This window comes from Equus asinus, chromosome X (assembly GCF_041296235.1).
Source record: "Equus asinus isolate D_3611 breed Donkey chromosome X, EquAss-T2T_v2, whole genome shotgun sequence".
Classification (NCBI taxonomy): domain Eukaryota; kingdom Metazoa; phylum Chordata; class Mammalia; order Perissodactyla; family Equidae; genus Equus; species Equus asinus.
This window is the reverse complement of record NC_091820.1, coordinates 24,452,524-24,524,612: the sequence shown is the minus strand read 5'-3', so window position 1 is coordinate 24,524,612 and position 72,089 is coordinate 24,452,524. Positions and strand designations below refer to the sequence as shown.

At 38.9% G+C, this 72,089-nt stretch overlaps 1 protein-coding gene and 1 long non-coding RNA gene across 3 annotated transcripts; one reads left to right on the top strand and one right to left on the bottom strand.

Moving 5' to 3' along the window:
- Positions 1-13,846: 13,846 nt before the first annotated feature.
- On the bottom strand, positions 13,847-40,292 carry LOC139042749 (uncharacterized). Its single transcript, XR_011499819.1, has 3 exons — positions 40,173-40,292; positions 15,846-15,996; positions 13,847-13,987 (listed from the first exon to the last, which is right to left on the bottom strand). It is a non-coding gene; the product is annotated as an uncharacterized lncRNA (long non-coding RNA).
- On the top strand, positions 39,291-45,175 carry NR0B1 (nuclear receptor subfamily 0 group B member 1). 2 transcript variants are annotated; one of them, XM_070502795.1, is made up of 3 exons: positions 39,316-40,039; positions 40,184-40,523; positions 43,839-44,420. In XM_070502795.1, exons 1-3 carry the CDS (start codon positions 39,353-39,355, stop codon positions 44,081-44,083), a joined length of 1,272 nt encoding a protein of 423 aa, XP_070358896.1. In that variant the 5' UTR covers positions 39,316-39,352; the 3' UTR covers positions 44,084-44,420. The 2 variants fall into 2 exon arrangements, with proteins under 2 accessions (XP_044619806.1, XP_070358896.1); XM_044763871.2 differs by having other exon boundaries at positions 39,291-40,523; positions 43,839-45,175.
- Positions 45,176-72,089: the final 26,914 nt, after the last annotated feature.

The following is a 72,089-nucleotide window of genomic DNA, read 5'->3' as shown; positions in this document are numbered from 1 at the left end:
GAAAAATATTCAGTACATTCTTTTTTATAAGTCTAAATCAGCACTGTCCAATGGAGCTTTCTACAATGGTGGCCATATTCTTTATGTACACTGTCCGACATCTTAGCACCAGCCACAGATGGCCACTGAGAACTTGAAATGTGACTAGTATGAGTGAAGAACTGAGTTTTTAATTGTATTTAATTTTAATTAATTTAAATTTCAATGTATGTAGCCTCACATGGCTAGTGGCTACTCTATTAGACAGCTGAGGTCTACATCTTTATTCTATGTTATATCAGACTAACCATGAGACATTCCTGCCCCATATTATTTTAGTATCTCCTAAAAATGCTTCTCTTGAATGTTCTTTGATATTATACCACAGTCATTCCTTAAGGAAATTTAAAAGCAGCAGCCCTATGAAATCCATTGCTGTAGTCACTGAAAGGAAGTTGTTGAGCGCACCAATAATTGTGTGACATAACTATTACTATTACTCTGGCCTCAATACCAGGAAAAGGTGTGGTTGTTCTAAAAGATTTGTCTACATGAGGTAATTTTCTGTGTTATGTCTTGACATTTGCTTCAGGGGAGCACAGAGCCAAATGGGTGGCCCATCTCCTTCAAGCACATGCTATAGACAGCCTCTTGGGCTCTGTTCTGCATGCTTACTTTACCTTTAACCATTTTGTCTTATTTTTCTTTCCTTATACCCTCTTTTCTGATTTTATTGCCTGTTTTAAATGTTACTTGGTGGTATTATATTCATTTTTGTATTCCACAAACAAGCAGAACAAAAACAAAACCCCCTTTTTTGGGAAAACATGGTCAATCTCTTTCTTCAAAGTGCTGACTTCCCAAGACCTCTTTCTTATCCTTATTTTTGCCTTTCTCTAAACTATTTCCAAATTCTCTGTATTTCATGTCAATTGTTGACCCCACACTGATCCTATGACACTCGAAACACCTTAGAGATGAAAATGAGAATAAAAAGAGAAAAATATATATAAAGTTTGATTACAATTTATTCACTTCAATACTATGCTGTCTATGTTACTAAGAAATTTTGATATTATAAAAATTTCATATAAATCTACTTTCATGAAGACTTTTAGTTATAAGAAGTCAGCATACTGCCAGGGTTGAGATTGTGGGTGTTTGTTTTAGAAAAGGAACCATTTCAGAAAATGTACAAGAGTGGATTAAAAAAATGGATATTCACAACATCTGTGAGTTTGTGACTTGGTAATCATTAATTAAAGTTAACTATTGTTCACCTGTCCTGGGCTGAGTTTATTTTATGATTCTCCTTTTTTTTTTTAAAAAAAAAAAAAAACAGGTCCACTTAGCTTTGTCTTCAGAGCCAAATGGGAAAGAACTTGATAAAATGTATTACGTGGTTTCTATCCTCAGAGTTCCGGATTGTTTGCAAAAATTTGAGTCAGTTACTTTATTTCTGGGCTTTATCAAAATGCTGTTTCTTGCTTGGAAGAATATCCATTACTTGTTATACCAATTTATGAGACTTAAGTCAGTGTTGGGCAAAGGAAGAAAGGGTCGTTGCTGTTCTAGTGGAATTCTTGCTCTAGTCCCAATTTGGCAGTTTGGTCAATGTTTTGTCATTACCTGCCACTGAATCAAGAGGTAGATAATTTTGAGTGTAAGGGGAAAGAAGTCAGGCTTTTAAATATGAAAACCTAATATCATGCAGGAGAGTTGCCACATTTGGACAGGTAATACGGCCTTCCTGTTGATGGAAGAGGTGATTCTCCTTTCACTCCAACTACAAACCCACTTTATGATATTTTTACTGAGAGCAAGTAAAATGACATCTCAATCTTCACAATTGCCTATGCATGTGCTCGATGTAAATTACTACTTAAGTAAATAACTTGAAAGCTGATTTGTCTAACATCAAAAACTTGGGAACAAATGGTAATCAAATGGTAGTCTAAATTCCTCATACTGGAAAACTAATGTTTTTAAAAATGAGTTTGGTATCCTTTGGCTTACTTTTACATTTATTTGCAACAGATCCCTTTATTACATGAACTCTATAATTTTGACTAAAAATGTACAACAAATTACAGTCCTTTTCGTCACATTGCAAGGACAAGATTCAACTGAACAGCTAACTCTTAAATAATTAAAGAGGAAAGTAGGTCAATGCCATGTATTAAATGACTGGCTCCGAAGATAGCTATATCAGCTATTGTGATTTTAGAGATGCCTCTCAAAGATGTAAAGTTATTAAGCTATCTTCAGAGCTAGTCTTTTGCTTCATTTAAATGTATGGAATTGACCTCAAAGATTATCCTCATATTGAATTAAATATTAACTTGGTTCTGCTTCATCATTTAATACACGACATTTGTATTCCAAGATAGAAAATAACTTTTATTGATTTTAAAACTCTAATTACAATAGAGCTCCCTAACAATGTGTCCTTGGAACATAGTAATTATCCACACACTCTTATCAGCCATGAACTATATTACATTTAGACTCACTTAAAAATCATCCACTTGAAGTCGTGCCCCTCTTATTCCACCCCTTATAAAACAGAACTGGCATGAAAGAGTTAGTCTCACATTCTCACCTCCCACTCTCATACTTTCTCATACTCTCATCAAGGTCACCAGTGACGAACCTACTTAATACCAAGACCTATGATGAATTTTCAGTCCCCACCTTCCTTGACCTCTCAACAACATTTGACACAGTTGATGATACTCTCCTCCTTGAAACTCTTTCTTCACTTGGGTTTCCAGATTTTCCTCCTGCTTCACTGGCTTCCTCCTTCTCAATTTCATTTACTAACCCAGCCTCCTCTTCCTGACCTCTAAATAATAGAGTGTCCTAGAGCACAACCGTTGTCCTTTTTTTATCCACACTCTATCCCTAGATGATCTCACCAAGTTTTGCGACTTTTAAACACTATCTAGATGGTGATAACTCCAAAATTTATATCTCCCGCCCTGATCTCTTTCTTGAATATCAGATTAATGTATGAAACTGCTGCTTGACAGTTTTATTTGGATTAAGGTTTCCAAAGAAGATATACAGATGGCCAACAGACATGAAAAGATGCTCAACATCACTAATTATTAAGGAAATGCAAATCAAAACTACAGTGAGATATCACCCTATAGCGGTTAGAGTGGCTATAATTATCTAGACAAAACCCAACAAACGTTGGAGAGGATGTGGAGAAAAGGGAATGCTCATACACTGCTGGTGGGAATCCAAACTGGTGCAGCCACTATGGAGAACAGTATGGAGATTTCTCAAAAAATTAAAAGTAGAAATACCATATGACCCAGTCATCCCACTACTGGGTATCTACCCAAAGAACTTGAAATCAATGATCCAAAGAGATTTATGCACCCCTATGTTCATTGCAGCACAATTCACAATAGCCAGGATGTGGAAACAACCCAAGTGCCCTTCTACAGATGAATGGATAAAGAAGATGTGGCATATATATATATATATATATATATATATATATATATATATATATAGTGGAATACTACTAAGCCATAAAAAGGACAAAATTGTCCAATTGCAACAACATGGATGGACCTGGAGGGTGTGATGTTAAGTGAAATAAGCCAGAGACGGAAAGACAAATACTGCATGATTTCACTCATATGTGCAAGATAACAAACACATGGATAAAGACAACAGATTAGTGATTACCAGAGGGGAAGGGGGTTGGGGGTTGGATGAAAGGGACCAAGGGGCACATTTGTATGATGATGGATAAAAAATAGACTACTAGGGGTGAGCACAGTGAAGTGTATTCAGGAATTGATAAACAATAATGTACACCCCAAATTACACAATGTTATAAACCATTATAATCCCAATAAAATTACTTAAAAAAAGTATAATTTTTAATTCCCCTCCCACACCTACTTGCTTCCTCAGTATAACTCTATTTAGCCATTTGATCAGACTTAAAACTTAGGAGTCACCTGTAATTCTTCTCTTTTCCTTCCCCCCTTCTTCCAGTCTATTATCAAGCCCCGTTGTTTCTTTCTTCAAAATACATCCTCAATCTGGCCACTTCTCATTTCTGCCACTGCATTAAGATAAGATTTTTACAGTGCTTAGCATAGAACTTGGAAACATCTCTTTCTCTTCCAGTCTGTCAGCAAATCCTGTTAACCCTGAATCAAAATATATCCTGAATTTCACTGTTTCTCATAACTCCCACAGTTACCACCCCAGCTAAAGTCATCCTCATCTCCAGCCTGGAATATGGCCATAACCTCCTAACTGGTCCCCCTACTCTCCAATTTCATGTTGCTCTCCCTGCAGTGCAGAGTGATATTTCAAAAACATAAATCATGGGCCAACCCTGTGGTGCAGGGGTTAAGTTCACACACTCCTCTTTGGTGGTCCGGGGTTCGCCGGTTCGGATCCCGGGTGCGGACATATGCACCACTTGTCAAGCCATGCTGTGGCAGGCGTCCCGCATATAAAGTAGAGGAAGATGGGTACAGATGTTAGCTCAGGGCTAATTTTCCTCAAAAAAAAAAAGAAAGAAAAAAAAAACACATGGGGCTGGCCCAGTGGCCAAGTGGTTAAGTTCGAGCGCTCTGCTTCGGTGGCCCAGAGTTTCACCAGTTTGAATCCTGGGTGTGGACATGGCACTGCTCATTAAGCCACGCTGATGCGGCGTTCCACATGCCACAACTAGAAGGGCCCACAACTAGAAATACACAACTATGTACTGGGGCGGGGGTTTGGGAGAAAAAGGAAAAACAAAATCTTTTAAAAAAAAACCCACATAAATCAGATGAGTCACTTCCCCATTTAGAACTCTTCAATGGTTTTCCAACATACCTAAATTAAAATGTAAAGTCCGTACTCTGACTTGCATGGCTCTACATGATCTGGGCAATGTCTACTTCTCGGCGAGTTTATTCTACTGCTCTCCCTTTCACTCTCTATACCTAAGTCACACTGACCTTCTCACTACTCTGTGAACACATAGATCTCATATTGCTTCAAATGTTGCACTTGATGTTTCCTGTATTTGTAATGCACATTACCATTGAAATTCCCATGGTTCACTTCCTCCTCTCACTTAGGCCTGAAATGTTAACTTTTCAGAGAGGTCCTCTCTGCCCAATCTATCTCAGAACTCATTGATGAGTTTCACCAAAAAAGATGACCTAATGTAATCAAATCAACTGCATGGCTGCATCAACAGCCATCTCATGGAAGGCTGGATAGCCTTGTAAAGCTCAAGCTTTTCATTCAGATATCATAGGTTCAGCACTTAGCACAACCATCCAATAATCGAATGACTGTGGGGCTCAGTTTCCTGATCTGTAAATGAGGCATAAAATTAGAAATACATATTGTTGTGAAAGAGTTGATAAGTAGACTGACCAAATAATTTATCATCCAAACTGGGATACTTTAAGAGATAATAAGGACACCTTTTAATTTTCTCTGCATTTTATTTTTTAAATTACCATAAAGTAAAATTGACCTTTTTCACTGGTGTACAATTCTATGAATTTTAACATGTGCACAAATTTGTATTAACAGCATCACAATCAGTATACAGAACACCTCAATAAACTCTCTTGTGTTATGCCTTTATAGTTACATTGTCCCTCATAACTACCCCCGGCAATCATTGATCTATCCTCTATCACTGTAGTTTTGTTTTTTGGAATTTCATATAAATGGAATCAAATATTATATAACCTTGATATTGACTTTTTATATTCAGCATAATTCCCTTGATATCCATCCATGTTGTTGTGTTTATCAACAGTTAGTTCTTTTATTACTGACTAGTATTCCATTGAATGACTATACCACAGTTTGTTTATCCATTCACCTACTGAAGGACATTTAGTTTCTTTTCAGTGTTTGGCAATTTTGAATAAATCTGCTATAACAGTCATATACAGGCTTGTTTTGGTAAATACGGTTTCATTGGAATAGAGCCACACTCATTAATTTACATATTGTCTATGGTTGCTTTTGCATTGTAACAGCAGAAGTGAATAGTTGTGATAGAGAATGTATGACCTGCAAAGTCTAAAATATCGACTATCCACCTCTTTATAGAAAAAATTGCCAATTCTTGTTCTGAGGTAAATACCTAGGAGTGGTACTACTGGGTCATATGGTAAGTGTTTGCTTAACGTTTTAACAAATTGTGAAACCATTTTTCATAGTGGCAATACTATTTTGTATTCCCACTAGAAGTGTGTGAGAGTTCCAGTTGCTTTGCATCCTCATCAGCACTTGATAATGTCAGTGTTTTTTATTTCAGCCATTCTAATAGTTGTGTGGTGGTATCTCACTGTGGTTGTAATTTGCATTTCCCTAATGACTAATGACATTGAACATCTTTTCATGTGCTTATTTTCCATCCTTAAATCATCTTTGGTGAAGAGTCTGCTCAAGTCCTTTGCACATTTTTAAATTAGATTGTCCATTTTCTTATTGTTGAGTTTTAAGAGTTCTTTATATGTCCTGGATACATATCTTTTGCCAGATATAAGATTTGCAAATACATTCTCCCAGTCTGTAACTTGTCTTTTTTTCTCTTAACAAAGTCTTTCACAGAGCAAAATTTTTAAATTTTGATGAACTTCAATTTATTATATTTTTCTTTTATGGAATGTATTTTTGGTGTCATGTCTGAGAACTCTTCACCTAAACTCATGTCACAAAGATGTTCTCCCATGTTTTCTTCTAAAAGTTTTATAATTTTATGTTTTATTTAAATCTATGATCCATTTTGAAATAAGCCTTGTATAAAGTGTGAGGTAGGTTAAAGTTAAGGTTTTTTGCATATAGATAAACAATTGTTCCAAAACCATTTTGTTGACAAGACTATCCTTTCTCCATTGGATTCCTTTTATACCTTTGTCAAAACTAAATAGCCATATTTGTCTTTTTCTGAATTCTCTATTCTGTCTATTGTTCTATGTGTCTATCCTCCGATACCGTACTTTATTGATTATTGTGGCTATATAGTAAGCATTAATATCAATTAGAATGATTCCTCCCATTTTAGTCTTCTTTTTCAAAATTGTTTTAGTTATTCTACTTCATTTTACCTTCCACATAAATTTTAGAATCTGTTTGCTTATGTTTACAAAAAAAAATACTATGATATTTTTATTGGTATTGTTTTAAAACTATTGAGCAATTTGGGGAGAATTAGCATCCTTAATATGTTGAGTCTTCCAATCCATGAACACAGTATGTCTTTCCATGCATGTAGGTCTTCTCTGAGTTCTTTCTCAGTTTTTTGTAGTTTTCAACACACAGATTATGTACACGTTTTGTGAGATTTATTTAACAGCTATAGGGCTATTCAGATTATATAGTTCGTATTGGATGAGTTTTGGTGGTGTGTGGTTTTCAAGGAATTGGTCTGTTTCATCTGAGTTGTCCAATTTATGTGCATAAAGTTGTTAATAATATTCTCTTATTATCCTTTTCATGTTTGTAGGGTCTTTAGTGATAGCTCGTCTTTCATTTCTGATATTGGTAATTTGTGTCTTCTCTCTTTTTTTCCAGATATTTACAATTTCTGGTGCTCTTCCTTCATTTCTTATGTTCCAGGTTTCCCTTTGGTATCATTTCCCTTCTGTCTGAAGAACTTCCTTTAGCAATTATTTTAGAGCAGGTCTTTTGGCTCCAAGTTATCTTAGTTTTTCTTCATCTGAGAATGTCTCTATTTCACCTTTATTCTTGAAGGATATCTTCTTGGAATACAGAATTCTGGATTGACAGTTCTTTTCTTCCAGGACCTTAAAAACGTTCTACCCCTTTTATCTGACCACCATGGTCTCTGGTGAGAAATCCATCATCTGGTGAGAAATTATTGTTCTACTATAAGTAATGCATCATTTTTTTCTGGCTACTTTCAAGATTTTTCCTCACCATTTTTTTTTTTTTTTTTTTTTTAGCAGTTTGATTATACTGTTTCTACACTTGAAGTTTTTGGGTTTATTCTGTTTGGGGTTCATTCAGTTTCTTGAATTTGTATGTCTTTTATAGAACTGAGGAAGTTTTTGACTGTTATTTCAAGTATTTTTCAGCACCACACTCTTTCTACTTTTCTTTTAGGACTCCAATGACATGAATGTTAGATATTTTATTGTAATCTCACAGGTCCCTTTGGCTCTATTTATTTTTTCAATCTTTTTTTCTATCCGTTGTTCAGACTTGATAATTTCTATTGATATATCTTCAAGTTCACTAACTCTTTCCTCTGTCACCTCCATTCTGCTGTTGAGTATATCAAATGAGGTTTTTAAATTTCAGCTGTATTTTTAAGCCCTAAAATTTCCACTTGGTTCTTTATATATTCTACTTTTTTGGTAGATATTTTTAATTTTAACTTGCATTTCAAGAGTGTTTGCAATTGCTATCGCTAGCATTTTTCTTATAGCTGTTTAAAGTCTGTATCAGAAAATTCCATTATCTGTGTCATCTTGTTGGGAACTGTTGATTGTCTTTTTCCGTGTGAGTTGAGATTCTGGGGTTGTTCATATGCTGACTAATTTGGGGTCGTTTCTTGGGCATTTTGAATATTATATTATGGGACTGGGTCTTGTTTAAATCCTATAAAGGATGTTGATATTTTTGTTTTAGTAAGTACTTGAATAGGTTAGGATATTTTTGTGATAGCATGTATTTGATCTAATTTGATTTAGGCTGCAAGTTTCAACCTATTTTCTGTGGGCTGTGGTAGCAATATCAGTTCAGTTGTTGAGGGCTTTGCAGATTATTTGGAACTGTCTCTCATGTGCACCACCAAGTGATCAGTTTGGGACCTGGGTAGAGGTCTATCCGTTGGCTCAGCCCTTAAAGTATTTGGTATCTAAGATCAGATTCATGCATGCACAGGTTGAGGGTGAACCTAGGAGTTCAAAAACAGCTTTATTGGGTCTCTTTACCAAGCTCTTCCCTCTCTGCTATTGCCCTAGTACATTCTGGTTCCTTGGGGCTCCAGAAAGAAGGCAGTTTTAATAATTATGTCAGGAGAACAGGCATAAACTGGAACGATTTCAGCAAATTGAGTCATATGGTTATTATATTAATAAAGAACATGGGAATGGGAAGCAACAAAGCTACTCTATGGCCAAGAGGGAGAAAAGACTTCCAGGCATAAACCAGCTAAAATTTGTATTGCCTAAATAGTATGGAATCATGAGTTACAGCCACAAATTTCTGGGACATAATTGAAGCACACAGACACGACATTCAGAAAGGGGAGGGTACTAAGGGGCTAAAAAACATTGTTAAAGCCCACCACAGCAAATAACTAGAACAGGGTACAAATGGAGAAATCATAGCTATAAAGGTTGGCTTTCACCTGACCATTGTCAGTGGGGGTAAATTTACCAGGAAGATAATGGAACTTCAGCTTCAGGGCCTCTCACATTATAGGCCCCTTCCAAACCCTACTCAAATTTTTGTGCATGTAATTTTGTATTCTTTGTCTTAAGGAACCCCACCCCACTCCACATTTTTAAAGTTTTAGGTGCTACAAAACCTAGATCTACCCTGACTTGGTAATAGTTTCCCTCTGAACAGTGTACAGGGAAGTCTTCTACCTTCACACTCTTTCTTCCTCTCAGAATTTACCCTACTCTTGGCTCTAAATACAAATTATACATCCAGAGAATAAAGGGAAACTCAACTGATTGTTGGTTCTTATCCAGAATGAAAAGGCCACCATGATGGTAACTAAATTTCATTCTCAAACACAGACAAGACAGCGATCAAGCATCTTTGACATTCTCGCCTGATGCTTCTGGCCATTTATCAAAACGTTTGTTAACGACTGCACTTTCCACTTATTTCTGGGAGTTTTAAAACTCTGGTGGGGAAAAAATGAGCCACTATAAGTGTTTATAGCAGGAAAATTATACAATTAGAAAGGTTCTTCAAGATTACTCAAGTAATGGGTGTAGGATGGTTTGGTGGGGGAACAAGTTTGAAGACAGGGATAAAAGTTGATTTTCATTTTTTTTAATTGAGAAAGTTGATAATTTAGTCTAACTATGTAGACAAGAGATGACAGTCTGAGGCACACAAAATAAATTTCTAAACCTGAATAATATTTATTCTTTGCAGGCTTAAAGGACTTACACTTTTCTTCCTCTTCATGACATCTCATTATCAGAAGACTATAGAATAGATTAACATGCTTGTTTAATAACAAGAATTATCCTCATAAAAGGGTTGAAATGCTATTAGTGTGTTTAAGAAATTATGACTTAGATTCTGTTGCTAAGATTAAATTCTATATATCATTTTGTTATACAATTAGGAGAAAAATGACTTGCTACTTAATGATCAGTTATGAGGTAGGACATCCACTTTTCAACAGTTTGACTGCTTTGTGGGCCCTCCAAGAGAACAGATAAAGAAATCATAAGAAATATGGTTCAACTGCACTGAGTGAAGTCCCAGGGAATTTGGAATCCACCTCCAATCCCAATTGCCTCAGTGGTAGAGGTAATGAGCAGTTAACAGTGTTGCAACCCTATTTCAACGAGAGTGACATTCCTTCTACTAGTTTTACATATTGGGTTTCCTTATAAGATTTCATTCGAACAAGGGGTTTAATGGATAAACAGATTTGAAAATCATGCACATAAAGAAATTCTTAACAATTTATCCATTTGTAGTTAGTAACTATGAATAATTTTTCATGTATCTAAAATTTATTTTTATACAAGTGGAAACAACACACTTATTTAATTTGGATATACTTGCTTTAAACAAAACAGACAGAAGGATGGATCTTTTCTAAGACCTTCTTGAGAAAATATATTCTACCTTGCTTTTGGGGCTATATTCTAGTACAGAAATGAAAATATTTGTTGTGGAAATTTTTATTTCTTTTATATTAAGATATCTACATAATTTATAAATGCTATTAAAATAAGTGTGCATTTGATGAAGAAATGAACAAGAAAAATATATGGTAACATAAAATGTGAAAACTGTAAAAGAACATATATGCGGCTATTGTATTTGGAAGCACTTTATTTTCTGTTTCTTGAGAAGAAAGTATTTGAGAAGAATTTCTCTAACATAAAAGGGACTATAGGTATCATTGGTCCCAATTTAAAAATTTCTCTAAATTACTTCCACTTCTTAGTCATTGGGCCCTTCAGGAGAAATTCACATTACCACAATGCAGCTCATTATACCTATTAATTTCTATTCTTTTAGTAAGTTTTTCCAACATGCTGAGTCAAATTTTGCACCTCTATTATTTGACTCTATTTCTGTTACCAACCAATAGGCTGTTCTGCTTGCACAAGACTTAGCCAAAAAGCCAGGAGGCAAGTTAGTAGAACAGAAACGGTTTATTCGTTTTTGCCAGCAAACACAGAAGATGGTGGACCAGTGTCCTTAAAGCCCATCTTACAGAACAAAGACTATAGGCCAGTTATATAGGGGCCAGTCTCTGGTTGGTATAGATATCTGGTTTTAGTTCCTGATAATCTTTTCTTTTACTGGATATGCATCAGAGACCAGAGCAATGCCCTATACCCTGATTTAGTTTAAAGATAATAAGAACGAAATCTTTAATATGTACAGTAAAATAACCATTCACATGAGTGATGTCACCACTTCTATACTGTTAACTAAACAGAATTATAACCGTTTTTATTCACTTATTTTCTCATTCATTTATCCAACTTTTCTTTATTAATCATTTCCCGCATGCCAGGTATTGTGCCGTGTGCCAGGGATACAGCACTGAACAAGATAGACATAGGCTCTGCTCTTTGGATTTTACAGATATTCAGGAAAAAGACCACTTGGAAATACATTAGATATTAGAAAATAACAACTATGTCTCACTTCCTCACATGGTACAATGAATTGAATTGAACCATCTCTCTCTGCTGTGCTCCTCACACCTCATTCCACACTCTTCCTCTATCAACCTAGAGATTGGGAATCAGAAAGAATTCATTTGAGGCTGGTACCACCCATCCAGGATCAGTGTATTGGAGCCATTCACAGATAATGTGGTGGATCCATAGCAGCCGGCCCAGTGGCGCAGCAGTTAAGTTCACACGTTCCGCTTTGGCGGCCCGGGGTTCGCTGGTTCGGATCCCGGGTGCGGACATGGCACCACTTGGCATGCCATGCTGTGGTAGGTGTCCCACATATAAAAAGTAGAGGAAGATGGGCATGGATGTTAGCTCAGGGCCAGTCTTCCTCGGCAAAAAGAGGAGGATGGGCTGTAGTTAGCTCAGGGCTAATCTTCCTCAAAAAAAAAAAAAATGTGGTGGATCCTGTTATATAAATCAAGTTCTAGAAATATCAAATGCTGCTAAGCACTATTATATCACTATTATTGTTTTTCTAGGAACAGGGTCATAGTAACAGGAGAAAAATGCTTTCCTCCTAAGATACTTGACCTTGTTGTCCTCAGGGGACAAAAATATTAGTGCCTTCTTTGGTGAGAGAAGCTTTCTTCTTAGGTAACTAATGAGGTCTTCACTGGTGGGAATGCTGAATTGAGGAGATGAGGATGGGAACACCTGCTTCCATCACTCATCTCATGTAAGCAAAAACGTACGTCTTCTCTAAAGTATGAGGTACTGGAGAAGGTAAGAGACAAGAAAAGGCTGAGGCATGTAACATTTTCCTTATATGAGAAAGGGTTAAGTTTCCTGGGGATTTTGGAAGGAAGATGGGACAATTATAGAAAGATAGAGATGAGGTTAATAGGAACATACATCAGGCCCCCTCCTAATTAGGGAATGCAAGAATCTATTCCCTTCAGTCCGAGGGAAAGTATACAAGTAAAGTGTTTTGTTTTTTTCCTTGCCTAAGTGCTTCTGCCACTAAAATCTTCCCTGCAGTTTGAAGTAGGGCAAAACCTCATCTCCAATGACGCCCGTAGGTCAACCCATAATTGGCAACAGATAACATAAGGCAAGAGATGTTGAGAGACATATCCCTGGGGCCTAGATGGTGTTGGTCATGAAAGCAGCTGTTTACAACACATACCATGGCTGTGGCAGAACTACTGAGTGCTATACCTCTAATGATAGAGGCATACATGTGTCTGTTAATTATGTGTGTGTGTCTGTGTGTGTGTGTGTATGTTATGCATGGCTCAAGGCAAGCATCACTTGCTGCCTGGGTCTAAGGGCAGAACTGCTCTCAAGCCATCTGGCAAGATGAAACAGTTAGCTTATCATGAAGCTATGGCCAGCTAGGTATCATGCTTCTTTATATTTGCTTTCACTTTCTGCCTCACTACCCCTTTCTCTCACTCTTGATTCTTGAGATTGCATGCCTCTATAAAGTATTGGCAATAGGTATTTGCCTTAGGATTTATTTTCTGTGGAACCAAGGCTAAGTTAAGTTACTCTTCAAAGACTACTGGAAGTAGTTCCATGGTCACATTGGTAGATTTTCTTTCAGCTTCCCGGAAAGACTTTATTTGGACTCAATGACTAGAATGAATTTAAATACCTACTCTCACTTTTCATTTTTTGAAAATCAAGCCAACTCTCATCTTGTTGTTGCAATATCCTCACTGCCAATGTCTATGTTTTTCAGTTGACAGTTACTGAGGGTTTATTATATATTAGCCATCGTGTGTTAAGCATTTTGCTTGCATTATATCATTTAATCTAGATAACAATCTTATGGGATAGATACTATTATCTCTGCTTTACAGATAATGATATTTAGGCTTGGCTATGTCAAATAAGTTGCCCAAGGTCACTTGTTTAGCATCACACAGCTGGTAAACAATAGAAGTATGAGTTAAACCCCACTTCTGAATCCAGAGTCTGCACTCTTAATCACTGTGCCATACTACCTCTCTGGGACAGAAACTTCTTTTGCTTTCTTTAGCACTTGGATCATAGCAATCTTCTCCACCTCTGTCGCTACTCTTTCACCAATGACTCGGGATCATAGATCTTTGCTCTAGTTCCTCTTGTCACAGCTTTAATCGACCCTGGAATAGTCACAAATTGAGATTTATCATCACTCAAAACTATGATCATCCAAAATTGGAAACTCTGAATTTTCCCTTCTGACCATAGCCTGCTCTCCTGCTACCTCTCCCATCCATGTTCCTATCAAAAGTATCTAATTCTCTATCGTTGGAACTTAACCCATTTTATTTAAAAATGTCCCTTTTGGCTCTACTTGCTCCACCTTCCGTTGGGCCCACTTTTCAAATTATGACCCACTGGATGTACCCACTACCCTATCTCTCTCCTCTTGCTGCTGAGCTTCTGAAAGCTCAGTAGGTTGAAAAGTACAAGTGTCTCATTAGCTGGGCCTTGAGGGCTTCTAAGTCATTCATTTGTTTTCAAAACATTTTTTGTTTTTACAGTGATCAGGTAGTATGTTAGATGTTGGAAATTTGGAGATAAAAGAATGAGTTCTGTCTTCAAGTAGCTCACAAATAAATAGTTAATTATAATATATTTGGTTGTTGCCCTAGTCTTCTCCTGATAACTGTGACTCAGTGTGGTTCAGAAAAACTTGAGGATTGGAGACAGTGACTTTGTCATTACACTTGGTTTGAAAAGTGTTCCCACTTATACTAAGCCTAAACAGAGACTCCACATCCCTTCACCATGAGTCATGCCAGCATCATTCTCTGACCTGTTCCTTAATTAACATCTTGAAACATAACTTTCTTTCTATTATGTATGCTCCTCCTCTACCACCCCAGGCATGAGGATTCCCCTCAGTACATGCTATCCAACTATTAACTACCCCAGCTCAGAATCCGGAAGAATAACAAGACATACAGAGCAAGTTGGAAAAGAGAAGTGTGTAAAAGAGAGAAAAGAAATGTTCAGAGGGGAAGTACATGATATAGGAGAATACAGAAATCTTGAAGTCAAAATTACTTCATAGGGAGGGAATGTCAACTGAATTTTTCAACTAGGAGAGCATTGGTGATCTTTTCCCAAGCATGTTCAGTAGAGTGGTGGAGGTAGTAGCCAGGTGGCAATGGCTTGAAAAGTAATAGGGTGAATTTGAGGTGTTTATGGTGCAGGCAGAGAGAGGCTGAAGACACAGGTCTGGAATTTAAACAAAATATTTGTGTAGGATATAAAGATCTTGGAATCAATGATGTGCAAGAATTAACTCTTGGAAAATATATGAAGTTTAGAAGAGTGTCAAGATTGGGATTGTAATGAAAAATAATGTTTAAGGTAAGAGTGGAAGGAGTTAAGCCTGTAAAGGAGACTGATACAGAGTGGCTAGAGAAGCAAGAGAATGATGTCACTCCACGTGGTAGAGAAGAGGTTTCAAAGGGAAAGTAAATGAAATTGTTCAATGTTGTAGGGAGGACATCAGGCAATTAGTGAAGCATTTATTTAGTTTTACTAACTGGAAGGTCACTGGGACTCTGTAATAGCAGTTTCAGTAAAGAAGAGTTGTCATAAATCAGACTGTAATATGTTGAGAAAGTGAATTCATTCAGGTAGACATAACTATTTTTGCAGTGAAGAGAAAGGAAAAAAGGTAATATTGCCTTGAGGAAAATTTAGGGTCAAAGAAGAGATTATCATTTGATTATTTTTCATTCATTTGTTTGTTTTAAAGATGGAAGATACAAATAGCCTTTTAGAGATCTAAGTCATTAGAGGGAAAGTCAATTAATAAAGTAAGATCACTAAGGAAGAAGGAAAATATGAAAGCCATAGTACAAGGGCTTGGACTAGATTGGGGAAGGAGAGAAACACCTCAAAAACTGAAGCTGGAGGGAAGAGGCAAGGTTGACACAGATGCACGAATAAGTGGATACATTTGTTGAGGAAGAAGCATATTGAAGATGTGGGAGGCCATACCTTTCGGGTTCCATATCTTCTGTGGCAGTGGAGGAGTAGGCTGGATTGATGATCTGCCTTGTTAACTCTCCTCAATTTCTTGATAGCAAGTGTTGCACACATTTTAATTTCATATTTTCAAAAATCTAAACTAAAGCTTCACTCAGCTTTTCTGGAAAAGGGAAACAAAATGGATTCTTATTATATGACAGAAAAAAAATAACATGATAGGAAAAAAATCAGGAGAAACAAACCTTACTTTAGCTGTGAACTTTGAAGGAATCTTAGCTGTATTAGGCTTAGAGACTTCCTTTGGCTGGGCATGGGGCATGAGACTGTGATGAAGACATTCCGGCTGGAAGGCTATTGACATCAGAAACACCTGCCAACAAAGCTTTAACCTTAGGACTAAAGTTTAGATATTGGTCAAGCCTGGAGCAACTTGGCAAAAATAGAGGATTTGACTGCTGGGAATGTTATCAAAGCAGCAGGATGCAGATGATTGTTTCTGGGAAAAAGCAAAAACCCGGTTACCAGGACAAAGCCAGAATTAGAACTAGTGACTTGATGTTAAGTATTAAAATAGAACTTACTAAATACTTTATGACTATAACCCAATGGTTCTCGATCATGGAATCATCCAGGGAGCTTTAAAAACCAATGAAGCCTGCGTGCCACTCCCAGAGAGTCTGATTTAATTGGCCTGGGAAGAAGCCTGGACATCAGGATTTTTACAAACCTCCTTAGATAATTCTAATGGGTAGCAAAATTGAGAGCTAAGACTCAAACCAGAATCTGTCCTAGAGGTGGAAATGAGACCAGAGGGAACCAGAGAGGTCTTAATGTCTGTATAATGCTGAATTGACTGGATAAAAACTAACTTCATCATTTTTCTGCATCCCTCCCCCTCCAGCTGCATATCGTCTGGCTTTCTTTGAATTTCCAGATGATTTAGGCTCAAAATAAGTTATCTACTTTTAATAGAAAGTTTCTAACTTCCTATTACTTTTCCGCCCTATACTATGACCCCACAAATTATCACTTGACACGTTTTCTTGAAACCTTATCCAGAAAATTTCTTCTCTCCATTTCCACTGTGACCCACTCTACCTACACCACAAGTAAATCAAAACCCGATTAATTATTGCATAAATTCTATCAATAGTTCCACATCTGGTCACCCTGCCCTCCAGTGCTTATCCTCCAAAGCAATTCTATATGCATCTTCCTAATACACTTGTCTTCATATTACTCAGTTTCTCAGCTAGCCTCAAGACTTCCATTACTATTAAAAAATCCCCACCTTGGCACTCTAGATTCTGTTGATACCCCTTCCCATATACTATCTGCTCGCCTAAGTTCATCTGAAGAAGCTGCAGGTGGAGACAGTTCACAACTTGTTGTCAAATTTTCATCTTGAGCTCCTGTGTTTCTTCTTTCTGAGAGATTTTCCCAGCAAGCTGGGAGTTTGACTAACTGCCTGAAGCAGCAAGCCAGATGTGTTGTGGTATAGTAACCCTTATTCCTTAATTCATAACCAATGGGGAACAAGACTTCAAAGATAAATACCCCAGCTTCCCTCTTCCCCAGTGGAGTAATTCTGTGCTGTGTTTCACATGGTTTACTAGGGAATTCCCTAAAGGGATTGGGCCCCAGTTTCCCACAGAGTTAACTTACTCATCAATAAACCCTTTTTGGGGGCTTCTTTCTTTATGCTGTCTCACTTATTCATTTACTCTTCTTGAGAGTAATTCCCAAATAAACCACCTGCATGTACCCAAGTTCTTGTCTCAGAATCAGCTTTGGTGAGAATCCAAACTAAAATTGCCTTTCACTATATCTGACCCAAATTAACCTTAAAACCGCTCCACATCAGACTGGAAAACTTGAAATTCCCAGACGATTTTCCCATCCCAATCCATTATTCGCATCATTCCCTTCTTTAGAAAATACTTGCTGCCCATTAAAAGAGTATCCCCTTCCTCGATACCCAGCTCACATTCAGCCTCCACAAAATCATGTCCAAAGAGATCTCTGGATTGTCTGAACTCCCATAGCTCTTTGTATATTTCTCTGATTGGACACACCACTGGGAAACTGTGTAATCTCCTGCTGGTGTGTGTGTGTGTGTGTGTGTGTGTGTGTGTATACACATACACACATAAATCATAAATCGAATTGTAATATAAATGTGCTGTTCATGGGGCCAGCCCCGGGGCCAAGCAGTTAAGTTCGTGCGCTCCACTTTGGCGGCCCGGGGTTTCACTGGTTCGGATTCTGGGCGTGGACATTGCACCGGTCGCTGGTCAGGCCACGCTGAGGTGGCGTCCCACATGCCACAACTAGAAGGACCCACAACTAAAATATACAACTATGTACTGGGGGGACTTGGAGAGAAAAAGCAGAAAAAAAATGCGCTGTTCAAATTGTGGATATAGGCTCAATTGAAAACAAAGCTTTTTTCCACTGTTTAAGCAATTAGGTTTGAAGAAAAACGGATTTTTAAAAAATGAAACAGAGGCCAGCCTGGTGACGTAGCGGTTAAGTTCGTGTGCTCCGCTTCAACGGCCCCTGGGTTTGCTGGTTCGGATCCCAGGCACAGACCTATGCACTGCTCATCAGGCCATGCTGTGGCAGGTGTCCTACATTTAAAATAGAGGAAGAGGGGCACAGATGTTAGCTCAGGGTCAATCTTCCTCAGCAAAAAGAGGAGGATTGGTGGCGAATGTTATCTCAGGGCTAATCTTCCTCAAAAAAGAAGTAAATAAATGAAACAAAACAAACTATTATCTAATGTTTTGCAGATCACAGACACGGCTTCTTAAGAGAGAAAAAATAACAAAGGTTACCATTATTACCAACAGACTTTATTGTGTTCAGGGAAAACTTCTTTTCTAAAATAAATACTAAGTTATAGGTTGTACAGTTATTATAACTATAATGGTTAATATGCTAACTAATAAGGATGAATACCATTATTATAATTCTACATTTTAGTAGATATTTCTATATTTAATAAATTTTAGATAGATTGGTAGAAAAATAAAACATAACTAAGACATTATTTTTAAGGCATTCAATAAAGGATAGGACATTATTTCACTAAATCTATGTGGAAAGTCACTTTTCCTTTGAGAAAAAGAGCATGGTTTTGTCTCCGGAGATAGATTATCCCTTAGCCTTTGCGAAAGCATTAAAATGACATACACACTTCCAAGTACAGTTAAGATCAACATTTCTCTCTTTCTCGTCTTATAATATACTCAATCTTTTATGTAGTGCTCTCAAAGTTCTTTTTCAAATAGGATTCAATCCAACAAATATTTATTGAGAGTCATATATACAAGGCCTTGTGTTAAGCTGCGAGGGGGTACAAATGTGAATAAAACAAGATCCTTGCCCTCAAGGCATTTGCAGATACCCAGGGCCAATATATTTATGATTGAGCTTTGCATGAAACTAGCTCTTTACTAGTGAAGAATTTAAAAAACCATGGCATAGCTGCTGGAGGCAAAACTTGATTAGCCCTCCTGTTTAATGTACCCTAAGAGTCAATGATCAAGACAGAGAAAAGGATTTCCTAGAGAATTTTACTTCCTAGTGAATTTTTAAAAGAGAATTTAAATTTAACCAAAAGAATAGAAATTACCCTGCCATTGTGCTTTTGTACTAAAGAGTGTCTTTAAAGACTGAATGTAATTTACAACTAAACAAGCTCTTAATTATATATGACACTCAACAGATGGCTAGAATATATACACTGAAATAAAAAATCTGAGACTGAAAACAACTGTCTTGGATTCAAACGGAAAAAAAGCATCTCTGTCATTAATCACGCTATGAGGGTAAACACAGGCAATAGTAGTTGTAAAATTAACATGAAAACACTGGTTAACTCAAGGTTATGCAACCACTCTCCCCACTCCCTGCCCTGATTTAAGTGTTCACAGTTTTCTTACCAAGGAAGCTCCCAGGTACGCTCTGCTATTCCTGTCTATTACTGGGAATACCCAATTGCTAAATTGCCCTTGAGTCACGACAACACCTAATCCTTAGTTAATCCCTGCTTCCCCTGATCCCACCTCAGAAACAGTTCAGAACTGATCCGCACTTCGCTGAGACCTTCTACTGAATCCTGCAACAAGAATTCAAACCTTACAAAAGATGCCTCCACCCTTCCTCTTGTTGAGAACAGCAATCCATGGTCCCTCTGGGTGCACCCCCCTCACTTTATTGTGGCAATAAATATGATTCTGGCAGGCTAGGGTCATGTCCCTGGTAATCTTTGGATCATTGGGCTTTAACAGCACACATGTACATATAGAATAATAAATATTTAAATAATAACACAAACAACACACCTCCACATACTCTTCATAGTTGATCTGAGAGGTAAAACACATATTTAAATTATTCAAAAACTTTGTGTGACTTATCTCTTAGAGTTGACTTTAGGGATAAAGATTCTCTTATTTTTTCCCTTCCTTCCTTCCTTTCTACCTTCTTTCCAGTAGTTTTTGATGGTCAATACCTTAATAATGAATCTGAATTTTGTAAATAACCAAATATTATTTGGAAACATACTTGTTTTGCACGCCCTTCCATCCTTGTAGATATTTGTTTAAAACTCATACTGAATTTCTGTTAGAAAAAACTCTTGATGTACATTTTTAAATATGTCTCCATTAACCCTTGAAATGTAATGATTACCACTTCTTTTGCATAAGCAGGTGATATAAAGGTATAGAATTTCTCTCTATGGTAAAATGTGATCATGTATCCTTGTGTATAGTGTACTGTTGCCCATCTATTTTCCTATCTACAAATATTTTTTCACTAATACTCCAAAATAGAAAATTCCAACTATTAAATATTTAATTACTTATGTTCTACATATCATCTTTTCTCGAAAAATGATTTGAGTTGACTACCATTAGCTTAAACCATTTGGATTGTTCAGTTACCCAGGAGTGAGACCAAAGGCGTATTATAAAAGGCTGTGTTAATCTCCCTACCTGTGCTGGGGGAATCTCCTGTTTTCCCTTCAAATTATCCTTCCTTGAACTCCTGAGTCAGAGAATCTTTCGGTTTAGAATTACTTCTCACCAGTTTGCCTGGGCACTGTTTTGGATTTGTCTCTTCACACTACTCCCTGCTTTTTCTGAGTTTACCTTCATCTGAGAAACATCCTTAAGTTACCTTGTTCCCCATGCCCTAAAACCATAAGCCATCTCTCTATAGTCTTGAATTTCTTGAATTTAGGTTAGTATTAATGTGAACTAGATTGTTATAAACTGAGATGTTAATTGTAATCCCCAAGGCAACCATGAAGAAAATAATTAAAAACATATAAAAAAACAAGAAGGGAATCAAAATAGTATACTAAAAGACTATTAAACACAAGAGAAGACAGTAATGGATGAATTGAGAAACAAAAAAATATATAAGACCTATAAAAAACAAAAACCAGAATGGCAAAGGTAAGTCCTTCTTTATCAGTAATTACATTAGATATAATTGGATTAATCCATTAGAATTAGTGGGTCAATTGATCAAGAAAATACAGCAATTATAAACATACAAGCATCTAGCAATGAAGCCCCAAAATATATGAAGCAAAAACTGACAGAAGAGAGAAATAGTTCAACAATAAGAGTTGAACTTTTAGTCCAATTTTAGTAAAGGATAGAACAACTAGACAGATGATCAATAAGGAATTATAAGTCTTGAACAACACCATAAATCAACCAGACCTGACAGACGTATACAGAGCACACCTTCCAACAACAACATTTTACACATGCCTCTCAAGTACACATAAAATATTCTCTAGGATAGACCACACGTCAGGCCACAAAAGAAGTCTTAATAAATTAAAAAAGATGAAGTCATACAAAATATCTATTCTGATCACAATGAAATGAAATTAGATATCAATAACAGATGGAAATTGTAGGACATTACTAGCAACATTGCAGAAATAAAAAGGATTATAAAATAATACTATAAACAATTTATATACTGAAAAATTAAATAACCTAGATTAAATGGACAAATTCCTAGAAACACACAAACTACCAAATCTGACTCAGTAAGAAATAGAAAATCTGAATAGATTTATAACAAGCAAAGAGTTTGAATCAATAAGCAAACAATTTCCAACAAAGAAAAGTCTGGGGCCAGATGGCTTCACTAATGAATTCTACCAAATGTTTAAATACCAATCAACCAATCCTTCTCAAACTCTTCTAAAAAATAAAAGGGGGGGAATACTTCCAATCTGATTTTATGAGTCTTACCCTCATACCAAAATGATACAGAGACATCACAAGAAAAGAAAATTACAGACCAATATCCCTTATGAATATACATGCAAAAATCCTCAACAAACTACTAGCGAAATGAACCCAGCAGCATATTAAAAGGATTATATACCATGCCCAGTGGAACTTATTCCAGGAGTGTAAGAGTGGTTCAACATATGAAAATCAATTTCTGTAATATATCATATTAATAGAATGAAGGAAAAAAGACACATGATCACCTCAACTGATGCAGAAAAAGCATTTGACAAAATCCAGTAACCTTTCATTATAAAAACACTCAACAAACTAGGAATAGAGGGGCAACTACCTCAATCCCACAAAGAGCACCTATGAAAAACCCACAGCTAACATCGTACATAATGGTGAAAGACTGGAAGCTTTTACTCTAAGATCAGGAACAAGCCAAAGATGTCTGTTCTCACCATTTCTATTCAGTAGTGCACTGAAGTTCTACCCAGGGCAATTAGGGAAGAAAAAGTAATGAAAGGTATCAAAATTGGAAAGGACAAAGGAAAGAAAAATATCTCTATTCACAATGATATGATCTTATGTACAGAAAGCCCTAAAGAATCATTTAAAAAGCACTGTTTGTGCTATTAAACAAGTTCAGCAAAGTTGCAGGATACAAGGTCAACATACAATAATTGTATTTCTGTAAACTAGCAATGAATGATCTGAACATGAAATTAAGAAAACAGTTCCGTTTACAATAGCATCAAAAAGAATCAAATACTTAGGCATAAATTTAACCAAAGAGGTGCGAGACTTACTCACTGAAAACTATAAAACATTGTTGAAAGAAATTAAAGAAGGCCTAAATAAATGGAAAGACATCCTGTGTCCATGGATTGAAAGACAATGTTGTTAAGATGGCAATACTTTCCAAATTGATCTAAAGATTCAATGAAATCACTATCAAAATTCCAACACCTTTTTTTGTATAAATGAACAAATTAATCCTTAAATTCATATGGAATTACAAGGAACCACAAATGGCCAAAACAATCTGGAAAAAGAAGTACAAAGTTGGATTACTTCATACTTCTTGATTCGAAAACTTACTACAAAGCTATTGTAACCAAAACAGGATAATACTGGCATAAGAACAGACATATAGATTAATGGAATAGAATTGAGAGTCCAGGAATAAATCCTTACATTTATGGTCAATTGATTTTCAATAAGGGTGCCTAAACCATCCAATGGGGAAAGGATGATCTTTTCAACAAATGGTGTTGGGATAACTGAATATCCGTATGCAAAAAATTAATTTGTACCCCTATCTCATACCATATACAAAAATTAATTCAGAATGGATCAAATACCTAAATGTAAGAGCTAAAACTATAAAACTTTTTGAGGAAGATGCAGATGTAAATCTTTGTGACCATGGATTAGGCAGTGGTTTCTTAAATATGACAACAAAAACACAAGGAACAAAAGGAAAAATATAAATTTTATTCCATCAAAATTAAAAACTTTTGTGCACCAAATGACCTATCAAGAAGTGAAAAACATCCATAGAATGAGAGAAAATATTTGCAAGTTATATATCTGATAAGGAATTAATATCCAGAATATACAAAGAACTCTTACTGCTCAACTACAAAAATACAAACAAACGAATTAAAAAATAGGTTTCTTATAGACATTTCTTTATAGAAGATATACATATGGTCAACAAACTCATGCAAAGATGCCCAGCATCATTACTCATTAGGAAAATGTCAAAACCACAATGCGATACCACTTCACACTCACCAGGATGCTATAATTAAAAAACAAACAAAAAATAAGAAGTGTTGGTCAGGATATGGAAAAGTTGTAACCCTCGTAAATTGCTGATGGGAATGTAAAATAGTCCAGGCACTTGGAAAACAGTTTTGTAGTTCCTCAAAAAGTTAAACATAGAAGTATCATACAACCCAGAAATTCCACTCCTAGGTATATACCCAAGAGGAATGAAAATATATGTCCAAGCAAAAACTTGCACATGAATGTTTATAGCAGTATTATTCCAAATAGCCACAAAGCAGAAGAAAACCAAGTGTCTATCAACTGATGAATGGACAGACAATATATAGTACATTCACACAATGGGATAAATTTGGCCATGAAAAGGAATCCTACAATACAAATGGATCTTGAAAACACTATGCTAAGTGAAATAAGCCAGACACAAAAGGCCACATATTGTATGATTCCATTTATGTGAAATGTGCATAATAGGCAAATTCTTAGAGACAGAAAGTAGATGAGTGGTTGCTAGGGTTTGGTGGGAGTGGGGAATGTGGAGTGACTGCTCAATGGGTACAGGGTACTTAATGGGTACTTTTTGAGACAATGAAATACTCTGGAATTAGACAGTGGTGATGGTTAAACAGCAGTGTAAATACATTAAAAGGCAATGAATTATACATAAAAATGATTAAAGTGGTGAATTTTGTGTTTTATGAATTTGATGTCAATAAAATGAACCTCTTTGAATCACATTTTTGATATATTGTGAGTTGTTAGACCCAAATGCGAATCACTCATATTTTGGTGCTGAAAATGAGAACTCTAGGTCTAAAGCACTTATTTCAAAATAAAGTAAACATATGACTCATACTTCTCTACATGAGCTACATATTACAAAATCATAGAGAAGCCTGAGCATTTGTGGTAGGGCCTACAGGTTGCGGGGTGGGGGCTTGGGGGAGGAGGATAGTTAAGACTTAGAAAAGGCATATATCATTTCACATGTCAGATAGAATAGCTTACTTATTTTTATATTTTGGAACATGCTCCAAAATCCATTTTCTCCTTCTTTTCTAGTAATAGAACCTCTGATTTTTACCAGAGCAGGTGGCTATGTAGAATAAAGACTAATTTTCCCAGTCTTTCTTTCAGCCAGGTGTGGCTTTGTGACCAAGTTCTGTTCAATGATGTGTAAAGAAAATGGTGGCATGTTAGCCTCTTGGTAAACATGTTCAAAGAGACATTTTTACTACTTATTCCTTTCTCATCCATCTTCTTGCTGGCTGGAATGTGGATTTGATGGCTGGAGCTACAGCAGGCATCTTGACCATAAGCAGTAAGCTAATGGTCATGGCAGAGAAGGAAGAGAGAAGAATGTCCATGATGGGTCCTCTATGAATATGGAGATGGCTTAATTGTCATGAAGTTTCCATCCCCAGACTAATTATAAATGAGATAGAAATGAACTTCTATGTTGTTCAAGATACTATCGTTTTGTATTGAATGATTGAGTGCCACAAACAAACCTAACCTTATCTGACGAGGGCTTTAATAAGAGACACGGGAGAGAGATTGAAATGCTTTGAACATTCCAAAAGGTTTTAATAAAAATTTCAAAGTGAAAGAGAATCCGTATTTCAGAGAAGATATACCCAAGGAAGTAGCATGAGGCAAGGTCCTGATAGATATTCAGTAATTACATGGGAAGGAGATAGAAAGTATCAAATGCTGTATTTAAACATAAGACACTATTTGACGTTCTTAAGTACCCATTCTCACTGAAGTTAATGAGAATTCTAAATTGTGTCAAACAATACTGTGATAGAGTACTGCAATAGACAGAAATCCACTTTACTCAGATCAGATTTATTGCCTTTGAAAAAGTGTGGGGGACTATTGCCAACATATAGAAACCCTCAAGCTACCATGATATCTATATCAAGATAAAGCACAAAAAGAACCACCGAGAAAAAAATCACATGCCTAAAGAATGTGCTCCTCAGCCCGATTGGTAGAAATGTGAAAAGCGTGACCCATTCTATAATTCTGTTCTGCAAGATTGTTTCTTGCAGAATATTTACTATAAAATTTTCTTTTATCTCTGAAAATGTAGGGAAAGGGGGAGTGGAGTTTCTTTTCAAGTAAACACAAAGTGACACCCATAAATTACATACAGAAAATGTAGATTAGCTCTATATCTCCATACATGGTGATGGTATTGCTGCCTTGCCCTACTTGTTAGCTCTCACTCAGTCTCTTCAGTTCCTTGAACATGCCAAGATGTTTCCCACCTGAGGGCGTTGGCCCAACTGCACCTTACATCTGAAAGGATCTCCCTTCCCCTGGTAAATCCCACGTGCACCCCTCAGGGCCTGACTCAAGTATGACTTTCAAAGAAAGTATTTCCCGAGATTCTCACATTGAATGAAATAATCCACAGAATGCTTAGCACAGTATCTGGAACATGCTAGGTGCTCAATAAAAATCTGAAAAATCTGTTGAATGAATAGATTGTCATTGTTCAGTAATGCAAAAGAAGTCAACCATGCAGGACACATTGAAAAACATGCTTCTTGACAGAGCTTGAGTTTTTTGGACATCTGTATATGCATAGTGTTTCAGTAAAAATTTAAATATTGAGGTATAAAACATATTTAATTTATTTTATTTGAGTTGACTGCTCATATTTGGGCAAAAAGCCCTTGTCTAATTTATCTTCAGAATGATTGCTACAGAAAATTATATGTCATCAGCTCATGTTTCAAAGGAGCATCACATTATTTGTAGAAGCAACATGGCATATGAGGATGTGCATGGAACACTTGGAGCATGAGTAAGGGCAGGTTTCACGGTAATTAAACACACTTGCATTGTCACATATTAACTATAGTAATAGATTCTGGGATGAATGTCTCCATGATATTGGTAAGTTAAACACAAAAGGTGTATGTTTGATAGGAAAATCTTTCTCTTTTCTTTCTCTTTTTTTGTAGTAGTTTTTAAGCAGAGTTTAACCTTCTTAGACCACGTTTTTACTTGGTGAGTATTGATAAAGAAAGAAAAAGTTTCTGGGCCCACTTAATTGGTTTGTTGATTAGCTAGATAATGGAAAGTAGAATCAGGACTTCATTGCTCTTTTGTATTAACCAGAAGAATGCTATAGATCCTGATTTTAAAATCTGATGTTGTGACACATCTCATCTTCAAAGTTGACTCTGGATATTAGTATTATATTTATACCTCTTATAATAATGAGGAGGAGAAGCAATTGGACTTGCTTTGAAGTCTCTGTGGAAGTTATTTAGTGGTCATATCAGGGTTGAAATTGGGAATTACAATTTTTTTAATTTAGATTTTATTTCTTTCCTTTTTCTCCTCAAAGCCTCCTGGTACATAGTTGTATATTCTTCGTTGTGGGTCCTTCTAGTTGTGGCATGTGGGATGCTGCCTCAGCGTGGTTTGACGAGCAGTGCCATGTCCGCGCCCAGGATTCGAACCAACAAAATACTGGGCCACCTGCAGCGGACCACGCGAACTTAACCACTCAGCCACGGGGCCAGCCCCTGGAACTACATTTTTAATAGTGGAAGAGTGGTGGATGGGGTTGAAATATGTATTGTCTATAACAGGTGAAATTGTATATTAGAGCTGTGTTCTTTGATACCTTGTATACTAAAGACTAGTAGTAACAAAAGATGATGGTATTTCCATGTACCAGCTAAAATAGTGTTGCCACTTGGCAATAGAGCAGAGAGTTTTCAACTCACTGGCCCTCCAGTTTTGAAATTATGTGACTTTTGGGTGACTATTTAAATATAGTAAATCTGCATTATTTCAAAATTTATGGTTAAAGTAGGATTTTATTAATATTTTGATACTTTAATATTTAAAATGAACACAATGCAAGTTTGTGTAAAATGTGACTTCACTCCGTGAGGAAAAGGGAAAGTTCCTGAGGTGTAGACGGCCCTGTGGTAGATAGTATAGTTTATTGCCTCTTCTCACTGGAGAAAGGCTTACATATCCCTGCCTCACTGACATCAGGCTTGGCTATGTGACTTAAGCGCTCATTCCTGCAGTAAAATTATATATTACAACACTGTTGAAATTAGAAGTAGCCAAATGACTTGCTTTAGCCAATGAAACATGGGTAGAAGTGGTGTGTGTCAATTCTAAGCAGAAAATTTATAATCTCATGGATCATCTCATCTCTTTTTCCTCTGTCACAAAACCAGCCATGTTCCAGATGGAATTTTCTCTATCAACCTGGGTCCTGGAGTGAAGATAGCCTGAAACAGAGCCACAATCTATTCATGATATCATAAGCAGGAAACACACCTTTGCTGTTATAGGCCACTGAGTATTGAGGGGTTGTTATATAGCAAAACTTAGCCCAAACTGACTGATAGAACCCAAGATGAAGTAGATGCTGATTACAAAAGTGAATAAGACATGATTTGCATCCTCAAGAACCTCATTTTATAATAAGGAAATAAATACATCAAAATAATTACAGACAATATGTCAAAAGCTAATAGTACATGTGGAAAGTACTATGATTACCCTGAAGAAAGAGAGACAAATCCTATTTAAGGGGCTTGGGGAATTCTTTGTGTAGGAAATAACACTAAACTTGAATTTGGAAGGCTAGGTAAAAGTTCAAAGATTTTTTTTAAAAGGAGGACATTCTAGAAATAAGTATCCTGTTCAAAAGTATAGACATGTAAAAGGAAATTAATTTTTAAAGGAATAGCAAGAAGCATGATGTGTTTTGGGGATGTGTAAAGTCTGTGCAAACATCTGTAATATGTGGGAAAAGTTGGGAGGTGAATCCAGAAAGGTTGTTAGTTTATGAAGAATTTTGTATACCATGCTAAGAGGTAGTGAAGATACAGGTAGATACAGATCCTAATTTTATCTCTGTCATTGAATATTCTCCCTCTGAAAAAGAACAATAGTTTCTTCATCTGTACAATGGGATTGATAACACCTATCTCCCAGATTTGGTTTGAAGAGCAAAAGAAGTATCTAATATTCAATAAATCTTTGTCCCTCCCACACCCATTATGCTGAGAAGGTGATGTTTCATGTAATGAGGTGTGTTTAAAGTGTTTCTTAAGCAGGGAGCTGATGGGATCAGAATTATACTTTAGAGGATCACTCTGGCAGCATTTGGAAGATGAATGGGGTGGCAGAATGATGAGAGGCAGGGAGACCCGTCATGAGTCCAGTGCTATAATACCATCAAGAGATTATGAGGATTCGAGCTGAGGCAGTGATAATACCTGGCCTTTCCCCTTTCTTCTTGTGAGTTCTTTAGATGTCATGTGCATATACCAATGCCCTCACCAGGACAGGAAAGCACAAGAGAACCACCTGTGGTTTCCCAGGATCTCAATTTTCCAAAGGTGAATTGATCCTGACCCCTTGCTAACCATACTAATTTATGTACTGAACCCTTACCATTGAAGACCTGTACTGTGATACTTTCCAGGGTCTAGCTTACTATGCCTCATTCCAAGTTTCAAGTCCTACCCTTCTCCGCCACCACTTAGCCTCTTATTCTGCTAATCTGATAAACTGATTAGTATTAATGTATGAGACAAAATATTTTCATTAATTACAGTTTCTATGTTTGCTTTCATCTGTGCTTGTTGGAGACTTTATTATTCCAAAATATTACTGCTATTACTACTACTACTTATGTTATTATTATTATATAATGAATATGATGTTGGGTTTTATTTTTAAGAGCAATGATTCTCAGACTTAGCTGCTCATTAGAATTACCTGGGGAGTTTTTCAAACTGTCTCCACCTAGGTCACACTCCATACTAATTAAATCAGAGTCTCTGGGGTGGGATTCAGTCCTCAGTAATTTTTTAAACTCCCCAGATGATACCAAGGAGCAGTCAGATTTGAGAAGCAGAGATTTACAGAATGATTTGCAAGCTTTAATGTGTGTGCAAATCATCTGGCCATCTTGCTCAAATGCAGGTTTTGTTTCAGTAGGTCTCGGGCAAGGCCTGAGATTTTACATTCCTGACAAACTTTCAGATGATACTGATGCTGCTGGTCTGAGGGCCACACTTTGTGTAGCCAGGACTTAGTGCACCATTAATATCTCTGCTATAAAACCATTTTAGGATATTTTAAAGGAAATATGATTATTTGTGATTACCAAGGAACATTTTTCTTCTTCTTTCTTGCTTCCAAGGCTACATTTGGAATTTTGACTATGTGTCCGTTGGTAGGCCATTCCTTTTACGTTAATTGCAGTAACATTGGATTATAACATTATATAGCTTTCAGATGTACATCATATTACATTTCGAATTCTGTGTAGATTACATCATGTTCCCCACCCAAAAACTAATTATAGTGCATCACCTCACATGTGAACAATCCAACAAGAAAATATAACACTTATAAATATCTATGCACCCAACATAGGAGGACCTAAATATATAAAGCAATTATTAACAGACATAAAACCAGAAATGGACAATAACACAATTTATCCTTTTACATTATAAGAATTGATCAAGTGTTAATCAAAAGCCAAAGATACTTTATGGTAATAAAATACAGCTGAGATTTGTGCATAGTGAAACATTGCCTTATACAATTTACCTTTTAATAGGAATTGATGGTCTTGATATGTGAAAGGCTATGGTGTACTGACCCTTAGTCAGAGAACTTTAAAAGGATACCAAGCAAACCAATGCATAACTGTAATTAAGAATGTTAAATTAACATTTAATAGATGCCAAATACGGTAAGCCCATTTAGAATGACTTTTCTGTCTGAAAAGGAGGTATTTATTGTGAGGTTAAAGTTCATCTGAAGAATTAAAGGATGCCAACAACATACAAGCTACCTCTCTCACACATACAGTTCTAGATACAAGAGAAATGTCAAACTATATTTTACTGACTTCTAGCTTTGGTATATGTCAGAAGAATTATTACAAAAAGTTTCATTTCTTATTTTTGTGCATCCTTTCTTATATGCGGAATGTCCACTTTGAATGCTGCTGAATGGTTATTGAATTAACCTTTAGGGTCTGGTCCCTAATGGCACCTTTTCGTTCTATCCATCAGACTACAACTGGAGGAAGGTCACAGAAGTGGCACTAGTTTCCCTTTACCAGCCTATAAATCAAATTCCACCATCCTAAACGTCGTGGGCTCCAGACCATTTTTGGCTAAGTTGCTGGAATATTCTAATGTTATACAGTTTCTAAGGAAAACACACACACACACACACACACACACACACACAGAGTCCTAACAGTTTCATGCTTAATAAACTGTTAAATAGGAGCTTGTGGCTCAAGGTGTCAGGTAGAACTCAGACCCTTACCTCTCTCTCCTCACAGAATCCTGTTGAAATGACAGAGTAAATGGCACAGCTGAGATAAATACATTATAGCTTTGAGAAGGAAACAATCTATGGGACAGAGGTTTGGGTAGATTTTTGGAAGATGGAAGGGAGATGTAGTTACATTGATCGATAAACCAGGGCAGAGGAAAACATGACCCAGAAAATATACAGGAAAAAGCTACTGAAAAGGTAGGCATTTTCTACCTGGCAGAGCCCTGAAAAGAGGCTCCCAAAGCAGAGAGACCAGGCATGGAGAGCAGGAGCGGGTTGCTGGATAGTTGTTCAGGTGGTCAATTAAGGAACTGTCCACGATGTAGTTTGCTCAGTCAACAGGAGAATGAAAAGAAATTCCACACAAGCATCTAGGGACAGTGAACCCGAGAATAACCAGTCCATGTTTTTCATCACTTACCACATTCCAGGCACTGCTCCTGGTGCTAGGGGCATAGGAGTGAATGCCTCAGTCTCTACTGTTACAGAATATATATTCTCATGGAATAGGCAAACAATAAACAAATAATCTAATAAATATCTATGTACAATGATAAAGGCCAAGAAAAAATGTAAAGCAGGTAACAAGGAAGAAGAGGGGCAGAGGTGCTATTTTAGACAGGGAGGTCAAGCAGGAGGGCCTCTCTGAGGACGTGACAGTTGAGCAAAGCCTAAAGGAAGTTAAAAAGAATGAGCCACGTGATTATCTGCAGGAGGAGGTGCAACAGTCCAAATGACGGAGGCTGCAGGTTTGTGGAATATCAAGGAGGCCATGTAGCTAGTGCACAATGAGTGAAGGATGGGAGTTGGAGAGAGAACCAGGAGCAGATCCTGTAAGATTTTAAAAGCAAGGGGCCATACTAGACTTTTCTAGGTGTGATGGAAAGGTATACAATCTCACTTATCTTTAAGTATCACTCTTTATTGGGAGAACTAGCTGTAGGCAGAGAATGAATGGAAGCAGGAGACCAGGGAGGAGGTTATTGCAGGAGCTGAGGTCAGACAAGATGGTGGCTTGAGCCAGGGTATAGTGTTGGATTTGAGACACATTTCAAAGGTAGAGTCGACAAAATTGGCTATTGGGTTGGTTGCAGAATATGAATCAAGGATAACTCACACCAGAAGGAGAGGTCAGAAGGCCTCAAGAAACATGTCCTACCAACAAAGTTTGAGTACCTGGATCCAGCCATGCCTCCAGCCTCAAGAGGAGGCCTATGTGAAGTTTCTGGTTTTGATTAAAATTCTTTGAATAGGTTGAAAAATCTTAAGAACCTGTGGATAATGACAAAGTATTTAGAAATACCCAAAAGATGCATGTAATGCTACAACCTCTACTTTTGCAAAAAGTTGTGGCCACCATGGGGCCACCCTGGTGGCATAGTGGTTAAGTTCGCAAGCTCCATTTCGGTGGCCTAGAGTTTGCCAGTTTGGATCCAGGCATGGACCTACGCACCGCTTATCAAGCCATGCTGTTGCAGGCGTCCCACATATAAAGTAGAGGAAGACGGGCACGGATGTTAGCTCAGTGATAACCTTCCTTAGTAAAAGGATTGGCAGTGGATGTTAGCTCAGGGCTAATCTTCCTCGGAAAAAAAAAGTTGTGGCTATCTGGTGAAATTTTGTTCTTTTACTGATAAATAGTGGGGTTTTTTCAGTCTATAAGAGAGTGGCTGGTAAAACTATTGAATAAAGACTCAGTCAGGACAAATTATTATCCAATGCTGGGTAAATGTTCTTGTCTGCTTCCCCATTCAGGCCTTACTTATCTAAAGAATTGAACATCTTGGGACATAATGGTAACATGGTGTTCAAAGACAAACAAGCTCAGGGTCTGGCCCAGTGGCACAGGGGTTGGGTTTGTGTGTTCCGCTTTGGCAGCCTGGGGTTCATGGATTTGGATCGTGGGTACAGACCTACATACTGCTCACCATGCCATGCTGTGGTGGCAACCCACATACAAAATAGAGGACGACTGGCTAAGAGATGTTAGCTCAAGGACAACCTTCCAAGCAAAAAGAGGAAGATTGGCAACAGACATTAGCTCAGTGCCAATCTTCCTCACACATACAAAAAAATATGAACGAGTTCAGCAGAAGAGTGCAGAGGTAGTTATTGTTTCACCTCAACCAATCTCCATATCAGGTGGGACTGACCTCAGGGCAGCAAGTTAAGGATGATTGGCTATGAACTTCTCTCTCAGGTGTCTCTGGTTCCCTGCCTTGTATCTTCTTGTCCATACCTCTGACTCCAAGTACAAGTGGGTGGACAGTTAGTTCCATGCAGGCTGTGGCTTTTTTCATACTAACTGTGTTTTGCAACACCATGGAAATTGGTGGAAACTTGGTGGCAACATTCAACCTTGAGGGATAGAAACTAATGGATAAATACCCCTGTCACTCCTTTGGGTGGGCAGTTCTGGGAGGCATTCTGTATATTTCTCTGGAGGCCCTGGTGGAATCAATCCTGTTGCTCATAGCAGTGACCTCAGTAATGCACCTTGATATTGGCTCTCCTTCATTCCCATTTTCGCTTTTTCTGTACTCTCACCACGGCTTCCTGGGATCACTTCCCCAAGACATGCACACAATCCTCATCTAGTGCCCTGCTTCAGAGAACTCAAGCTAAGGCAGCTTCTTTTTAACAACCCAGCCACATTCATCACAGCAAAAACATCAGTTTGGAAATAAAAGTTTTGATTTTCTTCATCACCAGCATTTGGCTCGGTTGCAAAGAAAATTAGCTACATCTATTCACATATCTTTTGTTCTTCAGATGTTTGTCATCGTGGGCTCAGAGAAAGCAATTAGGTTTATGGCACTACTAATGTTAAATGCATTTAACTCCAGACTTGAATGACTTATTCTTGACTGCGGGATCCCTTATTTCAAATGCATTTGATACGTACATGTACAGAGAATTTCAAATGTACAAATTTGATTTAGTCGGGCAATATATCACTTCACAGAGTCTGATGCCTTCGACTTAAAGAAATTGCAATCTAATTGTAATAACTCACATTCATGAGATATTAATCATTTCATACATTTAGCAATCTTGTGAGGTAAACACAGATAACATATTTACTCTCATTTTCAAGATTTTCAAACTAGAAATCAGAGTGGTTAAAAGAGGTAGCTGGTATCTGGCAGAAGGGACCCAGCGTCTTTCCACCAGGGCTGGCAAAATTGTTAAAACCCACACAATCACAGGAAAAGAGAGAAGGTTGGGCAACCTAGTGAAATTAAACAATCTGTAGATGTGGAAGAATCTTTTCACTCATTGTTTCATTAAGAAGGTGTTTGTTGAAGGTCTTTAATATTCCAGGCAATGTACAAGGCACTCTAGATATAATGATTGTAGGAAGTACATTGCTAAGAAAAGTTGGACGAGAAAAGAAAGCAATTTCCTGGGAGGGAGATATTACAACAGTTCCAGACCCCAGTACAGGGGGAGTGTGTAACTAAAATTACCACCACCATTAGGGGACATAGCTATGTGGACCAAAGGAGCAATGATTTTCAAACTGATCAGTCAAATCAATTCTAATTGTTTGTCAACCAACGGGATAGTCATTTTTAAACCTGTCAGCCCATTGAATTTATTAATTAATTTAATCAACATCTGGCATTGGGGTGGATTCAAAATTGCTAGATGCAGTAAAATAAATTCATTTGATGAACATTTTTCCTTGAAGGGAGTGGTTGTTTGACTGACTTGGAAAGTTGATTTTAGAACATTTCAGAATTACTATGAGTATAAGAGTCATTATTCCAGTTCAGCAACTATGTGACCCCTAAGGCAGCGGATTGCCTTCTTTGTAGCTCATCTGAAGGAAATAAATAATGGTGACTTGATCTTCTTCAGGGGTTTCATGAGTCTGCAGCTAAAACTTATTAATTCTTCCATAAATAGAGCTTTAAACATTCTGGGGCTTGGAAAGGAAAAATAGGGAGGCTATCTCTTGGATTTTATCAGCCACTATTCTTCTATGATAGTATTTACCCAACATTTACCTTGAAAAATAAGGAAAACACTATTGTTACTCCCTGTCACCTATTTACTCAAAGAACTGAATTCTGAGGCATTGCAGCTCTTTTAAGCCCAGATTGAAAATTCATATCAGGTTTCAGATCATCATGCCTTTCCAGGTCAACAGCAGCTTGCTGTGCAAAGGTTAGTTTTACAATTTTACCCGGCTTCATCCCCACCTGTACTTCACTCCTACATCCTTTAGAGAAAACTGCATTACTTTGAAGATGAAGGTTGCATTCAGGCAGGCAGAGCAGCTTTACTCCCACCCTGAGTTGGAACAGATAATAGATTCTGCAGAGCAGGTGTCCAACTGACCAAGGTCATCGAACAATGACTCAGTGTAAATACCCAAATTGCAGTTGTGGACAAACTCAGCATATGACAAGTGCAGTTGATGAGTGTCCTTTTGTCTTGCTGTCACAGTGGTCTAAGGACATGGGACAAATCAAATGAATAAGCTGTGCCTGCCTTAGAAGGTTGTGTCTTCACTAATCCCGTAGCAACCAGCAGGCTGGCATTGCTTGGTGCAAATCTCTGCACTGGTGTGTTTGGATGACTTTGTTTCTCGGGAGCTATTTGTTCAGGGAAAAAATAGAAAGTGGAAAGATGAAGTCAGTTTTCTCCTGACAGTTCCAAGGATGAATACTTGCGAAGGACAAGCAGGCAAACTCTCCTTAGAAACAGTCAATCCAAAGAACCTAGAAAGTGCTCGGAGTTGTGAATAGAAGGTCACAACTTCAAGGAAAACACAAGTAAGAAAATCGGAAGATTCTGCTCCCGGGAAAGAACAGGAATTATAACCAATATATTACAAGTTCATGGTTCTCAGCACTGTACTGAAGTTTCAATTTGAGACAATGTCTGAAAGTCAAAGTCAAAGGCATCAAATATGTGTGAGGTGTGAATGATTAAAGTCACAAAAAATGAGTTTGTTACTAGGATTTTTGAAAATATAGTTGATAAGGCAAAAGAGTTTTAGAAAAACCTTTAAATTATATAGGGCTAGGGTACATATATTAAAATAGTTTATAGCATTTTTTATGGTTTCATAGCTGAAAAAGCTAATGTAATGTTAAATGTTTTGCTCAATGCTAAATCATTAGAAAGTGAACGAATGTAAATGCAAGTTGCTTTATATTTTCGCTATACTGAATTGGTCAGCAAACGTTTCTGTAAAGGGCCATATTGAGAGAAAAAAAATAATAACCCTTGAAGGACGTAGAACAGGGTGTATGTATTAATATCGTTTTGTAGAATTTTTCCCCATTTCACAAGTGTGAAGACTGAAGTTAAATGACTTGTTCAATGTTACCTCTTTCGAGTAGAAGAGCCCAAATTCAAAGCCATGTCTTTTGACTGTTAACTCAATTCTCCTGTTACTTAATCACAGTGCCTGTAGCACTCCGTATATCAAAAACGGTCTCCAGAAAGCTCTGAGTCCAACGGGGTCTGCTAACATCTCCTCCTTCCAGGATCAGTGCAGCAATAACGACCTCTATGTTGAGAGTAGGAGATACAGCCTTCTCCTCTCTCTCTAAAGTACAGTTGGTCGACAAATGTATTTTTGAGCACCTACTGTATGCTAGACACTGTTCTAGTTGCTGGGATACAGAGTGACCAATTCCTTGCCTTCAAGGGACTTTTAAACTAGTCGGGGGGGGGGGGAGACAATCAACAAGCATCAAATAACTAAATACATCAATCACATCAGCTTCTGATAAGTGCTAGGAAGGAAATAAAATAAGGTAACATAAAATGTAACTAGCACTGGCAACTTAAGGTGGGGGCTGAGGTAGGCTGGGTTTTTCAGCTAGGCTGCTTGGTATATTCATCAAGCAGGAAGATTGCTGAAGCAGCAATAACAATACCCAAAGAGTAGCTTGAATACTGGAAATGGCAAATGATGAAATGGACAATCAGATAACATTTCCAATATGTATTACTGTTGTGGACCAGGTGACCCATCCAGTGTTTTGAGTCTGGACCAAGAAATGTGGACATGCAGAAAAAAATGAGGCAGCTTCTGGGTGGAGGGTGAGGGAGGGCTTCCTTGGGAGAGAGAGAATAATGGTGGTGCTGGTGTAGCATCACCTCCTAACCCTGAAGTTATCCCACGTTATCTTAAAAAAAAATGGGGATGGGGGGATAACAGCGGATACACCCAACACTTATCGTGTACCAAGCAAACATTTTACGTTAATTAACTCATGAACAAGGATTACTTCACAGAGACTATTGTCCACACTTTACAAATCAGGAAACTGAGGCACAGGTGGCTTAAGTAACTTTTCCGTGAAAGGCTAAATAATGCTCCCCAATGATGTCCATGTCCTAATCCTCAGAACCTGTGAATATGTTATCTTACATGATAAAAGGGACTTTGCAGATGTGATTTAATTAAGAATTATGAGATGGGGCGATCTGGATTATCTGAGTCAGAAAGGAGATGAAAGCAGGGGTCAGAGTGATGTGGCCAGGAGCCAAGGAATGCAGATAGCTTCTAGAAGTCGGAAAAGGCAAGGAAATAGATTCTCTCCCAGAGCTTCCAGAAGGAATTTTACCTTGATTTTAGCCCAGTGAAACTGATTTCAGACTTCTGGCCTCGAGAACTGTAACATAATAAATTTGTGTTGCCTTAAGCCACTAAATTTGTGGTAACGTGTTACAGCAGCAATAGGAAACTAATGCATTGCCCAAGGCCACAGAGCTACAAAGTGTCAGGGCCAGAATTAAAATTGAGGCAATCTAGTGCCAGTGCCAAAGATTTAACCACTGTTATAGGGCCTCTCACAGGAAGAATAAAATTTCCTGCTGAATGCAAAATAAGTGTCTTCTAGGTTTTCCTCTTATACTCAGAAATCCAGGTCCCAGAGAAATTAAAACACGAGAAAGAGGATCCTACACCAGCTCGTATACACCAGTCCCCTTCTTTGCTCTGTGTCTTCAGTCCTGGGCGCAAGAGATCACTAAGTAAACCTTCCATTTTAGAGATGAGGAATTTGAGGACTAAAGGGTTGTGATTTTGAAGTTACCCAGCTGGTTGGTGAAACAATCAGCTTGTTACACAAGGGGCAGGGGGCGATGTGGAACCCCAGGAGGGAAGCTGTGTGGCAAGTGAGGACCAAAGGATCTAGGCTTTCTGAAACCCGTGTTTCTCATCATTGGTTTAGGAACGGTGGGAGACGAAATGTTAATTACACATCTATCCAATGCAATACTTCTAGAAGAATCCAAAGTTTTCACTGTAGCAACTATTTAGTCCTTTGTGATGATTATATTCCCAGATATTAGCCACTTTTACATCCTGGTCACTGCCCCCAGCTCTCTAACACAGCATCTAGGACAGAGCAGGCGCTCAAACATATTAATTGCATTCAACAAAACGCTTATGATAGCATCTTTAGATCAGTGCTGTTCAAAATTTAAGGTGCACGCAAATCCCCTGGGGATCTTGTTAAAATGCAGATTCAGAGTCAGAAAGTTTAGTTGGGGGCTGAGATTGAGCATTTCTACCAAGTTCCCATATGATGCTGATACTGCTAGTCCATGGTTTATATTTTTCAAGGTCCCTGAAAACGGGATCTCTCCTTCCATATATAAAATATGTCATACAAAGTTTGATCATTTACTGAAAGTTTGCGAAGATGGCATAGAAATAGATTTTTTCTCTTTTAAGCACTCCTGCCCTCCCAATAAAGGGAGCAAATGAGAAGCCAGGGTTCAGCGGCAAGAGTTGGAACAGTGCCCCAAATACCTGCTCCCTCAGCTCTGCTCTCACTCTTCCAGAGGCAGGGAAGGGTGTAATGAGAGGAAGGAGGGAAGTGTGCAAGAGCTCCCATGCCTTCGTTCCTCTTTCCTTTCCAACCTTTAAGGAGCATCTGCTCCTTCTGAACCGCCGAGGTCACGGACATATACTCCGGAGCGCAGCGCCGCGCCCCCCTCCGCGAGCCCTTGCCTAGCCAGAGACGGCCGACGCGCGTGCGTGCGCGCTCGGTATAAATAAATCCCAGGCGCCGGCCGCTGGACAGAGCCAGGCTACCGGCACCTCGGGCCATGGCGGGCGAGGACCACCAGTGGCAGGGCAGCATCCTCTACAACATGCTCATGAGCGCTAAGCAAACGCACGCAGCTCCAGAGGCGCCCGAGGCGCAGCTGAGAAGCCCGTGCTGGGGCTGCTCCTGCGGTGCGGAGCCCTCAGTGGGCAGACAGGGGCTGCCGGGTGGGCGGGCAGTGGCGCTCCTGTACCGCTGCTGCTTCTGCGGTGAAGACCACCCGCGGCAGGGCAGTATCCTCTACAACATGCTCACGAGCGCAAAACAAATGCGTGAGGCTCCGGAGGCGCCCAAGGCACCTCTGGGGGGCTCGTGCTGGGGTTGCTCGTGCGGCGCAGAGCCCCCGGTGGGCAGAGAGGGGCTGCAGGGTGGGCGGCCCATGTCGCTCCTGTACCGCTGCTGCTTTTGCGGTGAAGACCACCCACGGCAGGGCAGCATCCTCTACAGCTTGCTCACCAGCGCAAAGCAAACGCACGTGGCTCCGGAAGCTCCGGAGGCGCGGCCGAGGGGCGTGTGGTGGGACCGTTCCTACAGCGCGCAGAGGCTGGGGGACAGAGAGGAGCAGCCGGGAGGGAGAGCAGTGGCGCTCCTGTACCGCTGTGGCTTTCACGGTGAAGACCACTCGCGGCCGGGCAGCATCCTCTACAACATGCCCACGAGTGCAAAGCAAACTCAGGCGGCTTCAGAGGTGCAGCAGGGGGCCCCCTGGCGGGACCCTTTCTGTGGCGCGCAGCGGCGAGTGGCCCTCAAGAGTCCACAGGTGGTCTGCGAGGCAGCCTCCGCGGGCCTGTTGAAGACGATGCGCTTCGTCAAGTACTTACCCTGCTTCCAGGTGCTGCCCTTGGACCAGCAGCTGGTGCTGGTGCGCAGCTGCTGGGCGCCGCTGCTCATGCTGGAGCTGGCCCAGGACCGCTTGAACTTCGAGACGGTGGAGACCTCGGAGCCCAGCCTGCTGCAGAGGATCCTCACCACCAGGCGGCGGGAGACGGTGAGCGACGAGCCGCCGCCCCTGCCCACGCTGCAGCCACGCTTGGTATCGCCGCCAGAGGCCGACCATTTGCTGTCGGCTGCTCAGATCCAAGCCATCAAGGGCTTCCTTGCCAGGTGCTGGAGCCTGGACATCAGTACCAAGGAGTATGCCTACCTCAAGGGGACCGTGCTCTTTAACCCGGGTAAGGGGGTTAGCCTTGGGATCTGGATTTTCTCTGGTCAGAAAAGCATTGGGCAGTGCCTACTCTGGGCACAGGCACTGAAAAGTTTTCAGTGGTCAGGGGACTACAGGGGCACAAGTGAAAAATCGCGACTAACTCAGCAGAGTTAGGAGAGCTCCAGAAACCACTTCTCGTGGGTGGGCTGCTGCCAGAAACTCAGCCAAGAGGAAGGGGGTTGTCTGTTGAAGTTTGTCCTTACCTCTCTAGACCTTTCTGTTACTACAGAAAAGTTTGTGCTTTCAAGGGACGTGACTCTTCCTTCTCCTCTAGCCTTTTAATCCAGTAGCATAGCTTTAAATAAAGTTTGTGTTCACTGCAAATTCTGCAACATCTCTTTCTGAAACCCAGTTCTGAAATTTACAAGAACCTTTTTGTTGGAGGAAATCTGTTCGGGCTGGCAAGAAAGGAAACATTTGTTAAGGACTCAGAGAGAGACCATCCTCTGGGGACAGTGTCAAAGAGGACACTGGACTTAGTGTTTCATGGATCTGCCTCTGAATGGTCATGTTTATGGTCCTAAGCAGCTGGACTATCTTATCCTCCAAGTGTCTGAGTATCAGGCTAGCAAAGGGGCAGGAAAAAAACACACTAGGGACTCGGAGCAGGAGCACTGTATTTTAGAGCTTGAAGAGGCCTTGGAGACTTAATCTACCCCCTCTGCCCGCCGCCTTTCCTCCACCCCATTTGCAGGTTAGGTACCCTAGTCCCAAGTGACCTTACTTTACAATAAATGGCCAGTGAGTTGTGGAGCGTGGGTTTCCTATCTCCTTGGTCCAATGGGAAGTCTGATGTGCCACACTTTCAGGTTGTCTGTTGAGTGCTGGACACTCTACCCCATACAGAGCAACCAAATCATAGAAGAACATCTCTCTGGATAGTCCAACACCTAGTCTTGAGTGTGTCCTGCAACTAGAGTCTTCTTCAACCAGAATCCTTCCAAAAGGGGCACAAGTGGGCAGGAAGTTTCCAGGCAGCTTGAGTTGGGATAGATTTTATAATGCTCCCTCTACATCCTTTTTTCCTGACACCAGGAGTCTCAGGTTGTGTCCTTGCCTCCTGCCTACCATTTTTTGAAGGGGTATAGAGCTGTATTTAGTGGGATAATAATTCAGTCAGATCTCACATTTCAGGACCTAGAGACCTCAGCTCATTCCAGTGATCATTATAGGTCACCTTTTGCTTGTATCATTGTTCTCCAAACTTGTCTGTGCATGAGAAACACTTGGGGGGCGTGTTCAAGGTCTCTCCAGGACCCTTCTCTAGAGATTCTGATTCAGTAGCTCTGGTCCAGGGTCTGCAAATCTGCTCTCATAATAAGTGCCCTACGTGGTTCTTAAGCTTATTTGGAAAACAGTGTTTTCTTGCTCCTTCAGTGTTGTTAAACATCTATCATGTGCCTTGTTCCAGCGGAATACAAAGGTGAGACAGGGGCTTGGCTTCCAGACGTTTACATTACAGTTTCCCTGTTTTCCTCTACCATTTTGCATCCTTTTGTCACACACACACACACACACACAATTTCCCTTATTCTCCCTCTGGTTTTCTGAATCCTCTCTCACTATGAGTTTAACCAGCTAATCAGTGTATTTAATCAGCTAAAATCAGTGTATTTTAAACACAAATGCATCTGCATTTGGGGAAAAGTAATGCCTGCTAAGTGTGTGGCCTTTCTTTGCTGTTTATCCTTTTGTATCACCTGATCTTCAAATATTTTTCTTCTTTTACTGTGGAGTCCGTCTATCCACCTTTTCTCTTTTCTGAATTTACTATGAAGGCAAGTCTTTTTTGGGAGAGGGTAAGCCACTTTTGGGGGGGTAGGAAAGGAGGGGTGTGGTATGAAAGCAGAGAAAAGTGATGTGAAGTTCACAAGATGAAATTTTAACGAGCCATGAATTTAGACGTGGAGGAACTTCAGATTTCTGGTGGAGTTTCATGAAAGTCTCTTCTTACCCTCATCACTGGAATTCAAACACAAGAAAAGTGGGTCTCGACCTTGAACAACGAGCTGTGGGTAGTAGGGGATGTTAAACGTGGACTGGGGTAATCGGAATTGGAATATGGATTGGAGATATTGCTTTCTCATTTTATCAGATTTGATATTTACCTGTAATAGGAAGGACTTGCCTATTGCCACTATTTTTCAAAGAGCCCCGACTGGTTATGCTACTCTATGATGATTAGCATGGTGTTTTAAAATTACTTTTGTTGGATTTTGTAGAAAAAGGGTAGGAAAATGATTGCAATCATTGACATCATTTTAACAGAACAGTAAATTGGTAATTACTAAAATATAAGTTAAAGAACTTTACAGTAATAGTACTATCATGGAGGATCAAAGGACTTTTAAAAGCAGCCTCCTCTTACCATCTTCTTTGTAAAACCTCTAGGCACTTAATCTTTCCTGCATTGTATTTCATTCAAGTTTACTTGGGTATTACACTGTACTGCAAGAAGGTCATGCTTTCTCTATTTGAAAGGTTACCTTTGAACCATGTTGCAATCAATGATGTTTTCATGTTTACTTTTTAACCTTTTAATGGCTGTAAGACAATGCTTTCAAAGACCTTACTTTAAAATAATATTTAAAAGAGGCTTTTGCAGTGCTCATTAGAATCATTTTTTTTTTCAAACCTACGCCCATACAGAAATGGTACAATGAGCTAAGTGGCCAGTGTTATCTCTTACATTATTTGGGGACTCTAGACTAAAATCAGCCTGCAGGCAAATAATTAAAATAAGACTTGTGAGTCAGTTTGTGGCTATGAAGTTTACCACCATTGGTTGGATAATCATTATAATGGTGGAAAATTCAAGGGAGGATGGTAAAATATTTGTCATCTGGCAAAACTTCATGTCATTATACAATGGTATGTTTCCCATAGGTAAAAGGTAAAGTACTCACTTTTGAAATAATTTGTATTTCTTCATATTTGCACAAATAGTGAACTGGAACAATGATTCATTAAACTATATTCTGTCATATTGAATTGTGTGCATTTTTTGGTTCCGACCCAGCAGTTTTTAAATGCGAGGATGCAAACAGTGAATATTAAATAAGAATGATTATATGATGTTTCATTCTTGAAAGCGTAGCTTCTGAAAACTTAGAACCGGTTTTGCATTTTATCCTTTCTCTAGAAAGCCCTTTTAACCAGGAAGCTTGAGTGCTTGTTTAATTTGTGAAGGGGCAGAAATGGCTATATTTAAAAGCAAGCAAAGGACCCTGTCAGTGAACTGTTTATAACAAATAGATTTTTTTCCATTTTTCTCCTCTAGACCTGCCAGGCCTGAAGTGCGTGAAGTACATCCAGGGACTTCAGTGGGGAACGCAACAGATTCTCACCGAACACATCAGGATGACACACAGGGGGCACCAGACCAGATTCGCTGAGCTGCACAGTGCCCTCTTCCTGCTGAGATTCATCAATGCCAATGTCATTGCTGACCTGTTCTTCAGGCCCATCATTGGCACAGTTAGCATGGATGATATGATGCTAGAAATGCTCTGTGCGAAGTTGTGAAGGCATGTGGGTCACACAAGTGCAGTTCACCAAGAAGGAAAGATAAGGAGCTGTGGGCAGAAGAGTGTAAAATAAACTTTCTTATTATTTTTACATGCATAGTATTTTTGTATTCAATTAAAGAAAAACTTTAGTTACAATTAGAAAATCCTCTGTTCCATATTGTTTTGTTGTGAAGGGAAACATTTGCCAACAGGTAACATATCTCTGTACAACTTTAAGAGCAGAATACTACACTAATAAGCTATTTTCACAAGTTTAGCTACCCTCTCTTTTGAACCTGCTAAAATCAAATTTGTAATATTAAGATATAATAAATGTTAAGATGTTAACCATTAACTTGATTGCAAGAAGTTTTATCAGGGTTTAAGTAAGGCTTCAAAAATATTAAAAACCTAGCCAACATAAACAAAAATTATCTCTGTAGGTGGCATCATGACATTTAATATTCTGACATTCCAGTGTTGGTGGGGGTTGTTTTGGCCTGATCTTCATTTCCACTGTCATCAGCTGTATGGAAGACTGTCTTTGTACCAAGTGGAGTCAAGTGGCAATCTGTGATCACAGAGGCACCTGAAAGTGAAGTAGGAGGTTTTCAGAGTTTCGGTTGGGGATTTTTCTGTACACAATAAAGTTCAAGAAGAAACTTAGATTCTAGAAGGAGGCATTCTAGTTCCAGAAAGCTCAATATCATGATAAACCCTTGATTATATCTCACCTTTTAGATCAATTATATATTGTAACTGTCACATTGAACAAGCATGGCATGAAATCACAGTGACTTTATTGTTAGCTACTGCTGCCCCTTTAAATGTAATGTATAGAACTAGTTATTCCTTGTCTCTGGGTAAAATTTAGGGTACTAAGTGTTTATTCACTTATAGGTAATAAATTGCCTGTTAGTGATTATACATCTAGTCCAGGGTAATAACCCACTGCAGGGAGTCAAACTGTCTTTTGTGCAGACCCCTTCAGCAGTCTGGTGAATCCTATGGATATCTTCTCAGAATGAAGCTCTCAAAATAATGCAGCAAGTAAAATACTTAGGATTACAAAGGAAATCAATTATGTCAAAATATATTAAAGATGTTCAATTTTAAAAATATTTTAAAATGTATAGTATGTGGGCTTCTTTATCAACACTTTAAATAACAAACTAGTGGCAGGTCTCATATCTACCTTAATATCAAAGCAGTGATCAATATAATTGAAATTTCCAAATATCTATAATGTGATAAGAAAATATCTGAGATTTCCATTGGTGACTGTGATGAGGGACCCCTAAGATCACCACTCTATTCAGAGATTTGCTAGAAGATCTCATGGGATTCAGCACATAGTTGTGTTCAGGGCTAAGACTTATTACCAAGATGTAGTAAGGATATATAACCAGATCATAAGGAGAAGAGACACAGGTGGAGTCTGGAGGAATCCATGTGCAGGCTTTCTTTTTCTTTCTCCCTCCCATGAAGTGTCACACAGAGCACACTTTTCCCTTGCAATGAAAATTCAGCAACATGTGTGCCATATTTCTGCCCAGGGAAGCCCTTTGGGACTCAGAGTTCCGGGTTTTTATTGGAGGCTGGTCACATAGGACCCTTTACCTGGCAGGTACCAAAATTCCAAACACACAGAAAGCAGGTGTTCAACAAATAAACCCCGTTGTTTGCACAAACAGTCTAGCTACAATGAGTCACTCTTATGAATTAGGGAAGGGCAGGAACACTCCCCAAATCAAAGTTCTCAGATGTCAGTCAAGGGTTAACCTGGCATGCAGGCCATTCTATGGATAGCAGTTTCACTCTTGCTATGTTAACTTGTCTGCATAATCCACTCCCTCAGCCCTTGGCCAAGCTGTCTTTACAGAATTATTATCAGTAGGACCCCACACAGCAGGGTGAGGCCAACCTGCAGTATTGATCTCAATTATGCTCTGTAGGGGTCCTGGACTTAGCCAGTTAAAATACATCCCATTAGCCACAAAGATCTGTCTTAGAAAGCCAGGTGGCTTCCTCCATAAGTTTCTCTATGAACCTTTTTTAAAACCCAGCCTGAGGCATCAATTCAGGCCCAGCATAGCTCTGGCCAGCAGGATGAAGCTGGCCCAAAGCCTTCCAGGGCTGAGGCAGTGTCATGACGGTCAGGGCACACACCCAAGAAGTACAATCCCAGAGGGCACAGAAGGGCACACATGTCCCCTGCAAACAAACTGTTTACAATGTTCAGGCACCCCAAGCAGGACGTGCATTGGTCAGGCAGTACAGGCTAACAGGGCCCCCAGCGTGGCTTCCCACCATGGTTCCTCCTGCTCCAGGGTTCTCAGTCTGGTCCAAGCAATTCAGTTCAGTCCTTGCTTTCAGAGGGACTACCTGAGGGGGTCAGTTCCAAACAGTTCTCTCAGCGGCAGGAGTTCACGGCCTGCTGAGTGTGAATGGCATGTGGAGGTGTTCTGTGGGCACTGTGTGGGAGCTGGTCCACCCCTGCTGTCTCATAGTTGCACTGTCACATGTGATGTGGGCTCCGCAGTTCGTCTGAATCTGAAGTGGCTCCAAGCAGCTTGTGAAGGCAGCACAAGAATTTTTCTTCAGAAAGAGGGGAAAGCTTCCAGGAGCAGTTCTGAAAAATGAAGTTCATTAATGTCCAAACCCTGCCCCTGCACCTTTCCAGGTGCCAGAGTTGTTTCTCTGTCATTACCAAATCAGTTTGTCCCATTCACTAATCCTAACTTCACAATCTTTCCTAGTCATTTGGTTTTTTTCTCAGCACTTTCGTCTGGAAGAGTTGTGTGCAAGAGGGACACCAGCATTTCACAGAATAACATTTTTATACAACTTAGAAAGACACTTCATATTCAGGAACTGGTCACGGTGAAATCCTGATTTTTAAATATTTTTTTAAATGGGTTTACATAACCTCTCCTCCCCCCATGCCTCTTGTCCTGATCATTTATCCAGTGAGCAGCCTAGAAAAGATCAAGCCCTTTCTGGAGACACTGAATGATCCAACTGCCTTACTAAGGTGTGTGCAGCAAGAGGAAGGTGAGGGAAGTGGAGTCAGGCTGTCAGTCCATTGTTGCAAACTGCAGCTAATCTGGAAGGCAGAACACAAGCCAACAGCGGTGAGAGACACTCCCCTCCTCCCCAGAGAGGTTCCAGAGTCTGATCTACCAGCGGTTCGCTGAGGGGTCACACTTCTGGTGAGTGCCCTCCCCCAGCTTGCAGCTTTCAGCAGGAATCATGTTAGGAATGCAATCAGGCTCTGCATCGGAACTATGGAGCCCACCTGCAGCTCCATTTCAAATGTTCCCATTTGAGAAGAAGCCCTTATCCTAGGGCATCTGCAAGTGACCCAGCTGGTCCAGCCAGCATCCGTATGTTTTCAGAGCTAGGACCCTGCAGAGTGGTGTCCTAAATTTCCAGCCCATCTCAGAGTCTGGGTCTTGTTCATTGACCCCGTGCCTGCTCTCAGTTCAGCACAGCTCAATGCTGACACTGAACCAGCACATAGTAGGGAGTGTCAGGTTTCAGCTTGGAGTCAGGTCCAGGTAATTAGGATCTGTGAATTCAGTGAACCAAAAACGCCAATGGCTCTTCCTCAGCAGCAGTAAAGTTGAGATGCTGCAGGGCCAGCTATCTGTGTTCCAAGTCCAAGTGACAAGCAAGGCTTTCCGAAGCACTTTTCTCCTTGTTAGTCTTAGGGTCCAAATTGACCCATGGAAAACATACACATGAGGCCAGAAAATCATCAGCCCCTAAAGGGCAGAAATCTGATTTTACAAGAGCTCATTAGTAAAAAACCACTTTCTAAAATTCCAAAAGTGTATCTTCATCTGGAGATTGGCTCCCTATGTCCAGAGACTCCAGGAGGAACAAATCATAGCAAAAAATCATCAGTTTCAGACCTGTTTCCAATACTAAGAGTCTCAATTTCAATCCACTCACCTGTTGCAAAAAGCAAGGGAGCTGTGTCCCATTAACATGTTTTTTTTTTCCTTTGTAGCTTTCCCTGGTTGAGGTAACCCCTCTAGCATTTATTAAATTAAAAGAATATAACATTTTGCATCAATTTTTACCATACATCCAGATGCAATAGCCACAAAATGCAAAGCTGTGATTTAAAATTCCTTTTTTTCTTTCTCATTACAAGTATACTCAAACTCCTAGCAGTAAATTCCCTATTTACAAGGTTCACATCACAGCTGCCAGCAGAGCCCAGCTGGAGTGCGAGGGGCAGGAGGGGGTAGCTGCAGCAGCAGCTAGGCTAAAGAAATGGCTGGACTGGTTTTTTTCTCTCTTTTTTCCTGTGGTTTATCTAAAGCTCCAGCCCTGGGAACAGATTTAGCCTTTTTTTTCCTCCCAATTAGAGGAGAGAGCAACTACAAACTCATTTTTATATTTGGGCCCTTTCTCCCCCTGCCCAGAGGAGGGAGAGAGAAAAATAAAGTCATGCGGCTGTTTTCCCCTCGATAGCCTGCATGGCCAAAAGCAGCTGGGGGATGCAGTGGGCCAGCTCTCCCAGGGGTGGATCTACCCTTTTGACATTCCATAGGTAATCTTTACCTCTGACAACAAACAGCAGCTCAGCTACTGCTTCCTACTATAGGTAACTTCGTAGCCACCCATGTACCAGGATTTCATCTTTCCCTGCCTCTCTCTCTTTCTTTCCCCAAGATAATGCTGTAACTATATTTCAGTAAGTTGGGGTCATTCCAGCAAATTCCACCATTGTGTTGGTGGTCCCCATGACCACCCCACATTCAAATATTTCTTACATGGTCTCACAGCACTTGCATGTAGTTGTAGTCACAGCTAAGATGATTTATAGTGATGTAGCGAGGCTACACAGCTGGACCAGAAAGGGAAAAGACACAGGTGGAGTCTGGTGGGATCCATGTGCAGGCTTCCTTATGATCTCTCCCTCCCATGAGGGGTGCACTCTTCCCCTTTCCTCCTCGCCCCTGCAACAAAAATTAGCAATATGTGTGTAATGTTTCTTCCCAGGGAAGCCCATCAGAAACTCAGTGCCCAGGGTTTTTATCAGGGGCTGGTCACACAAGCATCCTCCATCTAGCATGTACCAAAATTCCAGACTCCCAGCAGGAAAGCAGGTGCTCTACATAAGCCATGTCATTTGCACAAACAATCTAGGCACAGTGAACCACTCTTATCACTTACTGAAGGGTGGGAATACCCGTGAAATAGTAGTTCCCAGATTTAGCCATGGGCCAACCTTGCAAGCAGGCCTTTCTTTCTTTTTTTTTAAAGATTGGCACCTGAGCTAACAACCGTTGCCAATCTTTTTTTTTTCTTTTGATTTATCTCCCCAAATCCCCCCGGTACATAGTTGTATATCTTAGTTGCAGGTCCTTCTAGTTGTGGCATGTGGGATGCCACCTCAACGTGGCCTGACGAGCGGTGCCATGTCTGTGCCCAGGATCTGAACTCGCGAAACCCTCGGCCGCCACAGCAGAGCGTGCAAACTTAACCACTCGGCCACGGGCCTGCTCCTCAAGCAGGCCTTTCTAAGGATAGTGTTCTCAGGCTTGCCATGTTAACTCTTTCCTGCACAGGTACTGCTAACACTACTGTGTTGTGTTACCTACATTCATAATTAAAGGAGAGGCTAAATTTCAGTTAGAGGTTAATGAAAATAAATATGTAACTATCTTTTCCATTCAAGTTCATTGACTCCCTGATTTCTATCCACTGATTCCTCAAAGAGAACAGTCCATTGGTTATTGATTCAGGACCACGGAAAGTTAATAGCTCATTTTTTCCCAGTCTGAGACTTTTCCAAGTTCACTGTCTACCGTGGGAAAGCAGGGACTTCTAATCTTTCCTCCCACTTTGCAGCTTTAGTCCTACTTCCATATCTTGTTACCTACGTCTGCAGATGCCTTGCACAGGGTTGGAAGACGTCAAGGAGGAAGAGGGAAGGGGAGCAGAAGAGTTCTCACCTGGCCAATGCCAATCTTGTAGTTTTCGCTGGTCACGGCAGGTGTTCAAAGTTAACTCTTCTTCTTGTAGGTACTTGCATTGAGAACTTCATCCACATCTCCCTCATCCCTGATCTCTTGGGATCTCTCTCTTGCAAATATTTCGATGTTCCTTTTAGTCTTACATCTTCTTCCTCAGCCCCCAGATATCTGGCTCTCTCTCCAGCTCCTTCTACTAAGTCTTTTCACCCCACAAGGCAACACTTTTGGACAGGATGTAAGATAAAGCCATGGTAGCATGTCTGTGCTCGTGCTCTCTGTCTTCCCTCTTCTTGAAGGGAAATACTCATTTCTTTTACTTTGGCCAACAGCGTAGGCTGCCCAACCCCGCCACCTCTTCTGTCTTCTGCCATTCTATGTTCCACTTAGTCTGTCTGTTTCCTTTCAGACTTCCAGGCGAGAGTCAGATACTAATCCCTGATGTTCCCCAAACTGCAGTGGACACAGATTAGCTCTACCAGTCATCTCCTTAAAGTTAAAATGGGAAGTACCTCCGCCACTCAAACTTTAGGGTGCCCTCAGCACACAAACAGCTCTCTGAAACATTCCTTTCTCCTTTTCAACTTCTATACTTTCATATGCTTGATGTTTATGAGGGAAAGAGAATCATTTGAATTTAATGGGTCCTGCAACGTGATTTTAAACCTCACTCTGCATCTTGTTTGTTTTGTGTCTCAGCAGAAACTTGAGACAGAATCCTATTTTAACATTTAGTTACTAATGTGCATTCGTTAATGTTCTTTTCCTAAACAGTTGAACCTATGATCAGCATGTAAGTCCAATGAGGGTCTTTTCTTGGCCTACATGATTTCAGTCTTTGTCTCGATTGTATAAAATTCGACCCTCAACTTCTTCTCTTTCACTTCCCTGTTTTTAAATTTTTTTTTAATAAAATAATAAGGGCAAAGTGCAAGAAGCTATTTAAATATTTCACAAACACTGCTATGGGCACACTAAGATGGCAAAACTTTGGAAATGCAACTGATGGTTGGCAGGTAGCAGTGTCATGAGAAAGCTCCAAATGTTCTCTCATTAGGTGTTGGATGAAAGTCCACATTCAGCACAGGAAAGGCAGTTCTGGGGTTCCAGTGTGTGCTCACAGAGGTGCTGATAATATCTGTAAAGATTGGTTTGTTTTATAATATTCTTTTAAATTGTTAATATCAGTAGGGAGGTTCACACCTTAGTTAGAATTACTAGATTTCTTTCCAATACCAATCACTAAGAAGAGGTGTGCTGAATCAATGGGAGTCTGTCTCTACTGAGGGAGAAGAGAACTTTTGGATTAATCTTGTCAGGGCATTTAGATCTGGATATATGAGGTTGGTGGAATGATGGAGGTAGGAGGGCAGATGAGAGGGCCTGAAAATAGGTACAGGAAGGTCTTTGAACAGAAACCATCAGAACTTAAATGCCTACTTAGAAATTCTTTCTGGGTGACTGCAGTGACCCCACTCTTTTGCTGCCCTCTTTTTCTATCATTGGTTGATGGTGCCCCCTGTAGCACTGCAATTTCTTTTCATTTTCATCTTGCAGTTAGATGATGTATGATGAAATATAGTCCCTAAAGTGAAGGCGAGTGAGATACTGTTCAGAAGAGAAAAAAAAAATATATATATATATATATAAAACAATAAATAAAGCCATTTACATATTCCTTAGAATTGTACACACAGGTATTGTCACATGAGTTAATAAGTTATGTGTATGAACTTAAGAAGCTACTGTTTAGTGTTTTAAAGTAATAATATGCAAGAGTTGGGCAGAGTTGTTCATTAGTTTTACAGGAGCCTTTCTGATTAACAGTGCCAAATTAGACTTTTTTTCTATTCTTGTCATGGGCCTCTGTATAAGTAATTGATGAAGTCTAACCCTGAACCTGATGTTTTAGGTCAGAAAATCTCATCAAACCATATGCCCAAATTTAGATCGGAAGACTAAAAGTTCTGGCAGATATTTTAAGAGCGTTTTAAGTGGTTAGAGAAAGATGCGGGGTGATCTACAGAAAATAAAATGCAAAATAAGTAGAAGGAAAATAGGAAGGTAGAAAATAGCAGAGGTGGGGGACAAAATAAGCAGGAAAAGGGGAAAATACATTTGTAATATAAAATGAATTCAGATTTACTTAAAATAGTCTACATTGTTACACTGTTTGTTTTCCTCCTAATAAGTGTATACAAAAAACCATAGCATATTTAAAGTAAAAAAAAAAAAAAAAAACATTTACTGTGGCAAGCTCCGTTTTCAGTGTTTTTCACTGCTGGAGTATATCTTTCAATCCTCATAATAGCTCTACAAGTTAAGTAGTATCTTTCCAGAAGAGTAAGTCAATGCTCAGCGATTGGTATTTTTCCCAGGATCCCACACTGGCATAAGGCATGGCTGGAATTTGAAAATAGTTCTGTATGATGAGAGCATCGGAGTTCCTCCCACCCTACCACACTCTCTAATTTAGCTGCAGACGCTAAATAGAAGTATTTGTGATACTCTATAGACTACATCTCACACACCTCACTTTTTTCATTAAAACAATGTATATTTTATTTTATTTCTTTGTCAAATACTTTTTTAAAATTATGTAAAATACACATAATATTTACCATTTTAGCCATTTTTATGTGCACAGTTCAGTGGCATTAAGTAATTCACTTTGTTGTGCAGCCATCACCACTATGCGTCTCTAGAACTTTTTAAAAAATTATTTTGCTGAGGTCATATTGGTTTATAACGTATACATTTCAAGTGTACATTATCATATTTGAATTTATTTATAGACTGCATTATGTATAGTCTGGTTTTTATCTGTCACCATACACACGTGCCTGTTTACTCCTTTCACTCTCCCCCCCACCGCTTCCCCTTTGATAACCACCAATCTGTTCTCCTTATCTATGTGTCTGTTTGTTTACCTTCCACATATGAGTGAAATCATATGGCACCTGTCTTTCTCTGTCTTATTTCATTTAGCATAATACCGTCAAGGTCCATCCATGTTGTCACAGAAGGCACGATTTTGTCTTTTTTATGGCTGAGTAGTATTCCATTGTATATATATACACCACTTTTTTTTATCCATTCATCTGTTGATGGGCACTTGGATTGCTTCCATGTCTTGGCTATTGTGAATAATGCTATGATGAACATAGCGGTGTATATATCTTTTCGAATTATTGATTTCGTGTTCGGAGGATATGAACAGATATTTTTCCAAAGAAAATATACAGATGGCCAACAGGCACATGAAAAGATGTTCAACAGCACTAATTATTAGGGAAATGCAAATCACAGCTGCAATGAGATATCACCTCACATCTGTCAGAATGGCTATAACTAACAAAAAAAGAAATAAGTGTTGGAGAGGACATGGAGAAAAGGCAACCCTCATACACTGCTGGTGGGAATGCACACTGGTGCAGCCACTATGGAAAACAGTACGAAAATATCTCAAAAAATTAAAAATAGAAATACCATATGATCCAGCTATTCCACTGCTGACTATTTATCCACACCTCATTTTTAAATTCAGGTATCTAAGAGTACTTTGGTTTTTGACTATGGGTAAACCTGGTGGTTCCTCTGTTGCCATTGTATAGTTACAATGAACACATTTTCCAAAACAGAAATTGGGACCCAAGCTTTTACAAAGAGAGTTTCAGGTTTGTACACAAGTTTATATGAAAATTTGTATGAAGATATGAAATGTAAAATACATTTAATTATATGTTTAACAAATCACCTTCATTGAAAAGAAAAATAAAGTCACATGAAATATAGTCCACTTGGAAAATACCAAACATACGGTTCTGTAAAACATCTCTCCTTTATAGCCAAATCTTTTTGATGCTCTCACGTGCAGCCTTTGCCCTTACTAATTTAGTCACAGTCCTTGTTTAGCTAAGGACTTTGAAGCCATTTCATGCTTCAGTGCAGAAAGGTAATTAATGTTGGGATTTTGATGTTTAAAAACACACGTAGAGGATTTAATAACATTGATGTAATTACAATGCTTTAAGCGATTATTTCTTTTCTTACCTCCACAAAGTAATTGTAATAGAGTCTGATGTTACTGTTATCATTGCTTTTTAAATTATAAACAAGGGAATTGCCAATGTGGAAAATGTATCCTAATTCAAATTAGGCATAACACCAGAATATTAAAATACAAGGAACTTTGCTTCCTTTCTTTCCAATACAAAATAAAAATGACTATTTTTAATTAGCCCAAAACCACTGATATATATATCTGGTTAAATATTATGAATTATTTATTTGGAAGTCTTATAGGTGACAACATTTAAACCGTGGATGAATGATAAATCCCTTCTAATCGATTGGATGACCGATTAAATCTGTGGTTCCACAACTCACTTGAGAATGGTATTTCTCACCGGCCATACCGAAAAAACAAATAAAACTATCCTCTGGTTTGTAGACAGTTTCATTATTTAGTTTTATATTATTGACACAATATTATGGGGTCTGTACGCAGGCTGCAGATACTTATATGTGAATCGGATCAGTTTTAGGAGGCAAAAGCATATTCTCTTCATATTAGTTCACATCCCTTTTTTGTTTTGAGGAAGCTCAGCTCTGAGCTAACATCTGTCAATCCTCCTTTTTTTTTTTTTTTGCTGAGGAAGACTGGCCTTGAGCTAATATCCATGCCCATCTTCCTCTACTTTATATGTGGGATGCCTACCACAGCATGGCTTGATGAGCGGGGCCGTGTCTGCACCCGGGATCCCAACCGGCGAACCCCAGGCCACCAAAGCGGAACGAGTGCACTTAACCGCTTCACCACCAGGCCGGCCCCTATGCCACTTCTTATTGTTTTATATATATTCTACTTTACTCATTTGGGTTATCTTCTGGGAATCTAGATCACGTGAGTTTATTACCCTTGATTGAGAGCATGAAAAAAACATATAAATGTTATATTGGCCACTGTAGTGAATAAAAAAACCTGAACTCCTAAGTTAGATTAATCGTAAATGTGAATGTGCCAATCATTCATTCTTGACACTCAGCCCCAAATCCTCCATTCTTTGCCTTGTTTTGTGATATCAGAGGCACACCCTGTAAACATTTCTCTTTTGCCAGTGGCACAATGTTGGTTTCAACAATAGAAAAAACTTAAAGGACACTGTAAGGCAGTAACAGCAGGAAGACACTTTCATTCAGGTTCTGGTCCTCATTTCTTATTATTCAGCACAGGAGCTGAGTGGCCCTCAGGGATGAGCTCCAGCCAGCTGTACTCTCAGGCCACACTCTCCTCACTCAGTGGCCCACCAACTAGGATCTGTGCCCTACGGCAAGTTTCTTTGACCCTGGTGGTTACCTGTTCTTGCCTTCTTTGAAGAGATCAGAACCTCAGTCTCGAGGGGACTCTGCTAAGTTATTGCTCTTACATTGTCAACTCTCTTCAGCCTAGATACTGTGGTTCGTTTGTTTTAAAACTTGCTATCCCTAGACTCCTTAGAGTTTTCTTTTACCCCATGTAGTGTTTAACTCCCTTTCTTTTTTTGAGGAAGATTAGCCCTGAGCTAACATCTGCCAATCCTCCTCTTTTTGCTGAGGAAGACTGGCCCTGAGCTAACATCCGTGCCTATCTTTCTCTACTTTATATGTGGGATGCCTACCACAGCATGGAGTGCCATGTGGTGCCATGTCTGCACCCAGGATCCGAACTGGCGAACCCTGGGCCGCCGAAGCGGAACATGTGCACTTAACTGCTGTGCCACCGGGCCGGCCCCTAACTCCCTTTTATTAGTTATTAATTCTTTGTTAATCTTCTATGTTCAAATTATCGGTGCTGTTTCTGTTTCCTCACTAGACCTTGACTGATATACAAGCAACCAAGATCTAGAGAATTTTTTTCTAGATACAATGTACCAAAAATTTTTATAGACAAGGTTCACACAGTGTTCTAGGAAATATAAATTGAAGCATGATCTATTGTAGGCTGAGTTTCAATTAAAAATAAATTAAGGTCTACTTCTTTAAATGTTACTTAATAAATAGTAATAAATAGTAAAAGTAAAATAGTAATAAATAGTAAAAGCAATGGGTGATTTTCTCCTAAGGAGGAAGCTGAAAACCAGGGCCATGAATTTTCAGCCTAAAACATCTGGAGTTATGCTGAGTAGCGATTTAAAGAAAAATCAATCTCCTGGAATACACACAATGTACATAGAAAACCATGTAGGTGGGGCCTTTCCCTTAATCATCATTTAACCCACATGCCAACAAAATGCCAGGAAGTTACAATTGGCTAGATTGGGTATCCTTTGTTCTTAAAATACTTTTTCTCTTTGTATATAGGTAAGGATTTGCAGATCAATAATCATTTTGGTTTCAGCATGCAATTACATTCTCTTTGCTTGAGTTCCTCTGAGTTATACACAAGGCTTCCCGCTCTGATGCCACTGTGAATTTGTTTTTCCGCTCTGATTTCGATGCATGCTGATGGCAAGTTAAATTGTGAAAAACCTTAGTCTTTAATTCCATCAAGATGTGGATGCCAAAGAAAGGCAAAGACATAAATTAGATGGTGCTAGGAAACTTGAACTTGGCTCTACAGGAGATACTCTTATAATTTTTTTTTTTGGTCTGGGTAGAGGTTGAGGGTATGATACAAGGATGCATGTATGACAGCCTTGTAAATTTGTCTGCTGACGGTTCGTATGAAGACTTGACTAGAGAAGTTCCATTGATAGGACCAAAGATAGAACAAACTGCTTTTAAGAGAGCCATTTATACCAGGTATTGCCTCCATCAAAATGGTAGGGGTCGTGTAAGCTCAGGCAAGGGCTTTTGGATCAGTGAGTAATTAAAGCAAGAAACTTTAGAGTTCAATTCAATCCAAATAATATATATTGAGTCTCTACAACATGCACAATACTGTGCCCTCAAGAAGCTTAAGATGTGATGGGTGGACAGATAGTTCACGCTGAAGCATTCCACGTATCGATGCTTTACAATGCCTGAACAATAATCCAAAGCTACTGCGCTTCGACTGCGGTTGGGCTAGAAAGAAAACATTTCCCCTTATACCTTCCTTTTCTTCCCTCCGCAGTGAACCTGCAAATTTTTACCAACTATTTTATTCTAGCAAGGGGCAAAGTGAAGCTGGAGGTTGAATAGTTACGAAAAACTGTAAAAAAAAAAAAAAACTTGACTATTTGAAAATATTTAGATACTTGCCTCACACCCACTTCTTTTTCACCAGGAGACGCCCTTCATTAACCGTGAACTGGCAAATCTGTGAGAGACACAAACCTCAGAGCCAGGCCATTTAGATTGAATCATTTTAACCATGCTGTGTTGATGGCATTTTTACCATCACCAGCTCCTTTTTAATAGAGGACATTTATTTATTTAACAAACACTTACTTAGCATGTATATGCCAGGCATATCAATATATCCAAGGCTAGATTATTTGCCCAAATCTGAGGAGGCAAAATCCTACGGGAGGCCTTTCGTTGGTTAATGTCACCCTCCTTCAAAATACAGATGTGCAAAAGGTCAAGTGAAAGTTGTCTCTCTGCTGTAGGCACCCTGCACTGCCCCAGAGGTATTCATTTCATTTAACAAATTAAAATATAAATTAGAGGTCTTTAAGTAGTTTTTTAGGGACAGCTGGCAGTAAGATCTCTTCTCTTATCCTGGAAATGTATGAGTCACCAATTCAGGTCATCAGAAAATCTTCTTCATCTTTCGGATGTCTAAACCTACTTATAAAAAACAAGTCAAGAGTCTCATGCTTTATCTACTGAGCTGGCTAGGCAACTGTCCATCGACAAAGGATTGGATAAAGAAAATGTGATATATACATATAATAGAATATTATTCAGCCTTAAAAAAGAAGGAAATCCTGCCATCTGTCACAACATGGATAACCCTGGAGGACATCATGCTAAGTGAAATAAGCCAGTCACAGAAGGACAAATACTGTATGATCCCACTTATATGAGGTAACTAAAATACTTGAACTCATATGAGCAGAAAGTATAACGGTGGTTACCAGGAATTGAAGGGAGGGGGTAATAGAGAGTTTTGTTCAATTGGTTTAAAATTTCAGTTATTCAGGATGAATTAGCTATAGGGGTCTGCTGTAGACCACAGTGCCTATAGTAGGTAATACTGATGTGCACTTAAAAATGTGTTAGAAAGATAGATCTCATGTTAAGTGTTCTTACCATAAAAACAAAAAGGAACAAACAAGAAAACCCAAAGGGACACAAGAAAACTTTCGGAGGTGATGGATATGTCTATTACCTTGATTGTGGTGATGGTTTCACGGGTGTACGCATATGTCCAAACTCACCAAATTGTATACATTAAATATGTGCAGTTTTTTATATATAAAAAACAAAACAAGTCAAAACACAAATCAACAAACATTTCCAACCATGTGCCATTTGTTGCAGTTGAGTTCATTTTAATATTTTAAAAGGTCTACCACTTTTCTAAAGAACTTTCCTACTTTTTGAACCTTTTCTCATGTTGCCTCTGTCTTCCCAAAGTTCTAATAGTTAAAATTCTGTCTACTTTTCAAGGCAATTTCAAATAATCCTTTCTCCAGGAAAGTATTTTATCTGTCAAACCAAGATAATTTCTTCTTTTCCACAATACTTTCGAACTTTTGTTTTTTAAAGTTTTATAATGTCAAAGAGGACTATAAGACTGAGAAACCACCTTCCTCTATGATTTTTTGTTTTGTTTTGTTTTCACTAATGTATCAGGAAGATATCATATTGTTTTATATTCATTAATGAGGGGGCATGGGAAGATTACTCATATTGTACTTCCTATTTCCTAAAAGATAAATGTAGTTCCTCTAATGAATTACTCCAAGAATGAGGCCAAAACTGACTTTGTCATTGGAAAATCATGAAAGGAAAGTGACGAACCTCAGAGATTTACATGCAGAATTACACCCCGCCTCCACGCAACGTTTGGAACACCTGTCGCAGGAATCTTTCCCCACTTAGAATGTGGAGAGGTTTGATGGCACAAAGCAAGGAATCCTTCCCATTCCTCATTGTCGCAATCCCCTCCCCCTCTGAATAGTGGCAGCTGTTGGGCACTCCATGGAGATCTCTTTCTGAACTTTTTCAGAGTCGTCAGGGCAGGCAGCAGCTGAGAGCAGTCAGGAGTGGGAACACTTTCCTTCCTGTGGACACAGCGAGGGATACAGCCTCGCTGGCTCCAGCACTGTAATCTCTCTGGTGCATAGAGGTTCCCTAGATGTCTTTCTTCCAGTCCAAGAAGACACCTTGGCAATGTGGGGTGGTTTCCCTCTGCTCCAGAGAACCCTGCGGTAACTCCCCTCAGTTCCCCATCAAACTTCAGGTGCCCGAGAGAGGCTTTTCACCTCCCAGGTCTACTTTATCTTATTTTCTTTTCTCCAAGTATAGGGGGTTACATCAAGTAAGAGTTAAACTAACTAATGGAGAACAGAAGAAATGTTTTAGCCTGTTATGATGTTGATGGGGGTCGGGGGAGGAATTAAGTAAATGACAATTTAGTAAAATTTCTTCTGAAAAAAAGTTTATGGTTGGATCAGGAATGTGTTGGGTTTGGCAGGCCAGCATCAATTTTCTTTCCCTAAAAGCACTCAACACATTTTTGAGGAATTATTTCTTCCTCATTGAATGCAGTCTGTTGGGCTTGAACAATTGCTCCCCCAACTAAGGGATGGGCACATGACCCAATCCAAACCAGTGTAAATCTTTAGCAGAGAAATAAAGATTAACAATGGTTGGAATTTCATTCCTCCCCAGGGTGGGAGATGGAGGGAAGGGTCTCCTGACTGTCCTGACTGCTGATTCCTGCTTGGCAGCTTGAAAGACAGCCTTGGTTCTGGCCCATTTCAATACCTGGCCCCTATTAGCCCTTGGTAGTTTTCCATACAAGCTCTGTTTGACTTCAGCAAAATAGGATTCTTTCTGTTGCTTAAAACCAAAGAACCTTCATTATATAATGGTATAACTCAGGAAAAGAAGCCATGGAATGAATACTGATATCTCAAGTATGTTAGGCCCTTATTACCTGGTCCATGGTTCACCTGACAATGTAACAAGATTAAGCACCAAATATACCAACATTAAGTATACAAGGGCATCTACATGCTTTTGTACACTTCACAGAAAAAAATAAGGACGTTTAAAAATATTTTGTTCACTTCAAAGAGAGCTGACAAACAGTGCTTTGGAGTGGTTTTAAACCTCAGGCATTAACAAACTAGATGATGAAAACGTGAGCTCCTCCTCTTCCCTTTTAGATAAGACTGCTTGCAACAATACACACTCACTAGTATAGTTAGGGGTATTGTCAACCATACACTGTCTGGATGGAAAGCAAGAAAGATTTGTTCCTATATAAAATTTATACCATTAGTTGGAGAATTTGTAGTACTGTGAAAAGATAATTTCTTTTAAAACATTGATAGGTGAGAAAGAGTGACAAGCTAACAATTTTGGAACAGATTCACTTATTAATGTACTTTATCATGCAGAAGTTTGAATGCTAGTGTGCTTTTCTATACATAGCCCAAGTGCTTTATGACTGAAGTTTCTTTGCTATTTCAAGAAAGGTAAGGGCCTAAATGAGAAAAAAAAAAAAACATGTTGAGACTATGGCGGCATCACAACATAAGCCCATACAGTGAAAATCAGCTGCAGTAAATGTTACCCTTCGAGATTCCTGAGAGAAGACACTGATTGGAGGTCATCAGGGCGTTGCCTGTCACTTTAGTGAGTCTGACACTAGTTTGTCTTGCAGTATTGGAAAAGATTGCTCTTTCTTAGATAAGCTACTGATTAAACACCTTTCTTGTGGTTCAGGCTCATGTTTGGCAAAAAAAAAAGGCTTTTATAAAATTCTAGAAGCACATTCCTGGAGGCAAGATGCTCCCAATTGTCAGAGCTACTGGGAACAGAGACTATGAGAAAGAAACCTCACCTTCTCCATCTCGCGCTAACTCCCAGCCTTAAGATAGCTAGACTTCTCTGCACATTGAGATTATTTTTCCTCTCTGTTATTTTTGCAAGCTGATTTCTCAAAAGTCGAATATCTAGTTGATAGGACTCTGCTGTAGACTAGTGAATGATCCTTACGGCAGATCTCAGCTCAGCTGAAGCCTGCTCTGGTTGTACTTTCCTTTGGTTTTAACTCCATCTTGTGGTTTACCTTATCAGCTGGCAATTTGACTGGCATCCAAAGTTAGTTGATTAAACAATAATAGCTACTAATGCAGGTACTCTGCAAGGTTCTTAACAAACTTTATCAAATTTAACCCTGAAAGGTGGGTATTATTATCTGCATTTTATGGACTTTTTTAAAAAGGAAGCTTCAGTCACACAGCCAGTAAGAGACTGAGATCTTATATAAACCTAGACTCCAAAACTTGTGTTCTTTATCCTTTATCATGTTACCTATGTAGAAACAACCATCAATAATTCCATTTTAGAGCTGGGAGTCTATTCAGATGCAGTAAAGAGTAACGGATAATAGAATAGGCTTTAGACCCAGACAGCTTGGGCTTCATTCTTACTTTAGGCTCTTACTTGAGGGTGACCCTGGGAAAGTAAGGCAACCTCACCTCTCTATGACTCAGTTTCCTCATCTGAAAAATGGGGCTAATAATAGAACCTACCTCATAAGATGTTGTAAGGATCAGATATGTAAATGCATGGAAAGCTTTTGGAACAGTGTTTGGCACAAGAGTGCTCCATTGCTCCATAAACATTAAGTATTAATATTCCGTAAGTGACTGCTGGTGATATGATTCTGTTTGTGAGTTTTGATCAGGTCTAGGATTCTGGGGGCACTGTTTTCAAACTTCATGGTGTTACTTTCTTGAGACTTCTTATTGATCAGTTAGTATTAATTATGTGGTTCCTGTAGGTGCCCAATATCAAAGTAAGCAGATACAGGATAAAAAGTAGTGCAAGATAGTTTCACTCTCCATAAGGAGTTTCCATCTGGAGTCAAGTTTTAAAAGAAAAAGTCACAGCTAAATGGTTGAATTTAAATGGACGACTGGCTGTTCACCAGGAGGCCTCACACAATGGAACTGATTCGATGGTTTCATCATTGCCCAGATCCTGGCCCTCTTCATCGCAGGCTCAGAAATCCAAGCTCCTTGGTGCCTATTCTAGTTATCTATCACTGCCTAAAGAAATTACCTCAAAATTCAGTGACTTTAACCAATAATAGTCATTTATTATCTCACACAGTTTCTGGGCACTGGGAATCGGGAAATACCTCAGTTGCACGGTTCTGACTCAGGGTCTCTCATGTGGTTGCGGTCAGTTGGTGGCTGAAGCAGGATTTGGGGTCTGGAGTAGCAGGAGGCATTTCACTCTCTTCATAGAGTCTCAGGCCCTCTCCATGTGGTCTCTCCAACCTGGCGGCCTTAGGATAGCCAGGCTTCTTACTTGGTGTTCAGGGATGCAAAGGTGAGTGTCCCTGGAGAAACATGCAAAAGTCTTTCTGCAGCCATCAGAGTCACTTCTACTGCATTCTACTTGTCAAGTCAGTGACAAATGTCTGCGTGGTTTCAACTGGAGGGTACATACGCTCCACTTCTCAGTGAGAAGAGAGTCAAAGCATTAGCACTAATGTTTTAGATTACCACACGGCCAAAGAGCTGGTTGCATCCAGAAGGTATCCAAAACTCACAGAACTATTGCATAAAATTGGAAGGTTAATTTGTAATTAGAAATAAAATTGCCAAGCAGATCACATACTGAAGCTAGCTTGACGCACCATTTTTAACCCAGTAGACATGCTATGCTGCATGCCAAAACATCAGAATGTCAAACGCTGAGTATAGAATTAGAGAAGAAGAAGAAAAATGTTTGAAATATTTAATATTACCAGGAGTTCATACCCTCACTGCTAGAGAGATCATATTGGCATGACTGGGCTTTTATTTTCCCAGACAAATATTGCATTGATGGTGCCCTCCTTTACCTAAAATTTTTGTTGCCAATCATATTTCTTCTAAATTGAACATTTTTGAAACATTAATGTACTACCCACTATGTTTTCTTGTCCCGGGATAAGTGTCTCTTTAACAAGTCTTTCCAAATCTTTGTGCTTAGAGGACAGTCTTACCTATGTTACAGGTATGACTCTCAACCTAAAATTTAGTTGTTGAAGACGTATTCAGTTGTGTATTTCTTTAAATCAAATTAAAACTGACCCCAAGTGCAAAACCCACAGGGCCAGTGAGATATTCAACCCTAATCATTCTTCAGACTTCCCCTCTCCCAGTGTCAGCCCCAAATCCTGGGTCTAATGGTGATCTATGTGCTCCTCTTAGTCCTGATGCCCCTCTCTGTTACATCTTTACCATGCTTGAAGCATAGGAATCTTCAGCAAGAGTGGAAACCATATAGCTCAAGTCCAGCCTCATCTGTGTTCTCCCAAATCCTTGGAAAATTGCTGCCAAATGGTGTGCTGATCTTAGATGTGAGCAAGACAGCTGTGAAAGCTTGAAAAAGTCATAAAAACATAGAGATTCTGGACTCCAATTACTCTACAAATATCTGCAATTTCTCACGCCATTTTATAGAAACAAGAAATGTCTTGGACCCCAGCAGGATATCATAACTTCTACAGCTCAGTGACTGCTGGATGTTTTCCATTCTTCTCTCTTTTAATGAAAGTTTTTATGGCATTTATCCTGTCCCTGATTTATCATTGCATGTCCAATGTATATCTCAAACCACAAAACGGAACATCTGGATCTTACGGAGAAGAGTACAGATTGCCCAGAAATCCTGGAGGTTCAGCTGGATGCAGTGACTGGATTGCACTTTGGATTATCTTGCTTGAGGAGGGAGGTTAATGTGTTCCATATGCGGGAGGAAGGGCAAAATGAATATTTAGTGACCAGAAGGATAAACACTAGAAGAGGCTGGCTATCTGTTCACAAACTGGAGTCTTCTTCTTGGGCACACAGCTAGAATACACCACTGAGTATAACTTCTTACCTTACAGTTAGGTGTGGGCATATGATAGATTTCTAGCCAATAAGATGTGAACAGAAGTGATATGTGCCACTTCCAAGCTGATGCACACAAACCGTATCCTTGATATCATCCATGCTTTTTCTCCCCCTGCTAGCTCAATGCAGATGATCACAGCTGTCTTGGAAGCCACTTTTGGAAGACAGAGATTATAATTAGTCCAAGATGCAGACATGTGCAACATAGGGATTCTTAGCAGTTTCAGATTAGCCTTCATGTGTAGTACGTAGGAATCTTGTTCAACAAGCTCAGATGTGTAAGAAATATCGTTATCTTATTTAAATAAAATTAAACCTGAATCCAAATCCGAGCTCCATCCTACCAGGCCATTGGGAAATGCAATTTTAGCTTTTATTAAGGCTTCTACACATTCTCTTCAGGTGTGGCAGTTCTGCTGCTTCCAAGTCATGTTTGTGACTCACTTGGTGAGTCTGAGAGCCCCTGTGCATGAGACTCAGACTCCTTGAGCCCTTCACAAGCCATCCCTCTAAGGGCTGTCATATCCCTGGAGGGATGCCTCTGAATTGTGTGGAGCTCCTTGCTTTCACCGGAACCCTCAACTTCTGGTCTCTTTCCAGCCTCAGCCCCAATCTCAATCTTTTTGTTTCTCTTGCCATCCCCTTTTCAAAAGCTATCTCACTCTCTCCTCATGTGGGACAGGCAAAATGATCATTTAATGGGCTGAAGTTTCACAAAGGACAGGGAGAGCCAATGACTTTAGCCATCCTATCTCTATGTGTTCTGTAAAAATCCATGAGGTAACTTACAAAACCTGATTAACTGTTCGAAATGACAGAAGAGAAAAATATGCAGAAAACACTGCTATCTCAAAAGAACCATCATGGTACATCTATACAAACATTCTGGAGTCTTTCCTCAAGGTGTAGCTGGGACCACTTTTCCCAGGCACACTCCAGCTAATGATTACATAAAACATTGACCTTTAATTTATAAATGTTTCCACTAACCCTGGACTGATAGGTGGTAGCTATTCATATGAATCAAATACAGTTCTGTATATTACCTTAATCAAACAATTTATATGGCTTCCTGGATGTTTGTTTATTTATTCAAATGTTGACAAATTTTAATAAGTATAATAATGACAACTTTGTGTAAGAATTCTGTGAAGCCTAAAGAAAAAATTTTGAATGACATATGAAAAGAGAAATCCAATAAACTGTGAGTTCAAAATAAGCTCTGTAAAAATAGAGATTGGCAAAGAGCACTAAAGAAAAAAAAAGACCACTAGGAATCAGAAAAAATAAGAGGGAAGAGCCCAACAAATACCAATAATCCATAGGCCGTAATCAATATGGACAAGCATTCAGCGAATATGTGAGTGACAACTGTCAGCACTGAGATGAAGAATCATGGGGACAGGAATTAAACATGAACAGTAAATACACAAAATGCTGTAATGAAGGAAAAAGGTTTCACTTCATTCAATCTCTGAGACACCTGCTCTCTAATGAGAACCACTGCCTCAGAGACATGAGAAGCAAAACTCCACAAGGAAGATAAATGATTGTACAATTCTGCAATGGCACTTGTCTCAAATGGTCCCTAGATCAAATCTTTGCCTGGAAATGGTTTCTAGTTCTTTGAATGCTCAATCAGAGAAATAAAATGTGTTCCTGTTTTATTAATAATTCTTAAAACATGCTGAAATGGTGCATACTGAGGCAGAACATCTAGGTTTTCTTATATCTAAATTCTCAGGAGATACGCTAATCTTACCTATGCCATCTCACCCTCATGCACTGATGAGATATATGAAACAATTAGAGAATAAGACAATAGACTGTGTAGTTTAGCGAGAGTACAAAGTGTTATTTATTAATAATTTTTACTTAATTATGATTAAATAATTTAATAATTTCTAACTGTGCAAAAACTATCGAAGCAGTAGATATTGGAGCAGAATCTTCATATGTGAGAATTGAGCCCATCAGGGATGGCTTTTTGGGAAAGGTAGATCTTGGTGGGGGTCTTGAAGATTCTGCAGAATATGGCAATACGAGAAGGAAAGGAATACACACTAGAATCCTAGTAATCATTTTGAGTGTGATTTGGATTTGGAATTCTACACACACCATTCATAACCTTGTAAATTTTGATTATTACTGAAAGGGATGAGAGTTTTCTGAAGCATGCTGAGGGCGTCTTTTAATCCTCATGCAATTTAATAATCATATCTAAGGCACTGCAACCAATTATTACATTTCCCTAGAACTTCCTATTTGATGCATCTGCTTTTGGATTAAAAAAACATTAGCTAAAGTTTGATATTAAATTTATGTAAATTTTGACACAGTACTTGGTAAGTATAAGTGATAAAATGTATTTTATCTCATGGTCTTTGAGGTGATGTGTCGAGTATGTGAATCCTCGAAAGTGAAATTGGTAGCAAAAATAAAAATAAATCAGCATAAGAGGAAGTGAAATGGTTACACTAATTTGGCAGAAACTTACAAAATGCAATAGCCCACCGAGACCACATTTACCATTTTGATGCACTAGTGGAAATTGGGTGTGAGGCAAATATTCACACAGCAGACAATTCAAAGTATCTCAAGGCATATATTCTACCATTGTTTTGGAGAGCTACTTCCTAAAACTTATGAGAAAATGAGGAAAATGGGTCGGTTTCTATGATTAAGTGTATATGATCAAAATTTTAGAAATTGTACACATAAACTTACAAATATAATTTTAACTTTACATAATATATGTGACCTACAATGATGACAGCCAACCAACCAAACTTATTTATGTCTAAAAATATAATTAGAGTACATATAAAATAACCACAGACTCTTAGAATTAGCAGAGAGGAAGCATTTATGGCTTACTTCCTATTCCCATCCAATGTAAGAATTGTTTTTGTGGTATCACTCACAGATGGCCAGACCCTTCTGCTTGAACAGGTGTAGTATCTCACTGTTTCTCTAAGAAGTCTATTTTGTACAGCTGGGATGCATGGGAAGCTTTGCTTTCTGCTTAACTAGAATTTACCTCCCTGTGACTTTTATTTTTCTGATCCAAGTTTTGCTCTCTGAAGCTTCAAAGGAATAGTTTAATACAAATCAGTTCAATTAATAAATATCATAGAGCAGCTCTGCCAGGGACTGAGGCAGGTGCTGCCATACAAAAATATAATAAGACATATTTTCTTACCTCTCTCTTCTGACTTGACAGCTATTTAAATTATAGAACACAAATTTTATATCCTCCTTGATTCTCCCACATAAGTCAAAGATCTCCAGGTCCCTGAACCATATTAAGACACCTTACAATCCCAATCACTTCATTTCTAAATTTGCACAATTAAATTACTAATCTAATTAAAAATTTAATATAAAACTATTAAATGGGGATTTTCCTGCTGTAATATTTTGCATCTGAGAACAGACTCTCTATATAAGACTTGCTGGGGACATGGGAGGAAAAAATGGCCTAATGGTCTCTTAGCTGATCTCCCACTTCAAGGATATATAAGAAGTGAGAGTGACAAGAGAGAAAAATTATTAGTGGCTATTTCTTTGGAGAGGGTTGATAGGGTGTTGGGCATTTCTCTGTTCCCACTGGCATTTCTCCTATTGTCATCTCCACAAGGCAATTTCATCTCTGCAAGCTGAGCAAGAGGGAGGGTTGTTAGAGACCACTCAGAGAAGCTTGAAATGTTTCCCTAGAGTTAGAACACCTTTTATCTGAAAAGTGTGGAAACAAAAGACTGAAAGTATCTATTTCTAGTTGGAGAGAGGGGGCTCCAGTGGGTAAAACCCATTGATTCCATTGATGGTGAGGCAAAAATACAAGTGGACCATGGACCAGAAGGGACACACAAAAGAGTGCTGGACTTGGAATATTCTGAAATGCCTCCACCTCAAAGGTCTGGCTGCTGTGGCTAAGTGAAAGTGTGAGCTACCACGAGAAGCAGGAGCTGGGGAGAGAGTGGTAAACTGCCAACTGGAAGGGATATCTCCCATACTAACAAATATTGTGGTGGGTTTGGGGGCATCATCTCCAAAGAAGCAGCCAGAACAATTGTAGTAGATTGATTGCAATAACATCCCTAATTCCTTGTCCTGCCAGTATCCAAGACACTTGCAATGCAACGTTGCAGCAGCAGAGAAGCATTTATTTCCCCAACCCTTGAACATAGCTGGCCTTATGACTGGCTTTGGCCAACAGAATGCAGTATAAGTGACAATGTGCTGGTCTCAAGCCTAGGCATCAAAGCACCTTACATGCTGCTTCTGGTGGTTCTGGTGTGGCCACTTTGCCTCTTTCCCCCTCCTCCCCTTCCTCTCCCTCCCCCTCCTCCCCGCCCTCTCCTTCTCCTCGTCTTCTTCTTCTTCTTCTTTCAGCCCAAGCTGGAGAACAAGGAGAACCTATAAATTGAGTGAAAGGCTCAGATTTTGATTTTAGATTGGACTGGACTTTTAATGCCTGAAATTGAGACTGTTCATAACTAAGAGTAACTGAAAAAGCTTTGACATGTGCTCATGTGGGGAAAGCTTTGAATTCCAAGCAAGAAAAAATATTATATAGGCTTTCTTAAGACACTTACGTGGGAAAAATGAAGTCATTTCATAATTTCATCCCCTTGAATCCCACTCATTCAAGAAACTGCCTATATGTGTTTTTTAGTTATAGACATCTGTCTTAATAAATAGGGTGTTTTCTCAACATCTTCTCATAGTTAATCCATTTCTTATTGGAGATACAATACTATTTCAAAACATATCAGTTTTTGTAGGACTAAAACTTGACTACATTTATTGTATTACTTTTTGGTTAATAATTTCTTCATGATAATCAACATATTCAACCATATCCCACATTCAATGACCAAATGGGTACCTTCAGTAGGAAAGCCACAGTACCATAGTTCACCATCTTCTGTATTTTTTTTCTCCTTGAAATCACACAAAACAGTAACGGAAAAATTTGTGGCAAAACCGGGAGACAAATATAACCCATAAATTCCAAAATTAAAGGCTGATAAAAGCAGCTGAGATCAGGCAGAGACTATGGAGGAAGAAGCATGAGGGGAGATGAGGGGGCCACGTGGCAGGAGATCTCAGAAAGTTGGAGGAGGAATATTCTGAAGGTGAGGAGCTCGTGCTGAAGTGCAAAAGCTAAATCCGCTGTGTGTAGCAATCCAACCAGGAGCCAAGTTGACACTGGGTGGAAGCCATGGGAGGTGTTGGATAGGGTGGTACAGACAGTGTCAATGGGGCTCAGGGACCATAAATCTCAGAGAAATTCCAAAGAATATATACCCTAAAGTTCAGGGATGAGACACTTTGTTTTGGTACTTCTTACCCAACATATTTTGGTGACAGAAGCCAGCCTTTTAAGTTAACACTTTTAAGAGAAATTTAAGCTTCTAAATAACATAAAAAGCCAGAGCTTAACCTCAAAGATAAAGTACACTTTTAATTATAAGCATCTTCAGCATAAATAGCTGAAACTGATTTTATCACTTTAATATCTCTATGTGAATTTGTTGCAGCTGGTAGAATGGAATCCAGCTACTGAAGCGCATCATTTCATTTCCACAGCGGTCTCTATGACACTTCTTATCACAAGGACATAGACTGTTTTGGAACTTGCTCCAATGTGTAGTCTTTTCCCTCTTTTACTATCAGATATACTGAAATGTAGAATAGAATGGCTTCAAACCATCAATTACTTCAAAGTATCATAATCTACCCACAATTGAGTGGTTAATAGAGAGAAAAATAAGAATAAATATATATTAACTTTCTAAAAGTGTTATGAAATATAAAGCATAGCCTACTTTTAAATATCTAACTTCACTAGCTAATGTCCTTATAGGGAAAGATATCAGTTCATTCATTGTAAAAAATGATAATTTCTTAAGCCTCATTATGATTATCACATTTATTTTTAATTTTTCTCCCTTCATATACTACCCAACCGTTGTGAAAGTAAACATATTTTCCTGAAGGCATCCTTCTTTTCTACATTCTTTTTCCTCTTTGAAATGGTATTGCAGCAGAGGCAATCTGTAATGGAATATACAGTCCCTTTCCCAGGAGGGCAAATGTTTACATTAGTATTTACATTCACTTTGACTCTATCCTGTTTTATAACTTTATTACATCCCCTAAACCCAGCTATCTTCCCAATTCTATGGGTTATCATTAACAGCCAAGAGATACCTTGGTCTCTTGATCTATTATTTCTTGGGCCAAAGATAGAGAAACATAAAATTTTATCTTAAATGTTTACACAATTTTTAAACTGAGCAAATCATCTCTCCTTTGGTTTCACATAGAGAAGTCGGAAGAATTAGAGGGAGCATAACCCGGCGCTATCATTTGCAAATGGTAGGCAGTGGCTGGTGGTGATGCTTCAAGAGGGCAATGAGGGGCAGATCCATCTGCATGAGATTGCCAACTCCCATATTGACTCAAAACTCTAATTCATGTTGCCATCAATTGCCATAGCACTGAGGTTGGCTCAAAGAATAATAAAAGTTGCTAAAAATTGTCACCCTGTTAGAAATAAATATGTTGAGGAATAAGTGAAGTGTTATTTGAGCAAGCACAATAGGAAAATGCAGATATTGGACGAGAGTGGAGCAGAATTGTTAAGGGCTTGACCTAAAATGAACAGAGTTCAAATCCAGCCCTGCTATATACCAGCTGTGTAACCTTTAGCAGTTCCCTTAAACTCTATAATTCTTACCTTTTTAATCATTAAAATGAAGTTAATAATTGTACTGCTATGTAGACTATGGGAGAATTAAAAGTGATAATACATGTTAAGGGCTTAGCATAGTGCCTGGTATACAGTAAGCACTTAACAAATATTCCCTGTTATTGTTACTGTTCTTACAAAGACTCCTTGAGTCTATAAAGACTCTTTTGAGAGCCACATGGGGTTCAACTTCCGACGTTTAGTTTCACATAATATGACCCTATGCCACCTTTGTTTTCCATGCCATCTCTTACATCCTTTTGTCTATGTGGCTTGCTAATCACTACCTGTGTGTATTGTTGCTCTTACATCTATTTTTATGGGAATTCTTTATTTTCTGCCTATTTAGATACTTCAGGCTTTAGCTCACACTTCATCTCTTTCACAAAGCTTCCCCCTAACATGGAATCACAGAATGTTAACAGAAACCCCAGGACTGAGGGATGTCCTGGGATGTGGGACTTTCAGTGCTAAAACTGGGTCACTCTCAGGGAAACTGAGACAAGTCAGTCACTCAAGAGCTGGAAGAGATCCTAGAAATCATTTAGATCAACCTTTTCAATTTACTGACCTGAAAACAGAGCATCTAACTGACTAAACAAAGTAAGTTAACTGGATAAATGGTTTGTGAGACAGCTGGTATTGGAATACAGGCTTTCTGATTCCCTATGACTGCTTTTAGTTTCCCCCAAACTACTATGATAATTATAGTGTGTTTTAAAGGGAAGTATGGATGCATGAGAAAGCATAGAGACTTGCAAGTAAAAATGTCTTACTTGAAATATAGGCCCTGCTATTTACTAGTATGTAAACTTGGACAACTGATTAAACATCTTTAAACCTCAGTTTTCCCCATCTGCAAAATGGACTGATAATATCTACTTCAAAAGTTCTTGTGGAGATTAACCAAAATTTTATATATTTGCATATTATATATAATAAATGTATTTTATATATAAATATATGTATTTATATATAAAATTTCTAAAATATATATATAAAGTTGTATGTACATATCGCTTATCACAGCTCTTAGAAATAGTAAGTAATCAATGCATGTTTATTATCGTTATTGTTACCACTCCATTTAGCATTTCTCTTCATACTTTTTCATTCTTTTTCTCTTTTAATGCCCAAAATTTATGTATAACTTTAACTATCACTAAAACCTATCCACATATGACATTTGATTTGAACCTCTGAACAGCCCCTTGAAGCAAGCTATTGCCT

Bases quoted from the DNA above. Each gene is read 5' to 3' on its own strand.
- NR0B1 (XM_044763871.2), top strand. From the start codon at position 39,353: ATGGCGGGCGAGGACCACCAGTGGCAGGGCAGCATCCTCTACAACATG. The intron at 40,524-43,838 runs GTAAGGGGGTTA...TTTCTCCTCTAG, and splicing joins GACCGTGCTCTTTAACCCGG to ACCTGCCAGGCCTGAAGTGC.